General features: G+C 43.3%; 5 protein-coding genes across 7 annotated transcripts; 1 reads left to right on the top strand and 4 right to left on the bottom strand.

Moving 5' to 3' along the window:
* Positions 1 to 216: 216 nt before the first annotated feature.
* LOC133914443 (cyclin-D5-3-like) lies at positions 217 to 2237 on the bottom strand. Its single transcript, XM_062357547.1, has 5 exons — positions 1664 to 2237; positions 1476 to 1562; positions 1072 to 1360; positions 858 to 994; positions 217 to 754 (listed from the first exon to the last, which is right to left on the bottom strand). Exons 1-5 carry the CDS (start codon positions 1958 to 1960, stop codon positions 548 to 550), a joined length of 1017 nt encoding a protein of 338 aa, XP_062213531.1. The 5' UTR covers positions 1961 to 2237; the 3' UTR covers positions 217 to 547.
* Positions 2238 to 23069: 20832 nt separating this feature from the next.
* On the top strand, positions 23070 to 27409 carry LOC133916702 (formin-like protein 8). The gene is given in 5 exon segments (XM_062360496.1): positions 23070 to 24749; positions 24832 to 25034; positions 25835 to 26076; positions 26230 to 26954; positions 26956 to 27409. Coding segments are annotated over 5 exon segments (2685 nt in total). The 5' UTR covers positions 23070 to 23295; the 3' UTR covers positions 27017 to 27409.
* Positions 27410 to 28609: 1200 nt separating this feature from the next.
* LOC133916703 (uncharacterized) lies at positions 28610 to 36785 on the bottom strand. The gene is made up of 9 exons (XM_062360497.1): positions 35472 to 36785; positions 34152 to 34311; positions 33989 to 34050; positions 33793 to 33887; positions 33556 to 33669; positions 31963 to 32025; positions 31769 to 31866; positions 31255 to 31679; positions 28610 to 30234 (listed from the first exon to the last, which is right to left on the bottom strand). The coding sequence occupies exons 1-9, from the start codon at positions 35878 to 35880 to the stop codon at positions 28937 to 28939; spliced, it is 2724 nt and encodes a 907-aa protein (XP_062216481.1). The 5' UTR covers positions 35881 to 36785; the 3' UTR covers positions 28610 to 28936.
* A 167-nt stretch (positions 36786 to 36952) lies between these two features.
* On the bottom strand, positions 36953 to 40738 carry LOC133916704 (uncharacterized). Of its 3 annotated transcripts, XM_062360499.1 has the most exons (6): positions 40512 to 40738; positions 40265 to 40399; positions 39665 to 39723; positions 39514 to 39586; positions 39364 to 39429; positions 36953 to 37281 (listed from the first exon to the last, which is right to left on the bottom strand). In XM_062360499.1, the coding sequence occupies exons 2-6, from the start codon at positions 40373 to 40375 to the stop codon at positions 37210 to 37212; spliced, it is 381 nt and encodes a 126-aa protein (XP_062216483.1). In that variant the 5' UTR covers positions 40376 to 40399; positions 40512 to 40738; the 3' UTR covers positions 36953 to 37209. The 3 variants fall into 3 exon arrangements, with proteins under 3 accessions (XP_062216483.1, XP_062216484.1, XP_062216485.1); XM_062360500.1 differs by lacking the exon at positions 40265 to 40399; XM_062360501.1 differs by lacking the exon at positions 40265 to 40399 and having other exon boundaries at positions 39665 to 39788.
* A 3552-nt stretch (positions 40739 to 44290) lies between these two features.
* On the bottom strand, positions 44291 to 45913 carry LOC133914444 (transcription factor RSL2-like). The gene is made up of 5 exons (XM_062357548.1): positions 45453 to 45913; positions 45107 to 45355; positions 44941 to 45006; positions 44760 to 44825; positions 44291 to 44675 (listed from the first exon to the last, which is right to left on the bottom strand). The coding sequence occupies exons 1-5, from the start codon at positions 45885 to 45887 to the stop codon at positions 44580 to 44582; spliced, it is 912 nt and encodes a 303-aa protein (XP_062213532.1). The 5' UTR covers positions 45888 to 45913; the 3' UTR covers positions 44291 to 44579.
* Positions 45914 to 70361: the final 24448 nt, after the last annotated feature.

Below are 70361 nucleotides of genomic sequence, written 5' to 3' on the forward strand. Positions count from 1 at the left end.
GATTGGCGTAGGAGACGAGGTTTCGAGGTGGGATTGAGGGGCGTTGGTGAAAAGGTCCATCAGGGGAAGGGCAGGCGGGCTGAGAGAGGGAAGCTGGGAGCTGGCTGCTGTTGGTGGGGGAGTCTAGGTTGGTTTCGTGGTGGGGGCCACGGTGGTGGCGGTGGAAAGCTGGAGGCGTGGTTGTGGGAGGGCTGCAATGGCGACGAGTTGCAAGGGCGGCGACTTAAGACCATGTCTGTTGTCCCTAATTTTGTGAGAATAAAAATAACGAGTATATCGATTGCCTTTCTCACTTTGAGCCAGAGCTTTCTTCAGTTTTAGCTTTCTTCTCTCCTCTTTACACTACCTTTTGAGCCTGGGAAAGATCTCAAAATTAAAACTTTTTCAATGCTAAATTACCAAATCAACTGTGACGATTGCACTAATCAGAAGAATCAAATCCTGCCCCCATCTGGACACCCCTGCCCTGAGAAACACTGATGAGGGCTCAACTGAAACAAAAGAAAATGGTGAGCTAAAATGCGAGCTGGACTCCACTGTCCAGCTCCTACTGGCGCTGAGGTGAAAGCAGCCTTCTCCTCTTATTGTCCGGGGCTGCCGGCGAGGCAGTGCCAGCGGCATTATTGGCGCCCACGGAGGTGTCCGGGCTCCCGAAGTGTGCGGCGACAGAGACACCCGAGGACGCCACCTCCGTCGAGTGCATGGAGGACTTGTCCTCCAGAATCATCACACTGTAGCAGGAGTACACATGCCCCTGCCAGGGAAGAACAGCGGCGGCATTTACTCATCATTGCGCTTTCCAACAACTGCTTTCCGAAAGGGATTGCGATGACAACAGGGTGGGTAGGAGGGCTTACGGTGTCTAATTGCGGCCATGATGAGCCCAAGATCGCCTTGAGCTCGTCGAGATTGGCGGCGGATGTCTCCTTGTTGCTCGCGACGAGGATGGATGCTGCAGCAATGGTGGATGGTTGGTACTCCAACGAGCTCATCGCTGTAAATGGGCGCGAAAAAGGATCAGTTCTTGCGGTCCGATTCGATGGAACGAAAGGAAATGGGAGGAGCATCAACCTTTGATCGCGGCGAAGATGCACTCCACGGCGCGCAGGATGATCGCCCTGCGGTCTTCATGCCAGAACCGCGCCACGAAGCAGCTGATGTAGGTGAACGGGGTGACGGTGATCATCTGCCACTGGAGCGTGCCCAGGACGAGGAGCTCCATCCGCAGGATGGACGCGCTGTCGAACTCGTACGCGTCCAGCCGGAACTCCGACAGCCGCGGCGCGTGGTGCTCCTCCAACTTTATCGCCAGCGACAGGCACGCTACCGCGAGCAGCTGCAAGGCCCACTCTTTCCCCCTCTGGATACCACCAAAGACGACGGCAATGCGCAGGTATCATTACCTCAATCAAACACTCGAGGACGTAACAACAATGCGGCAATGGAGATGGCGATGGGAAATGCAGGATCATTACATCGACTTGCCGTTGCGCCAAGAACCGATCGAGGTAAGTCACCGCGACGTACGCGGTCTTCCCGCTGAACCGGAGCATCCCGGTGGTCTGAAAGCACCAAAGAAAACGGAACGAACCATAGGAAAAGAACGGTTTTTTTTTCATAAAGAAAATGGAAGCGGCCAAAGGGGAGAGAGAGCGCGAACGACCTTGATGATCCAGCGGACGCACCCGGAGCGCACGGCCTTCATCCACTCCTCCATTTCCTCCGCCCGAGCGCCGCCGCCGGCGGAAGCGCTCTCCTTGGACAGGAGCACCGCGACATACTCGTCGTCCTGGTCAACCAGCAGCAGACGGTCGGTGGCAGCAACGAAGAAGTCCGCGTCGCCGCCGTCTCCAGCACGGTCGTCGGTATCGGGGAAAAGGTCGTTGCCGTCCTCCCGGCAGATGAGGATGGAGGTCGGCGTGGCGGGAGCTGAGGTGGAGGCGGCGGCGGCGTCCCCCATGGCGTCAATCAGAACTCGCGCATGCGCGGGGAAAAGGGAAAGAAAATGGAAGGGAAAAGATTTACTCTAGTGGCAGCAGCAAGGAGGAGCAAATGGCGGTGTGCGGGGTGCGCGCGAGCTAGCGTGGAACGCAAAGGGATCCCCTTCCCCAACACCCGCGCGCGGTGAAAGGGTAAAGAAATGTGCAGTTCGAGAGGGAGAAATGGGAAGTTGAGCTGTGCGGGCGTGGGAGTGGGGGAGGCGGCGTGCCTGGCCGCGTGGGCTGGCCGGCTGGGTGCGTGCGTGAGGGAGGGAGAGCACAAGTTGACGAGGAGCCACAATTTGTACAGGCAAGCGCACGCTTGTGCACACTCGCAGCTCTCGTGCAGCCAGCGTGTGACCCCGTCCATTCTGATCCTTGCTAGCGAGATGTGAGATTTTTTTATTTTAAAAACAATCGTTTCTTTCATATTTTAGAAAAATAAAACAAGTTTTTCTAGCTTTTCAGAAATAGGCATTAATCGCTCCGCATTCCCGTAACGCCATTTTTGCTTCCGTCCTACACAATTGTTTTGTCATGGTACGTCGTGGCGAAGCCACATGGCGGGAGCAAAAATCTGGAGTTACAGGTGCACAAGTCCTGTAGAGCGAATGATGTCTATTTCTATTAAAAAATAAAAAAATGTATTACTTTTGTAAAATACACAAACATAATGATTATTATAAATAAAATTTAGAGATGTGCTATGGGTGTGATTGGTATGACTGAGTGAGATGAGCATTGATGCTTTATGAAGCTAGTTGAGTTTTGACACACGCCAAGGAGATGTAGGAGATGGTGATTTGGTTTTGTGTTTCATGACAATTAGGATCTTGGGGGAGATAATGTTTGGTGCATGACTGTGTTGATCATTTGTGAAAAAGAAAGAGTCAGTACCAAAAAAATATAAAAATACATTAATTTTGTCTCGCTATATCATAATAACCATTATTTATCTTAATATACTTTAATGCTCACTAATATCATTTGATATGCAATAATCATTGAGTAATATCATCATTAGCGCAGCATGAATGAAGAGGAACACAAAAATCCGGCGTTCGTGTAGAGTCAATTCCTGAGAGTAATCTTGCATTTTCTCGTCCTATAGTACAAGCAGCAGGTAGAAGAACAATGTAGCCACATAATATTCACATGTAAGGGACTGTAACAAAACCAATTGCATGGGTGTTTATAGAACCCCTGACTTGCAGATGGTTTTTTGCAGATTTTTCAAACTTAAATTATTGCACCACAGTAAACATAATTTTAGAGCCTTTATTAGCATGATATCAAAATATTTTAATATTTAATTAGTGATTTAATGGGACTCATGGGTCATCAATGGAAATTCTTATTTTAAGTTATTAACTCATCTATGATCCATGCTTTAGGCAACAAATCATAATCTAAAATGCGCAAATCAAAGGCGGACACAGACCACACAAATTGCTTCTTTGTACTCCGCTCTAGGAAACTATCTCGGGTAGGGGCTTACGTCTCCATCCACCCACACACAATAGGATCTACGTGTAGGAATATATTGACACTAGGATCTAGATTTGTTATTTTACAGATGTACTTCACTAATCAAGTTAACCTTTTATGCTTGGCGCCCGACAGACGAAATCAAATGATAAGGCCTAGAATGTCTGCTTGGACCGATACATTAATTGCTAGCTAGGGTGTTAGAAAAGCATTGCTATATGTATGATTAACATTGTAGTAATGCTCATATAGTCATTATGCAGCTCTAAATCTTATTTGACACGCTTACCATCTATGTGTTATGTATAATTAGGTAACATAAATGCCAAAAGTTACATAAGTACATTATGCAATTGATATATGGTTTTGTTATTAATAACCTTAGCTATTTCATGATTTTTGGCGGCTTATTTTATCACAACAACTGTAATTTATCGTACTTTATAGGTCATTTGATATCCATTTGACAGACACTTGTCCAGGGCGCGTGTAGTTACATTTGGTTTATTGTCAGAAAGGTTGCTTTCTCCACTCTCTTACTCTGTGGCTTACTTGTTGTAAGCTCACTCTATTTAAGTTGAAGTAAACAATCTAATATCAACATGACCAGAATTAGCCCCTGGCAAAACAATGGATTGCTGCCTAAATTTTCCAAAATGCATTTTTCCTCACACTCCTTTATAATAAGAAAAATTGATGGGATTCTCTTTGGGAGATCTTAGAGAAGAGATGGAGCATGGACCAAACACTATGAGATAGAGTAGCGAGTACAAATGAATGGAGTATGCTCTCTGTATGCTCCATAGGACTCTTTTATAGATGTGCTGGAAGAGGTGAATTTGAGGACCAGCATAGCTCGGTTGGTCTGCTCTCAGTGGCAGGGATAGCTAGTTGTGGGTTCAATCCTTAAGGTCAACTCACAAGCCTCATCGGGGGGTTTTCCCTAGTAGTTACGGTACACACGCATGCGTGTTTAACAAGTATCTTTCTGTAGCGTGTGTGCTTAGGATGCACATGTGTGTACGTGCGTTGAGCATAAGTATAGTGTGAGTGGATTGTACGCGTCCTTATTTGTAAAAAAGATGATTTTTCCTTTTTAGCCTTAAATATTTATATAAAGTGGACATACAGTGACATAAAACAGGGCTTCATGCCTTATCCTGAGGTAGGTGACATCCCCCAACGTGTTTATTAAATGATTAAATTTTGCCGACAGATTACTATAAGCTAGAATAGAATATCTCCTCCGAAACTAGTCTCTGATTAATCGATACTTTTAGTACGATGGTTTGACCATACCACCTTGCATGCAACTATAGAGCCACTCTGGCTTTGATTTTGATCTCCAAGTGAAATCACCACAATATTTTTCCTGCTAAAGAAAATCGCCAAAAGTGTTACAGGCCCTTGCGGAAAGAAAGGCATGGAAAATGGAATCTTGCATGAAAATTCTGTAGGTACATATGTTCTAGCATGCTCAACATATACCAAATTTCCAAGTTTCTTTTGAAGTGCACAATCATACGATTCCAGTCCAATATCACACGAATGCTACGAAAGCTATACGCAAACTTGATATACTTCTCTAAGTTAAGATTGCAATACTGGCAGGACCGCACTTCACCTACTGAGTACAAATTGCAAGATGAGCATGCACACATCCCTTGTCATATCCTACGTTTGTACCCAACACATCATCATGGGTGAATCGATTGCTAAAGAAACTCTGTACAACCGCGTGCTACTAGTTGCAGAGACCAGCAGCCGTACAGTCAGTGTAAAAGTCTGCTGCTGCCTGTTCAGTAATGAATCAAGGCATCAAACCCTGCAGATTGGTGAGCTTTTAGTATATGCATCTTTCTGACCCTCCGTTCAGTAACGAGGGATCATGCTGAACTCTCTGCCTCCCTCTCAAACGCACTCAGCAAAATAAGAGTCTAATCTCTTCAGAAAAAATATGAGTATTAATGCAAAGCAACTAGAATGTCATAACCTGCACAGTTTGCTTGGTCATTGGGATTGGATCGTGTACCCCGTGCGTAGTGGTACACAAGCACGACGTTTGCTTGTTGATGATTCGCTACCGTATCTGACTCACTCGCGCGATCCATTCTGCAGTCTGCACGCGATGGAACATCTCATCTGATCTTGCTGCAGTTGTGCGTACCGTGTACCCTGTCAGATTGGGAACGACTGCGCCGGATCAACCGCAACGCAGGAAACGGGGAGAGCACGAGGCTACTCTTCTCGCACACACCTCATCCCAGACCGTGGATCGTTTGATCGCACGGCTTGTGCAGCACACTGGCGTGCCGGCGTGCCGCTGTGGCTGCGGCGCACGTACGGGTCCCCGGCTGCACAAAGAATCCGAGAAAAACGCCCACGGCGGCCGGGCACACGCGACTGCACGAGGGAGGCGAGAGGACAGAAGCCTCCAACGGAAGTCCACACATGCCGCGCGCTGCGACGACGTACACGTACTGCCTAGTACTGGTGTTGGCAGCTCACGGACTCCCCCCACAGTCCAAAATTTATTTTTTGGGAAAGTTTTTTTCCTCCGCAATTTTTTTAAAAAATTCTTCTTAAAAAACTTTTTGCCTCATAAGTTTTAATGTAAAAGTTACGGAGCAAAAATTTAAGATAAAAGTTACCGAAATTTTTTTAAGAAAAATTCATCAAGAAAAAACTTTTCTATGAGCTGCTACGTCAGCCGCGCGTGATGCGCGATTTGGTTGCCGGTGCAAATGAAACGATGGCCACGCGCCACTTGCCTCCGCTCTTAGTTGTAACTTGCTGTGTCTGCACTTGGCAAACAGATGGATCGATGGGGGCATGCAATACGGCCAAGGCGACGGCGGCCTCGGGTAGGTAGGCCTCAGATGGGTGGCGCTCAAGCCGTACGCGGCCTACGCACTTTTCTTCGTGCACTGGCATGGTGCGTAGCGCGCCACTTGGGCCAAGCGAGCCACCGGATTCTCAATCACGAGATCACTGCGCGGCCGCGGCCGGGGGCTGGCAGGCGGCGCGACTAAGTACGCAAGGACGATTTTCGCGCGGCACACGGCACACGGCTGGCGTCCGACCGGCGGCGTGCGTACGTGACGCGACGCGCGTTCGGCTGCGGCCCAGGACCCGTTGTCGTGGGACGGTGGCAAGACGCATATAATGCCCAGACTGAGGCCTCCAGGGTTCACGTAGATGTGCGTGCGCGCGGCTTAGCTAGGTTACACGACGAGGCTTGCTTGATCCCGATGCAGCGTTTTCGTACGTGCGTCCGAGGCCAGCTAGACCAAACGTGCCAACAGTATGGCTTGGAGTTTTGCGATGAGAGGCCAGGCCAGCTAGACCAAACGTCGGGCGAGCTGACTGCCGCTTGGAACTAGTGGATTATTGAGATCCATGGAGATGGTTGGCTGTCATGAACTCATGATTATTCTTTCTTCTCGGGATGCACGCACGTATTTGCCTAATGGGATGTACACCCAGGTAAGGCTCCTTGAAAGAGTTAGATATAGTGTCTTTCCCTGATGCTAACTGCAGCAGAGCCAGAGGACGAGCCTCTGTCGGAACTTGGAAGAACGTCCTGAGTCCTGACCCTCGAGTCTTGACCACAGGCATCCAAGGCATCATGCGTGCATGCAGCAACCGTACCCTACTACCCTAAACAAAAAGCTGAATCCGATACAGCCGCGATTCTCCAACGATCACTCGAACTGCCTGTAGTACATTAGTACACCACGCACTCTGTACGCACGATGATTGTCTCGCAAGTCAATGTAATCTACCTGTTTGGCTGAACGTACGTACGTAAGGCACTTGGCCAGGTACGTATCCCGTACGAGAGATGCATGTTCTACTTCGATCACTCGTTGTCGAAGTTTGCGGCTTCTGTACCACTGTTGTGGACGATTGATAAAAGTAAATTATACAAATATTTATTTAAAATAAGGATATCTAGTCCTTAACAGTTGCATCGAGGGCATGAGATTTTATACAGATTCATATCTCTACTACGATAATAGCCATACGACATGTTCCGTTATGATTAATCTAAAGAAGCAATTACAATAAGATGTTTTTAGATTTAATCCTAAGTATCTCGATGACTTCTTTCGAGTTCTAAGTTTTAAAGCTATTGTAGGATAAATATAATGGTGGCTCAAATCAATCGTAGATCTCAACAAGTTATTTCTATTTTTATTTAACTAGGTTATTTCGTATTGTTTGTCTGGCTTATATCTTGTCTTCCTCTCCTCCTCCAGGATATACTGTGTCCCCTCTTTATATAGTTGAGTTAGAAAAATGTATCGTACGCCGAGTCTCTGAGTGTAAACTTCTCAGATTGTATTACTATTTATTTCTAGTTAGAGATGATTTTTGTACGGAACATAATAAACTATCTAAAATATCATTACATGTCTTACTTTACCTCATAACGGTTATAAAATCTATAGAATTAAGGACACATATACTGTGTATATTCATCTATAAGATCATCTTATTTATACTAAATCTTTTAATTATCAATTATCAAATGCTCCTCAACCATGCATCACTAGCAGTATGCATGTAAATTCAGTGTGTACTTGATGCACATGCGCCATGCACATGTTTCATCATGTTTCACTAAATGAGCTCTGAAGTAAACCTACACAAGGGTAGCTTAGTATGACGATGTAATGATTCAATCCTAATATGGTTGGGGAAACCCTAACCCTAGGGTTACTTCATAGCTGTGTTACTTTCCTTCATGTATGCCTGAGGCCGCGTGTGAGAAGAAGAGAGGAAAGATAGCAACATCACTTGTGAAAATAAAATAAAAATCCTACGATCCAAACAACCCAAACTTTATATTCCTGTGTTTTGGATTCTTGCAGTTTTCCACTTATCACTCTATCCTATTCCTGCGTTTTTTACCCTTTCTCTGTTTTGCATTCCGTCGTTCCAAACAGGGTCATATTTGGTTGTCTACATGCATTGTTCTAGTTAGACTCAGCAAATGCAAATGTACACCTGTAGTATGGCTTGGGAGGGAAAATCGATTCAAACTTCCCTCCACAGCTTGACCCAACGGCTACATCCACTTATACAGATGGGACCACTTGTCAGTGCCACAAAATTACTTTCATATAAGCAAACAATCACAATTTAAACTATTACATCCGCTCATACGATATCAAATTCAATCAACATCCAGCTCAGCTTATACAAAAAGATACAACAAGCCAAATATTATTTTCTCAATAAATATGACTATGTTCAAGCTGCTTCCCTTAGCCTATACATATAGACAAACAAGGCCAAAATACAAAATTAGACAACATATGTGACCGTATTTATCAAAATAGATAACATATCATCGTATTTACAATTTTAGCATTCGTATTCGGCACCTCATTTACCAAAAATTGACTTTCGATATATATTCGGCACACGGTGTGCCGAAAATGGCACTGTAGCACCGTATTCGGCACACGGTGTGCCAAAAATGGGCTACAGTGCTATTTTCGGCACACCGTGTGCCGAAAATGAACAGTACCACGCATGAACACTAACAGTAGCGCGTTTGAATTTCGCTTTCACTCCTTTTCAAAACGGTGGTCTTCTGTTACTCTAAAAATTTTAAAACTTTTTTTACGTGTTCCATAATCCATGTGCAACCCATTTTACATGAAATGATAAAAATGCATATAAATGAAGCATTACAAAGGAGCTCACTTTTTATCATATAAACTAGGACTAAAAATAAGTTTAGAAATTAGTCCATAACATAAGAAGAATATTAGTGAATTTTCCTAGATTTTTGGGAATTTATTTGAGACACTAACAATTATTACAAGTTATAAAAGTAGTCTTTTTTGAACAATTTTAGTTTTAAATATATAAAATATTTTTATGTGAATCTAATTAAAATGGGTTACACATAGATTATGGAACACGTAAAAAAAGTTTTAAATTGTTTGGAGTAACAGAAGACCACCGTTTTGAAAAAGAGGGAAAGCGAAATTCTAATGCACTGCTGTCACTGTTTATGCGCGTACTGTTCATGACCGGTTTCGGCCTATGCCGAAAATGCTATTGTAGCTTATTTTTGGCGTACCATATATCGAATACGGTGTTACAGTGCTATTTTTGGTATACCGTGTGCTGAATATAGTATTTTTTTAACCGACAGTCAATTTTTGATAAATAAGGTTCCGAATACGAATACTAAAAATTATAAATACGATAATATATTATTTATTTTAATAAATACGATCACGTATGTTATCTAATTTTATATTTTTACCGACAAACAATCACACGCGTAGTGCATGACTTAACCCATGCAACCAGGCCGCATGTTCAGTTTACGGAACCAGACCTGAGGGCTGCAGATCTTCGTGGGCGAGATGCAGGCTCGCCAAGGCCTGGATTGGCGCCTTGGTGGCCCAAGTTTTCTCCCTTGTTTTGGTTGGGATGGGCTTTGTTCTCACAATTGGTTAACGATGCAGCTGCCAATACCAATTATGATTTTGTAACAATTCAGGCCAATAAATCCGGAACTTTTTGAGAACCTGAAATTCAAATGTTGGATATACAACCTGAGACTGAAACAAGGCTGAAAGAATTAGAGGAAGGAACCATCTATCTCTCCAAAATTAGGACCTTTGGAGTAAGAAAAACAACATTTGAAGCAGAGCAATGGAGAAAAGCTGAGCACCTGAACAGCGCACAAGTACACAGTGCTGTACTAGTGCTGGCTCTTTCTGCTTGTACTGAGCATTTTGTTGGGCACTTTGAAATTTAATTTAATTCTTAGATAAATCATAAACATGAACCGAATAACCATTATTATTATACAGCCAAAGTATAAACTATATGTATACATACATACATATATAAAACAGAACTACACATCTCTAATATACAATAACAGGAACAACATCGTATTGCTCAATATGACAAACATGATTAAAAGAAGATTGATCATAGTGAACGTATTGATCGGTAGTGTAAGATGCAGAAGCTCCTGCGATGATGCAGAAGGCAATGACGAACAGGAAGCAGATTGTGAGCCGTTGATGCTGACGAGAAAGTAGATCACGAGCGGTCGTGGAGCGTTTCCCAAAACCTTATTCGACCTCTCTCGGTACAGGATCTCAATGACAATGGATTTTGGAGATCTGCTTTCCTGATCACTGATGCACGTCGGCGCAACGGGAAAGAGTAGTCTACATATAGCAACGCGTACTCTCCTAGTACTCTTATCCACATGTCATAAGAAGATGGAGGATATAACTCTTTTTAAATTAGTCTCTCTCGACCTCCATTAATAATGTATGACTAAACACCACACCCACTTTTTGCTTGTTGGGCCTTTTAGATTTATTGTGAATTATTCACAAAATAAAATAGGCAAGCCTATTAGAATTCTTAGTAGAAATTTATATGGAGTTTTCTCCTTATTCTTAATAGAAATTCTATTTTGAACATGACACGAGGTCAACAAGGTCTCCCCCACTATATCTTAGATAATCACACAGTGTCAAACATGACATTAACCAAGTCAGTCAAGGTGCGGTTATTTGTTTCAACAATCCTGTTTGACTGGGGTGAATATGGAGATGTTCTCTCTCATGAATAATTGTATGTTCCTTACAAAATATATCAAAGTCAGTAGATAAATGCTCATCACCAAGATCTGACCCAAGTTTTTAAGTTTTCTTTTCAATTGACTTTCAACTTCTGCCTTATAGGTTTTAAAGTAGTCTATAGCATTATCTTTTGTTTTCAACATATATACATAGTAGAATGTAGAAAGCAACATTAATTAAATTCATGAAATATCTTTTTTCACCATTCATCAACAAAATATTTATTTCACAAACATCTGAATGTACAAGGTTGCTTGAATTGCACACAACTTTGGCATGTAAAACCTTTGATAATGAAAAAAATTTGAATTAAGCTCATACTAGAAAGCCAAGATATGCAACTAAAATTTATAGGACATAATCATGAGTGCCAAACATTAGCCTCATCTTTATTAATATTACCATAAATATGGTTCATAACTTTATTGTAGAAATCAGAAAAGGAAAAGCTAAACAAACCTCAATACTTATAGCATTTACCAATAAAAAGTATATGCTTCGATATGACAACTTTATTAGACTCAAATACCATATTAAACTTGTCACTATAGAGAAGGAGATGGCTAACTAGATTCTTATGTATTGAAAGGACATACTGCAGGTTCCTCAACTGTGTGATTTTTTCTGAAGTAAACTTCAGATCTACTGTACCAACACTATGAATAGAAATATGTAACTCATTCTCCATTAGGACGGAAGAATCCTGAGCCATCGGAGAAGAAGAGAATATTAAAAATATCAACACACAAATGTACATTAGCCCAAGTGTCAATCCACCAACTCTTAGTCTGACTCACTAAAATAACAATATATAAATTACCATACCCGATATCTCTATCTCAAGTGTTGTCAATGGTCATGTTGATAGATTTTGAGTTTTTCCCTTGATTAATCTTTTTTTCCTTTGTTGTGTTGATATTTTTTAGCCTAATGCCCAACATTGGCACACATAAAGCAAGTTTTATCATCTAAGTTCATGGTTTGTTTGACCTTTCCATTTTCCCCTACCCCCAGCCACAATTTGTCGAGTAGTGGACATTTAAGGAGCTTGAATTCTTTTATAATGCATTGTATCTCATGAGCCTGCTCGACTACAGAACGTATCATCAATCTTATAGTTATAATCCTGCTGCACCGAATTTAAGTCATGGCACTGCTACATCAAATTTGGTATCCAGTGCATCCAACAACTCTTTTGCACCCTTTCACGTGCATATACACATCACAAAGATGATTAGCAATAACACTAAAAATGCATCTTACAATGAGTGTGTTGGCATTCTCAAACTTCTCATGTTCAGAAGTAAGGGACATTCATAGCCGTAAGTCACGTAGTGGCTTCTACCTACCATCTCTTAAAGTGTACAGTGGTTAAGGGACATTCATAGCTATAAGCCACATAGTGGCTTCTACTTACCATCTCTTAAAGTGTATAGTGGTAAACCATATGGTTGTTTTGACCTATCATTTTTTAAAGTGCACACTGGTAAACTTATCCGACCTTAATGCCTCAGCAAAACTAGCCATATTTAAATCCAAATGTTTACAATAAGATTTTTGGATTATTGGGCAAAAGTGCATCTTTAGATTTAATTTAATTACTAGATAAATCATAAACAAAAATTGGACCATGGACCTGATTTTAACGGACCATTCACGCAGGCGTCGTGTGCCCTTCGCCCCTGCCACAGCCTGGCAAGGAGAGCGAGCGCGCATGTATTTTTCTACTCATTTTATCCACATGTAGGAGATGGATGACACAACTCTTTTAAGTTGATATTCCTCTACATTCACTAGTAACATGGGACTAAACAACACACTCCTTTTACTTAACGGGCCTTTAAAATTTATTAAGAATTATTCACAAAATAAAATAGATCTTGTTATATACTAACTACTTATTGACTATCGAAAATTGGTATGCAAGAATGTAGAGAACAAAGAGAGTGGGAGATAAAATTAGATATTCTTATTGTCTTCTATCAGATGCATACAAACTCCTATATATAGTCATACAACATTGTTTCAAGAATTGATGCTAGAAGAGTTACATCACTAATGCCATGGAGGTTAAAGATTTAATATTATAAGGGTTATGGAAATCCACATACTTGAAAGTGAATCGTATTCCATGAATATGATATCTATCGAATGTGATATATGGAATATATGACAAAGGTGGAGCGGTACTCCCTACTCTAATATTCTAGAAATGGTTGCGTGAGCTTATCAACTTCGTTACATAGTGAATTGAATAAAGGAAATACATTATTTTTGAAATTTTGAAGATTTCATAACACTCCCCCTTGGATGTCCATTAATTATGAATATGTATGTCTCATTAAAAACCTTGCTAAGGAAAAACTCAATGTGAAAAAAAACCATGGTTAAGGAAAAAGAAAGTACACACATATTCACTCCCTCTAATGGCAATATCACTTAATGCCTTTGAGTCACCGCAGTCCAACACCATGAGTAAATTTCTTGAATACCCAAGTGGGGGTGCCTTCGTGAATAAGTCTGCTAGATTCTCGCTTGAACGAATTTGTTAGACTATAATAACACTATCCTTTTGAAGATCCATGTGAAGAAAAACTTTGACGATATATGTTTCACTCTATCTCCTTTGATATATCCATCTTTTAATTGAGTGATGCAAGCCATATTGTCTTCGTGTATATATCACTGTCAAGTGATACATATAAGTATGCTGTAACAACATCCATTAGATGCAATTTAAGATTCTTTTTTATTACCAGATTAATAAGATATATAAAAGTTATTGCATCCATCACGGAAGAGTACGTTTCTTCATAATCTTTACTAGGTTTCTGGGAGAATCCTTAGGTAACTAATCATGCTAATCATGCCTTATATCTTGTAATTTCTCCCTTCTCATTCTGTTTTCACACAAAGACCCATTTATAACCAATATGTTTGACACCATTAGATGTCTGGGTTACAAGTCCAAAAACTTCTCTTTTGTGAGGGAATTCAATTCTGTTTGAATTGTATTGTTTCATTTTGGTCAATCTTTTCTTTATTTGCATTTCTCGACTGATCGAGGTTCTTGATCCTCATTTTCATCCATAATTTCTAGCGCTAGGTTATATGCAAATGCATCATTAATGATGACTTTATCACAGTTCCAAATTTTTTTAGACATGACATAGTTTAATGAGATCTCATTTTTTGAAGAATCAAGTATATTTTTTTTCTCTATAGCATTACTATTTATCATGTCTACTATCTCTTTAAGAGATTTTTCTTGAATTATTGTTATTTCCTCAACCTACTCATCTTGATTCTTTGCTTATTTTCTTTTTCGAGGATTTTTGTCTTTGGAATCCAATGGTATAATGTGTTTTATAGTAGGTTTTGATTCATTAGCGGTGGTCAATTACCCGTCTTGGACCTTAATTTTTTTAGGAGCATTAGTAGCTGGAATATGTGACTTTGCCACTCTTTTCAAGTCTGTGAAAATGTTTGACAAATTATTCACTAAACTTTGTAAATTAATTATCCTTTTAACTGCTCACATTGTTTTCTACGAGGATCAAAGTGAGATAGTGATAATTCATTTCAACTTATTTCTTGATTCAGCTGCTTGTTGTCTTCCGCTGGAAATTTGATTCATCGAAATGACAATTAACAAATCTTGCAGTAAATACATCTCCCATTGATGGTTCAAGATACTTTATTACAGATAGGGACTCATATCCAACATATATTCACAACCTTCTTTATGGTCCCATCTTAGTGCATTCCAGTGGATCAATTGGAACATATACCACACATCCAAAAGTTTTTAGATGGGGAATATCTGGCTCTTTGCCATAAACCAATTCTAATGGGGAGTAAGTATGATAATTTGTTGGCCTGAAGCGAATTAATGCTGCTATATGCAAAATAGCATGACCCTAAGCATGCGTTGGGAGTTTTGACTTCATAAGTAATGGTCTTGCTATTAGTTGGAGCCATTTGATAAGTGATTATGCAAGACTATTTTGTGTATGAACATATGCTACAGGATATCCAACACTTGTTCCAATCGATATGCAGTAATCGTCGAAACTTTTTGATGTGAATTTACCGGTATTATCCAATCGTATAGCTTTGATAGGATTGTTCGAAAATTGTGCTCGTAGCTTGATTATTTTAGCCAACAGCCACGCAAATGCCAAGTTGCGAGTGGATAACAAGGAAACATGTGACCATCTAGTTGATGCATCAATTAAAACCATGAAATATCTAAATGGTCCACTTGATGGATGAATGGATCCACATATATCTTCTTGTATGCGCTCTAGAAAAGCAAGGGATTCACATCCAATTTTAGCTGGTGATGGACGCACAAACAAGAAATAAGTTCAGAATATTTCTGTCGGCGTATTGAGTAAAGGGGTACCTTGGTTAACTGGCCCTGCTGAGGACTTAACGACTAGAGGTGTATATTTCCCAAAACTGGTCGATCGTGCGACCAAGATATGGCTGCAGCGACCAGTATAACGCCTACACGACCAGTCTTCCTACGTCATCTCATAAACCCGCGACCAGCCCCACCAGTCGCAGGGCCAAATTTGATACAACCTGTCCAAAGCATATTTATTGGCATCCACTTAAGTGATTTCTTCCCTAGGCGCTAGCTCCACTGGATGAAGTCATGGACAATGCAGAGGAGTATTGTCTCATCCCGTAGCATTAAATGTTGCGGGGCAGAACGTTGCAGATCGGCACGACAACACACGACGGATGGGACGTCATCAGCAGCCTGACCAAGCAAGTGGACGGGGACGGCACATAAGGGCATTGTCCCGTCCTGTAGCATTGAATGCTACAGAGTGAGACTTTGCAGGCTTGTACAGCGGCGCATGGCGACAAGATATATGGGGTTTTCAGAGCAAGTGAGCATGTCTTGTCCTCCGTAATGATGGTTTGGGTTAGATATTTAGATGAGCATATGTTTTCTGTTTGAACCCACATATATGTTCTCCTTTTCCCTACTATATAAATGGATGAGGACCCCGTTTGTATGAGAGGGAAATCAAGTCTGGCAACCAGCTAAAACATCATCTGTAATCAACTGAGATCTTCCATAACACGTAGGGCTATCATCCTCCGGGAGACCCGAACCTGTATAACACCCTGTATCCCCGAGTTCACCGCCTACACACACATCTAGTTCCTGAAACACCATTCACGCACCCACTGTCTAGCATACCCCAAAATCATTTTCAGAGATTAACCCTTGACAATTTCTTGAATCCTTTCTCATGGTATTGCTGCTGAAGCAGCATATTTGAAGCATAAAATGTAGAGTATGCTTTCTCTAACATTTCCTCAGCAGTAACATTTTCCCCACATAATAACAATTATGAAGTTATTGTAAACATGGCTAAATTGTATTCAGAAACACTATTATAATCTTGCAACCTTAGGTGCAACCAGTCATAACGAGCTTTGAGGAGAATTATTATTTTCTAGTGATAGTATCTTTATTTCAATTGTTCTAAAGAATAAGTGGATCTTTATCAGTAAGGTATTCAATCTTTAACAAGTGAACAAGAGGTGGCGGTGAATAAAGATCATAGCCTTACTTTGTCTTGATCAGATACTTTATTTTCTATTTTGATTGTTTCACCAAGCCCATTAACAAGTGAATTTCAGCATCTAGCACCCAAGGCAAGTAGTTCTTTCCAGTAATATCCAAAGCCATAAAATCAAGTTTAACAAAATTCGATATAACAAACTACATTATGCAAAGCATAGATATAGAACAGAGACAATATATAAATTAAATAGACTAAAAATAATATCTTACCGTGAAAAATGATATGATGATCAACAAAATATTTTTAAAGAAATGTAATTCACGATAGCTTAGAGTCAGTCGTGCTAATAACATGTTATATACTAACTACTTATTGAACATCGAAAATTTGTACGAAAGAATGTAGAGAATAAAGAGAATGAAAGATAAAATTAGATATTTTTATTATCTTCTATCAGATACATACAAACTCCTATATATATAACCATAAAATATTGTTTCAAGAATTAGTGCTAATAGAGTTACCTCACTAGTATCATAAAAATTAAATACTTAATAATATAGGGATTATAGACGTCCACCTAAATAATGATTTCGTAACCGATCTAATACCCAACAATCCATCTTTCAACGCATCCAAGCACAGGGCTTAAATGCTGAGACCAGGGGATAGCGACTAGTCACCCAACCCCGCTTCGTTCGCGGCTCTGGGACACCGGTACCAGTTTCAGGCTGTTCTTGGATCGCACATTGATTTTATGGTAGGCAAGAGGCAACGAAGTATCTAGCACGATCGATGCAGCTCTGCAGTTAGGCTGCTTCCTGCATACGCCTGCTGCAGTACGAGCCATATTACTTGAGCACCGACATTTCTGTAGGTGTCCTCTTCGGTCTAATGCTACTGCGACTTCTGATTCGGCATGTTCTGCGGCACCAAGACAAACGTCTCAAAAATTACCGGACACATGTAGGATCAATTGCTCCGTTCATCCTCCTCCCAAAGTCCCATTACCTAAGCTTGGTTTTCAAGCTACTAGAATAACCAAACAGAATTCCGTAACCAAATTCACGGGCAAATTAAATCAGAAGATCATTAGACGAATCATACGCTTTCAGTAATTCAAGTGAACCAGGCATGCTCTCACCAACAAAGAGCCAGCTTAGGACCACTCGATTAGGTTCCTGCGGTCAAGAAACTCTTCATCTGCCGCTGGGCATCATGGTTATCATCTTTGTGTTTTTTCGTTCTGGAGGGAGAACATCACGCATGATCCATCGGTCATCAGTAGCCTCGTCGCGGCAGCATAGAAAACGGGATTAGAACGGGCCTACGCGTGCCCCCTGATGAACGTCCAAATTTTGGCGTTCCAGGCCTACCCTTCACACGCGCGACTCATGACACCCAATATAGCCTGGGGTTTCCGGAGCACGAGAGCGCCACGTGGGACCGCCATCCCTCGAGTATACTATCCCGTCGCCCATGCGTGCCAGCGCGTGTTATTATTTCCGGGTCCTCGTCTCCGTCCAGTTTAATTCCTGCATTTCTATTCGTTTGCACGATCTGACCATTACGTGTGTACTACTCTACGTTAGTACTCCCTTCAACAAAAAAATACTTAATATTTTGAACGTGATATAGTCACCGATATGTATCTTTGACCACTTTTTATATTGGAATATATTTAAAAAATCCAATAAAACTATAAGATTATGAAATTATTTTTCAAGAAAAATCTATACATATAATTTTTATTTTTAAACTAAATATATTAAAAATATTATTAGTTAAAGTTTCATAAAATCTTACTAAATCTTGTTTAAAATGTCAATTATTTATGGTGGGAGAGAGTCGATTTTTTTTACCCGCAAGGAAGTGCTTATTGACATGACCTGACACGCATTACACGTTTACACCACTCTACGGAATACTAGAATCAAAATTCATCACATGAATGCTTGTCGATCGGTGCAAATCCAACACCCAAAAAAATCGTCTTACATTTAGAGAGGAATTAAATAACATGCAAAGAGAGCAAAACATTTTCTGTTCCGTGCTTAGTTTTTTTTTTTTGGCGAATTTGTTCCGTGCTTAGTTGATTGTATATATAACTCATGTACAACTATTTTCTTACAGCTTATAGACAAAATCATGATACAAAGATTTCAACGTTCTTGGATGATTGCTAATAAATAAATGGAAAAATTGCAATAGCCCAACTACAGTTTTGTGATTTATCATATACCCCCAACCATTTTTCAATTTTTATTAGATGCCAAATATTCTCCTAGCGCTATTTAACTGCATGATACGGTACTTGTGTAACTTCTAAAATAGCACAATAGCTTTTAGAATGATTTTTATAGTCTTCTAAACCAATAAATTGGATCTGCTACTTTCATTTTACACATTTAAATAGGATGGATATTCAAAATATGCGAGTAGAGAACCTAAATAATAAAATATTAGGTCGGTTTAAATGGTCCCTATATACCATAAGGGACGCTAGATACCAGTATGCTACCTAAATCTTATGAAGTCACACATGTACATGTACCACGTAATGTGGTCAACGGTTATAGAAGATATTTGACAATATAGAATAGTTACATGTGATATATGGAAGAAAAAAGTTATAGAGAGGTTTTTAATAAACCCTCAAAGTTGCGAGTGAATTTTTACAATTTTCCCTAAATAAATCGAATGATTGTACCTGAGTCCACATGTTAAACTGGTTTGCTGGCCAACGGCCAACCCTCGCATGCACCTAGGGACATGACCGTCTTTACATCTGGCCATCACCATGGCCAATAAATACCCCGTAACGCAGTTACACAGCCAATGCCTCTCGCTTAGGTTTGCGCAGCGATCATGGTTGCGATAATGTTACTACCTGCCGGAGGATGAACTCCACAAGCGGGGGTCCGGAGGGACCCCCTTTGAGATTCGGTCGGGGGGATGATTCTGAATCTACCTCGTACGTGAATTAAATGAGAGTAAATGAGATGCAGGCGGGATGGATGATCGGATGCTAGAGGAAATAAATGCTCAGGGATTTTAGACAGGTTCGGGCCGCACGGAGCGTAATACCTTACTCCTGTATGTATGCTATAAATACTCTGGGAATGCTTTTATCTGGATCTCTTGTGTTACAAGGATTTATGTCTAAGTCTAGAGCTTCGGTCTACATGAGCCTCTGCTCGACTTCGTTAGCTTGTCTGCGTCCGTTGAGCTTCTTGAACTTGTCTCGGTCTTCTCCAGCTCGTAAGACTTGGTCGACTTCAACTTGTCCTCGTAGTCGGGGTGCATCCCCTCCTTTTATACTGTCGGCGAGGCTTGGCGTACCCAGAAAGGAGGGCACGAGTCCCTAGGCGCCATAAATAGAAAGCAACCATCATGGGCTGCAGCTCGATGTTACGGGGGTTGAAAATGCGCCCCTATCCGGTCCTGTCGTCATCATGTCGCTTTTTAGCGGGTGCAGCAGGGAGGGCCCACCGGGCAGCCACCGAGCAACCCCGCGTGCCCACCCAGTCAGAGCAAATCTGACACAGCAGGGTGGCAGGCGATATGCCTCGAGCCCAGCCTCGATATTCCGAGGCGCGCCGGATGACGCGCGATGGGACCCGCCGTATTAAATGTCCCCACACCTCCCTGCCAGATAGTGGCAGGGACTGACAGCAGGCGTGGGGGGAGTGCTTGGAAGTGACGGGCCACACTCCTTCTTAAATGCAGCATCGGGCCTCTCACCAATTGACACCTCACCGCTGAGCCCTTGTGGGGTCCATCGGCGAGGGACTTCTCAAATCCTCAGGGGAACTCTGGGTGCTCGGGGACTATTGTTCATAGCCCTGAGCACTCTCTCCCGAATATGCCTTTTCTAAGTCCTCGGGGAACCCGGGTAATCGGGGACCACTATTTATGGCCCCGAGCGTCCTCTCCCGGAACTGTGTCTGCTCGGGTCCTCGGGGAACTCGGGTACTCGGGGACCACTGTTCATGGCCCAGAGCGTCCTCTCCCGAAACTCGATCTTCTCGGGTCTTCGGGTACTCGGGAATCACTGTTTATGGCCCCGAGTACCCTCTCCCGGAATTTGGTCTTCTTGGACCTCGAGGAAAAAATCCTCTAGGGATGGCACCACGTAGCACTCTGTTGTATGGTCTCGGGAGTCGGGGACCCTTGATTCCCATGTCACCGATACTACCCCTCTGTGTCCGGTTTTCACAGCTACTACAACTATTTCTGCAAATGTAATATCGGACTGGTAAGATCAATGCTCTAACCAACTCCCACGGATTCCATAAAAAAACTAAAACTAAAAGCTATTATTTAATAGAGCACCACTAATTATAGCTAAAAAGTTATTTTAAGGCTCTAACAAACAGGCATTATGACTCCATTTCCAGTTGAGACAAAGCATCCGGCACGTACTCCGCTTGTAGCAGGACCGACAAATTTCTCGGAGTTTCATCACCGCATAGAGTAAACTTGAGATCGACGGCATTTGTCCAGGCATGTACGGTGATTTTGGTGGCGGTGGGCTGGTGGCTGCGTGACGGAGCGGCAAGCAAGAAACGGCGAGGCCGGAGCATGCACCGCCCGTACGTCCCGTAGCCGAGAGGGCAGGAGAGCGGACAGTGCGCTGCGCTTCGGGATCGGGGTGCTTTCCACGTGATCCGAGCCAAAGCAGATGCTTGACGTGCCAATTATACAAATCAACGGCATGCAGACTAGTTTAACTACTAAACTAAAGCGGACAAAAGAGAAGCCGAAGGCCGGCGAAGACCGGGTCATGCACGTAGGCCCCAAAACTCTCTCTCTCTCTCTCTTTTCATACGCAGGCAGCAGGGCCAGGGCAGGCGTAAAATACTTTGGATTAAAGCTAAACCAGCACTAAGAAAGTCTCTCTCTCTCTCTCTCTCTCTCTCTGTCTTCATACGCAGGCAGCAGGGCCAGGGCAGGGCGTAAAACACTTTGGATTAAAGCTAAGCCAGCACTAAGAAAGTCCCTGCCCGACTAGAGGGAATGATGCAAGAGAAAAAGTGCCAGATGGTTTTATAAATAAAAAGAGAGAAAAAGAAACAGTACTAAGCTTGGGCGCCCTGCTACCATCGTCGACACATTACTTTTGTGTAACACGCACAGCCTTTTATCATTGCGGTTCATGCGTTACTGCTTCAGCAACATTGCTAAAGCACCAGCAGTGATAATGCATTTGCGTGGCAAAACGGAACGACGGCTGCGATGGCATGCAGCCGTGCGACACACCAGCTGCATGCCACCGGGAGGGAGACGCGCCGTACGCGCGAGAGAAATCTGGCACCTCGGCTCCGTGCTGTTCGTTCAAGGCAGCTCGCAGATCGCAACCGGCCGGCTGGTGCATGCATGCAGCTAGCAGGAAGGGCGTGTGTAGGGATGTTAATGCGGATTTTTCTCCCTTGGAAATTCCTCTATTACAGAGATAGGATAGAGGGATTTTATCTCGTGTGAACTTACATGGGAATAGGGAGGAGAAGGTGTTACATGTATTCGCTCCTTGCTATATTCTCATATCACACACACATATATATATATATATATATACATTTTTATATAAATATATAAATATTACATTACATACAGTAAATAATAAATTATTCTTATTCTTTTTTTATCTAACCTATAATATTTAATCAATCTTGTATTAATTATCGCCGTATGTATCAATAAATTACTTATTTATACTACGTACATATTATTAATATATAAAAATAATTAAATATAATTCAGTTTTACATCCCTATTAGGATTCTATTACTGTAAAATTTTCTGTAAAGATAGGAATAAGAGAAAATTTTCCTGATAGGGATGTGAAGCATTCCGTGTCCTTCGGTTGTTGCTGTGGCCCACACGTCAGTGGAACAAAACTGCTACTACTAATAAGCCAGATAGGCCCACATTGTCATAGTACTTTTCTGTACTAACACGAGTACTGTATATAGACTACAGGGAACTCATGAATCCATGAAAAAATTTAAGCCAGCGAAACGCACGAGTGGAGTGTTCACATAAAGCATGTTTTTTTCCCTGAAGAGCACATCGAGTTTGTTGGCACGCAAAGAATCAGGTTCCAGTTCAGCATGTGTTCGCCACTCCAATGTGGAATATTTTCTTGCCTCCTCGACGAACCAGGTACGTACCAACCTACCACGAACTGCATTTTAATCTGTTCAGAATTTGCAAAGGCATCGCGAAATCTCCATTCCAACCAAAAGTTCTCATAGTTGCTAATGGATCTTCGTTTCCTTCATCAGTTGTATAATTGTGTATTATATAATAACAATCGAAATTTCTTTTAGTCCCTGATCGGATTTGGACCATCCTTTTCTTCAGAGTGAGATCCTAAGCAAAGGGCCGAAGAAAAAAAAGGAGAAGAGGGAAAATAAAAAGCGAGCAGGGAAAATAAGCAAACGGAAAGCAGATTCCCGCGCCACGTGTGAGCGAGACGGTTGATCTCCTCCACCGATGGCATATGTTACTGCTCCGAGACCAAAAATGGCGGCTTTCTCTCCCCTTCCCACTCTTTCGCTGCCCTCACTCTCGCTCTAGAGAGTCGAAACCACGGCCCATCGGTTTAATTTTTCTTCTTCTGCACTGCACCGCCAAATGCCTCCCGCCACCATCACGCTACTCCTCGCGTTCTCCGCGCTGTTTCTTTGCTGTCGACTTTCTCCGGCGGCCGCGTCGTCCGGTGATGTCGGCGGCGGGGCCAGGCGGGTGCTGCACCAGCCATTGTTCCCAATCGAGTGGACTCCGCCCCCTTCGCCGCCGCCTCCGCCCGCCCCGGACTTTACTTCCGACCCAAGCTCCCCGGCGACGCCTGACGGTTCTTCAGGGGAATTCTTCCCTCCGGCGCCACCGACTGCGCCCGCCGGCGGCGGAGGTGCGACGTCCTCCCCCACCACTGTTGCCGCCAACGTCCCGAACGCGCCGTCCGGCGCTGGTGATGGCGGCCACCACGGCGGCCCTCCGAAGGCGACCATCGTCGTGGCAGGGGCAGCCGCGGCCGCAGCGGTCGCGTTGCTGGGCTTCGCGTGCGCATTCCTCATCACCGGCCGCGCACGCCGCCGTGGAGACTTGCAGAAGCTTCTTGGCCGCGACCGCGGGCCGGCGCACCACCACGCTGCCCCCTCCGCTGCTGACTTCCTCTATGTCGGCACTGTCGAGCCCACCACGCCCGGTCGCCACCACGGGCCCACCACTGCCGATCTCGTTGGGTCCCCGTACCGCAAGCTGCGCAGCGATCGCGCACGGCGTGGGGTAAGCCGCGACGAGGCCACCGACCACCCGAGCCCGGAGCTCCGGCCTCTCCCGCCGCTGCGGCGCGCGGTCATGCTGGGCTCTTCCGACGAGGACGCGTACTACACGCCGCGGCAGCTCTCGGGGGGCTCCGGCGGCGGGGCTGGCGGCGAAGCGTGGAGCGAGGCGAGCGCGTCCAGCCCGCCCACCACCACCACCGCCTCGCGCCGCAGCCTCCCCAGCCTCACCAGCGACTGCTTCCCGCCGGTCGCGGCCATCGCCGCGCTACCCCCGCCCCCTGCGCGCTCCCGCCGTACGCCCCCGCGCACGCGCTTCTCCACCGGCTCGACCCCGGAAATCAAACAGGTGATCTCGCCGTCCCCGCGACCGGTGCAACCCTCAAACCAAGCACCGCCGCCGCCGCCGCCGCCGCCGCCGCCGCCGCCGCCTCCTCCTCCTCCACCACCCCCGCCGAAGTCCAACACCACTCCAAAACCTCCTCCACCACCACCGCCACCGAGGCCGCCGACTAATACCATCCCAAAGCCTGCGGAGCCGCCGTCCGGGCCGACGTCGCGTCGCCGGTTGCTCAAGCCGTTGCCTCCGGAAGGGCCCCGCATTGCCATGCCGATGCCGATCACGGCGACGACGACGGCTGATAACAACGGAAGCGCGTCAATGCGTGCAGGGGACGACGCGGCGGATGGTCATGTCGGCAACGGCGAGCCGAGGCCAAAGCTAAAGCCGCTGCACTGGGACAAGGTGCGGGCGACCTCCGACCGCGCCACGGTCTGGGACCAGCTGAAGTCAAGCTCATTCCAGTTGAGATCTGGTTACATACTAAATGCGCTGTTGTGGCTGGGTATCAGTGAATTGTGCGTGACGTTGAGGCATTTCTTTCAGGTTGGATGAGAACATGATTGAGGCCTTGTTCATGAACAACTCGACGCCGGCCGCGCCGCCTAGGGACGCCGGAAGGAAGGCCGCTGTGCCACCGTTCCGGCAGGAGGAGAGGGTGCTCGACCCCAAGAAAGCACAGAACATCGCCATCCTGCTCCGCGCGTTGAATGTTACGCGTGAGGAGGTCTCTGATGCACTGTTGGATGGTGAGTGCTACTACATTGCTCCTTGAGCCATTGCAGTGCTGATTTTGTGTGTTTGGATAAAATCATCGGCCATCTTGCTGAGAGTAAATCCTTGTCCTGATTTGATACCCAATATATTGAACCAGCTTTAAACATCTAGCTAAAAAAGGAGTTTTTGTTCTTTCTTTTCCAATTCATAAAAATTGGATTTTGTGATCGATTGTAATTGGGCATTCAGCATTTGGATGCTTTGGTAGGACGTCCTTTCTGAGATTTTCTTTTTGGAGCTTGGTGGGCATACCCATCCAATAGCGATAAGTACTTAAGATGTGTTGAAATTAGCAGTAGGTTCTTGACAATAAGATCTCAACAGAATTACAAGGACTTGAAAAGATGGCTCTGCCAATATTTTTCTAGAAGGCAGGTTTTGAACATAATTAGCATCCATTAATTGTTACGTTGGACTTTTTTTTTCTGCCTATTTTAGAGGACAGTATTAGAGAATACTGATAATGGCATTGACATCCAAAGATGAACTAAGTAGGAAAATATCACTTGTTTGGGTTTGTGTTTCGTTATTGTCGTAACTATCTTTTTTTTATGATAATAATTCTGTAGAACTAAAGCTGTGGAGCAACTCAATTAAACTCTTTCTTGAGACTGCTCTGTACTTACTGAGGAAGGCTGAATCTTTACACATAATCGGTTTAATGATTTACACTGGTGCCTGGTGCCTACTGCTGTGTTTTCTGTTTGGACGTTTAGTATATCATTTCTGTACGATGGGGTTCACTGACCATTTCTACTGTATTATCCAACAGGCAATGCCGAATGCTTGGGAACTGAACTTTTGGAAACTTTAGTCAAGATGGCTCCTACTAAAGAGGAAGAACTCAAACTTCGAGATTATAATGGTGACCTATCAAAGCTTGGTTCTGCAGAGCGCTTTCTCAAGGCTGTACTTGATATACCTTCTGCCTTCAAAAGAGTTGATGCCATGCTATACCGAGCCAATTTCGAGACTGAAATAAATTACCTAAGGAAATCGTTTGAAACGCTAGAGGTATGCTAAAATGCTAGTTAATGCTGCATGAAACCTATTATCACTTCATCATTTTGATTACTAACATTACCACGTCATCACTGACATGAATATCTATCCCCACTTGCAGATATTAGACTTGTAGTTACCTAACGTTTCTTCACTTGTTTTCAGGCAGCCTGCGAAGATCTTAGAGGCAGTAGGTTGTTCCTGAAACTCCTCGAAGCAGTGCTGAGAACCGGGAACCGGATGAATGTTGGCACTAACCGGGGTGAGGCAAAAGCCTTCAAACTTGACACTCTCCTAAAACTTGCTGATGTCAAGGGCACTGATGGTAAAACAACTCTGTTGCATTTTGTTGTCCAAGAAATCGTTCGATCAGAAGATGCAAAACCAGAAAAAGAAAGTGCCATGATTATTCATAGCTCTAAAGACGAGCAGTTACGTAAGCAAGGCCTTAACCTTGTGTCTGGGCTCAGCAGCGAGTTAGGAAATGTCAAGAAAGCAGCTATGATGGACTTCGATGTCTTGCACGGTTATGTCAATAAGCTAGAAACAGGTCTTGAAAAAATCAAGTCATTCTTGCAGCTTGAGAGGCAATATACACAAGGCCAGACATTCTTTACGACAATGCAAAGTTTTCTGAAGGAAGCTGAGAAGGAGATAGAGCAAGTCAGAGGCGAGGAGAAGAGGGCTTTGGTGAGAGTAAAAGACATCACTGAGTATTTTCATGGTGACACCTCAAAGGAGGAAGCACACCCTCTTAGGATATTCATGGTGGTGAGGGACTTCCTCTCGACGTTGGATCATGTCTGCAAGGAGGTTGGTCGGATGCAGCAGGACAGGACTGTCATTGGCTCGGCCAGGTCATTCCGCATCTCGGCTACAACCTCATTGCCAGTTAAATCTGTATGGACAACGGAGGGAGAACAACTCTGACGATGACAGTCCATCGTCATAGGACAGGGAGATTAAGGAACAAAGTCACAAACTGGATTTTTGAATGAACATAGCACATCAACCTTGTCAGCGTTAAGCAGCTGCGTAGCCGGAGCTGCAGATGTTGAGATGACAATGACAATGAGCCAATGAGGCACATATTTAATCTTGGGAAGACCAAGGTTGGGATAGATGGGGGTTTATACGTTTGGATCATGTAGATTTTTTGTACAAAGGAAAAATAATTATAACACGTTGTTTTTCTACTCGTTGGGTAATTTGCACGAATTGAGGCCTAGAAAGCTGCTCGCGTTCAGTAGTACCTTGCAGCCTGTGGGTATATGACTATATTCTTATGTAATTATGCTCATTTTGTGGTGGACTACTAATATAACCTGAAAACAACTCATCAGAAGGGAAATTTCTGTGCTCTAAATCTGAAAAACCTGGAAGTAACCCCTTTCTTTACCGAAAATGTAGTAAGTGACTTGTATAAAGTGATTTTTCTCAACGAGTGTCTTCTGATATTACACCTTATGTCCTTATGCATGGACGAACAGCAATACCTTTCGATTATGCCTTAGTGGATGAACGCTTTTATCTCTATATAACGTTACAGAAGTGCATAGCACAGCCATCGTTCCAGATATCTGCAGGCAAAATAAAAGTAAAAAAGGGAGGCATCACTATGTTCGCTATCAAAGTAGCACAGTAAACGCGAAAGGGTGTGCGAGGGTCACTGCCAGCAAAGCTATCATCATAATCTGCACAATTGCCAGCAGCAGCCTTGTTTATCCATCGTCGCGGCCTTTTCGGTTTCCTCTGCACAGGTGATCCGTCACTTTAGTCGTCACTTTAGTGTTACGAACAAACATCCTAGTGAAACAAACATGTGATCAATTAGCATCTCTAACTACCATCTGCAGTTAACAATCAAAGAGACATCTATTGGAAACAACCGTTCCACCCGAACGGATATATCCATATCCCTTAAACATGTATATATATTTATACACTCAAAGATCAATAACAAAATACGTTGTCAATCACTTGTTCTACCACTGATCGGCCACAACAATCAAGAAAAGAGGCACGAAGACCTCTGTACACACGGTAAGCCATGCCTCCACGCAGGAACTTACCAATCCACCATATGTCCCTGGAAACAGCGATCTTTCTTGTTCTTCCTCTCCGTCATCGTCCACTGGTCCGCCGTCAATTCCATGGTCATCAAGGCTGACTTGCACCCTTCGGTCATCACGGCCATCGTTGACTTCGCTTCTACGGTGGCCATGGACGCCACAACCATCGCTATGGTTTTGGCCACCCGAGGGCACCAGCGCCAGAGGCGAGCATTACCTCGTCGTAGAGGACCCACACGATCTCTCCTCCGACTGGGACGGTCACCCCACCGTGCACTGTTTGTAAGCTCTATTCATAAGCACTGTTTCTTTTTTACGATTACCATTTTATGGATTTTTTTTTAATTAGTGAGAACTGTTCGTAAGCACTTCGTGTCAATAGATTTCTATGCATACCTGGAAATGGATGTGATTTGTCATAAGCTACCACACGAAAGCAATGGCGCCATCAAACACTAGCAAGTCCAATAGCATGTTCCTCAAAAGCAGATGACCACACAGAACTGCACTGAAGCGTCTCTGATACAAAATTACAAACCTTTGGGCAACTCAAAGGCAACATGAACAATCAGGATAAGTGCGCAACACTGCACGACACAAGTACTTTAGGATTTCTCATTTCATGTGCTATTTTTGACAATATATATGAGCAACTATGGAGGGGTGCTTCATGGCATCATATGATTCAAAATGCCATGTACGAAAGTAGTTGGGTGCCTGGTGCCCTGGTCTATCGTATGAGTGCCTCCAAAAATGCCATGTACAGTTCCCGCCCTTCAAAAGTTGAGCGCTGCCAGCAGCTAAAGCCCTGTCATTCCTTGCATATGCTTCTTCATTGCCCGATCTCTCCTGTTATGGTTCCGACCACCTCTCCTTCCACCGCCACCGCCACGAGCCAGCCCTCCTCGAGCAAAGCCTTGTGCTGGATCATGGTCTTCATTATCCTCTGATAAATGGTCATGGCTCCTGTCCCCTCGTCTTGCACCACGGCCAAAACCTTGTTGGCCATTAGGTCTCCCGTTTTCTTCTGCCGGGTTGCCCTGATTCCAGCCTCCTCTTCTACCACCACGGCCGAAGCCTTGTCCATTAGGGTTCTCATTTTCTTCTGGAGGGTTGCCTCGACCCCTGCCACCTCTTCTGCCTCGGCCACGGGGATTTGAACCTCCTCTGCTCAAGTTGTTTGCATCATCAACCTCCTCTTCCTCCACATCTATATGGTGCCTGTTGGGAACTCCCATAGGAACATTTCCACCACGGCCAAGGCCATAAATTGTATCTTTTTGAGTTTGCCGCATGACAGCCGCTTCTCGAGCACTAGATGCAGCGACTGAACCAGCAACCTTATAACTGTAGTTCTTCCCGTCCTTAACAAAAAACTGAGGTTTCTTCTGTGAGTTCCATCTTGGGCCCTGTGATGAAGCCTCAGTGTCATTGGCACCATCAATTTCGTCATAACTTGACTCTACCACACTGAAGCCGAGATCATCAAATGAATCATCATATTCATCTTCATATTCATACTGGGATTCAAGGATAACAGATCTAACTGCACTTTTAGCATTTGAGTCCAAAGTTGCAGTGTCAGGCAAATCATCATTAGCCTTCCTTGTAAATCTACCTTGTCGGACAGATGATACGGATGAGGATGGGCCCTGGGATGCTGATGAAACTGAAGACGGGCCATCTTCAACAATGTAACACGTCTCCGTACTTTGAGGTGCAGTCTGCACTAATATGCCTTTCCCTTTATCTTTCACAGCAGTTGGTGCAAGTTTTTTCTGTGGCATCTCTTCTGATGACGTATCCAAAGCTAGAAGGTCTTGATGAAGTGTGCCTTCTAATATCCTTTGGATAACTTCCTCGGGGTTCAGGTTGTAGGCTTCCAGGCAAGCAGCAAGGAAACCCTTCCCATAATCAGGAAAAAGATCCCTTATCTGACTTATCTTGGATTCAATTATTGCCGCTTCCTCATCCTTCTGTTGCAATTCACCACCATGAGAAGAGACTGCCAAATCAGGTACACTATTCCAAGAGGTGTGAGTAGATCCACACAAACGTGATATGAACTGGAAGTGCTCATCATCCATGTATATCCATCCTGTTAAGAGTGGGAGGAACACAAAGTACATTTCACAAAAGGTTTCTGGCGTCAAAATGATTCTTAGGAACAAGAAAATGTGGGAAAAATTGCTTGTATGCCACTAATTTAGCTGTGTTTCGAAGATTTGCCATCCTAACCCACTTGTCATTGACACAGGTGGCTCCATGTGTCGGTGAGAGAGGGGTGGCATTTTGTCGAAACACAACTAAATTAGTGGCAACTGGGCAAATTCCCCAAACAAGTGAACACTTCCTTATGAAGTCATAACTCAAAAGTATCAAGGATGATAGCAACAAAAGTAAAGGTACCAAAACAGTTGAAATGTTGAATAGAAGCTTTAACAGGGGCAAAATTCTCCTTTACTCACTCCAAAATTGACACCTAATGCAGCTGCACATTAGAATTCAGTTAGAATATTAGCCCTCGGATCTAAAATACCTAGGAGACACTTTGATTAGACACCTTTTAAGAGAAAACTGCAAGTGTGATTTTACGAAAAGACATCCTTTCATTAAAAGACAACTCTGTTTATCACCCTTTAGAAACTATAAATAGTCTAGAAATGCAATTAAACAACGTTGAAACAACACAAAACAAAGCGGGCTATATGCTAGTGCTAGAAAAACTCAATTCAAATGAAGACATCAGAGACTTGAAAGCATGAAAAAAATCCTCTTGGATGGTGATTCTGGCAAGAACATTTCCATTTACAAAGGATAGAGAATTCCTGTCTTCAAAAGTTTGCCATTGATTGAGAGGTGATACTTCCTAAAACTGGAAGTCTAAGCTTCTATGAAACAGCACTGAAGCTTATCAGCTTTTCAATTGTGTTAACTCACTCAGTGATTGTAAGAGCAGGCATCATAGCAGGATAAATATATTTCATATATATATGCAGAAAATGTCCTCATATGAGGCATTCACACCTGATGATGACTTCTACAAATAAGCTATAGATCATATACTAAATATTATAAGCACTAGGTAAGTATTTGACTGATAACTTTGATTATATACCTTTGTTCCGGATATTGCCTATACAGCTCATTAACTGAAATTCATTTTCAAGAGCTTCGAGGAATGTATTTCCACGGTTCACTTGAGAAGTGGCTTCTCTATTCATATCCCTGAGTGTTTGAACCAAGATATCTCCCCTGATCATAGGGTCTTCAACTTTAGCTGGAAACATCTTAGTAGAAACTTGGGCATCATGCTCCCTAAGTTGATCATTTAAATAGCAGTAGTGCAATAATCTCCAACAAAATCTGACTGTTCTCTTTGACAACATCTTTATACCAAGACCTATGTCGCTAAGTATGCTGTCAGACGATGCCTCTCCATTGCTTTGGGACTTGGACATAACTTTAAACCCCTGAAGCAATGATGGTAACAATGAATTGTACAATCTTGAAAGGGTATTCAGTAATTCCTCAACCCCATAGCTGCAATCAAACATAAGCACCATTTGAGCGAGGAAACAGGGAAAAATATCCAGGGAAACCACAATCATTGCGATGAATGAGAAGCTTACCTCATTTCAAAATTAGTACATAACAATAAAGCAGCAGGTTGATAAGCACCAATAAAGGAATCCATAGTGACAATCGCATCATTTATAAAATCTAGCACCTGAGGTAAATTGAATTTATTATCAACTCAGGAAGATATATCATGCAACAATGTAGCAGGCACGTCAGAATAAGTCTAGCACCGATAAAAAGTAACCTCCAAGAAATCTTTCTGAAGCTGGTCATACCCATTAGCACTAGATTCGGATGAAGTGAGCACCTGTAATCCAATTGTGATTAAGACGGGTTCATACATATAAGACATCAGAAAAGAACAATTATCTGATAGTTGAAAATACATGACAAATTCAATATTGTTACTATTGGTCTCAATGTTTAATCACATTAAGAAAAATACATGAGTATTTTCTCACGAGATTTCTTTAAAAGGAAAACATTAACTTTTAATCATCATCATTGTCAACTGCTGAGTATGATAATGTTCGTCGACGATTAGTAAAGTTGATTTATGCAGACACTTATTTAAAGTAGGGATATCTAGTCATCAATTGTGCGTATTGAAGAAGACATGGGATTTTAGATAGGTTCAGACCTCCCTTAGGTTAACAACCCTACGCCTTGTGCTGCCTTGATTAATCTCATTAGAAGACAATTACAATGGGGGTGTACCTAGATCTACCTATATGAATCATGGCGAGTTATCTCGTGTTCCAAATCCTGAAGCTCTTGTCGGATGAATCTGATCGTAAGTTGAATATGTTGTGGGTCTCAAAGGGTTGTGCTTCTATCCGACCTCATCTTGCTCCTGTTTGGCCCTCTTTCTAGCTTGTTTTCAGGCTCCTCCTAGCTTGTCCTTCGACATATACCCTCCCCTCCTTATATAGTCGGGTCGGGGAGGCGTACCATACTTGGAGTCTCGAGCATAACCTTCCCGGATTGTGTTGTCTTCAAGATTCTTTACTAATCCGAGGATAGTTTCTGTGTAGAACATGATAAATTGTCTGGAATATCCGCACATGTCTTATTTACCTCATGGTGGTTATTAAACCTATCGTACAAGATAACGGATATGTGTACGATGATACTCCATCCTAAGGATTTATTGTATTTCTACTGATTCCTTAATTATTAATTATCAAATCCTCATCAATGTTAATGCATGTCTGGGACAACTAATAGATCGCGTCAAGTATCAGCAACAAAATCTCTTAACCAAATTGGGCTACCAGGAATGCTTCAAGGAACAGTGAACAGAGCCAATGAGGAAGAACAGAGAGTACGAGATTATATACATTATCCTAAGCTGCCTACATATTGCATTACAAAAGGATCAGGACCCAGAACCAATATGACTAGATATTGCACAGCACAGTGGAAAAAACAGAATAAGGAGACCAGGAAAAAGGGGATATTTTGCACTTCAAGGAAGTGGTATGGTAGTGAATGTTGAAAAATATGGAATGCCCTTTACAACAAAAGCGAATATACACAAAATTATAAATTGTAAGAAATCCAGGAATCTGGAATAAAATCATTGATAGGGTAACCGAATGAACTGAAACCATTCACAAACAAGGCCATAAGCTATTCCAGAAACTTGATTGAAAAAGAGCGCATGAGGTAAAGGAAATATGAGATGTTCTACCACACCCACATGTGATTTCTCTAGACAGCATACAAATAGTGATTATCAAACAATGCTATTGAATGTTGCTACCAAATAAATGAGGAGCCTTTAACAATCTAATAGAGTGAATACAAGGTATAAAAACAAATGACAAAAGATCACCTGTAATGATGTCATGCACCTATCATGCATTGTGTGGAAAATGTTGAGGAATTGGGGAATAACAATATTAATGCTATCCAGAACATTTGGCTGCACATTGATAGCATTTGTAACCTGGAGATACAAAAAAATGTAGCCAAAAAACATATGAGTGAAATATAGTTAGCATTCAAAATTTGTAAAAAAAAAAAAGTGCACAAGACAACAAAAATACAAAAAGATACTTCAGGAACCAACCAGTGAACTTGTCAACTTGCTGTTGTCATGCTCATAGATAGCACATATATCCATCAATTTTGGCAAATCAAGCAATTTTTTCTCCAGCAGAAAGGCTATAAAGGAACATTGTGGAAATGTAAATATAGTATATTTAAACCAATGATGCACCTCAATAAACCCCACTCAATATATAAATGAGTAGTAGAAATTTCACCTGTATGCTCCTTCATACTAAGGGACTCACCACGACCTGCTCCAGGATCCTTGTTTGAAGATCTACCACACGAATAAGAAGCATATCATAACAAAACATGCAACTTAGTGAAAATGTTGTAAAGAATTTTTTTTAAAAAAAAGGGAAACTATGGAAATCTCACATGCGGTAGAGGACCATAAAGACACGACGGCAAAGCTCAAGCTCCCCAACAACCAAACCGGCTAATGTCCCCTCTGGGCCCCTGTGTGGCAAATCATACCACCGGTGCCTGAATTGTAGGTAACTATCCAGGAAGTCATGCAAAGAAGTATTCTGAGCCACTGAGAAAGGGTAAAAATTAGCATTAACATGCCAATGACGGTATAGATACAGCTGTCTTCATAAGCATCAGCTGTGGAAGACTGTCATATCAAATTAATCATGTTAACTCATCTATTGATTCAATTATTGTTTATTGGGATAACTTCAAGAATCAGGGACACATGAGGAATTATTGTTTATTGGGATAACTTCAGTTCAAGAATCACGGACACATGAGGACAGATCCTTCTCCTTATGCAAACAGTAGTATAACCAATAATTCTATAAACACCATCTTTACCATGTTTCTCTAACTGCCTATTCAGGAATATGGCAAGACTGACACTACATATGCATAACTATCTAGTACATAGTGCAATACAAAATGGGATTGTTAGTTGTCTGACTATTAGATTTCAGCCAGCGAAGCACTTCTGTGCCAACCGCCATAACTTATATGCAAACCACTGCAGAAGAATTTCAGGTCTAAGACAGCAACTTAATGCAATTCAGATTGCATTTTAAAGCTTTGAACAGATTAACTGTGATTTTTATTACATTCTGAGCATAATCGGAAATACAATTAGCAAATAAATAATAGCTATAGATATGTTATCCTGGGCCTGACACTTGAATTAACCACAACAACAACAAAACCAAACTGGTATAATTTAAATTGCACTGCAAACCATAAATTTGTTAAGAACCTTGACCAGCAATTATACTTACACATATAGGCAGGAAAATATCACAAGTTCACAACAATTCATTTAGTATTTCAAAACAAGAACCATGTCGTTAGGTAGACATCAAACTACATGCAGATTCAAAGTGTCTTACAGTATTATCAACAACCTACAAGCTCAAAACCGAATCCTCAATTTAAGCGACTAAATTGTACGCACGTTAGCACAAAAAAGAGGCTAAACTAAATCACTGAAAGAGAACTGCACAATATGAACCACCTATGAGATCCCAAGCACCCAGTCGTCCTACGTGAATCAAACGTTTCTAAATAAGTCAATACCCACTAGAATTTTATGATCGACAGCATTGACTGATAGCATAAAAAAAGGCTCACTAAATTCATTCCATCAACAATACTGAGCCAAACAAGCATAACGGAAATTAACAGGTTCGATCAGCGAGTAATGCTCAGGCGATTGTTGTTTTCTCTTACCGTGGCGCCAAAACTCGCGGGGCTTCGCGCGGAGGAGCGCGGCGAGCGCGTCGTTAAGGAGGTCGACGACGGCCTGCGACTCCTGGGCGTCGAGGCCGCCCAGCCCCGCCGCGACCGCCTCGTCGTGCGGCAGGTACGCAACAAACCCATCGGCCGCTCCTCCTCTGCCTCCTCTGCCGACGCCGGCGCTGGTGCTACTCCCGCAGGCGCCAGAAGCGGAGGACGACGAGGCGGCCGACGATCGGAGCGCGGTGGTGAGCGAGGGTGAGGGCTTTGGGGCGGCGGATTTGGGGACGTAGCGCTGATGCGGCGGCGGCGGCTGCCTTGGGGCGGGGTGGTTGTGGTGGTGGTGGCGGTGGTGGTGGGAGGAGGGTTTGGATTGGTGGGCGGGCGGCGTGGACGACGACATGGCTGGATCGGAGGAGGCGGAAGAGGATGCGCCTGCGTTTGGCTACGGCGGCTCACAGAAGTAGTGCAACGAGAAGGAAGTAAGCAGTTTATTTCTCTCCCGATTTCTGTGGAATTCCTCTGAATTTTCTTTTTTTTGTGACAATATGTTTACTTAATTAAACCTAACAAATTTTAGGGCATGTTTGATAGATATATTTGGCTAGAACAAATATGGTAGTTTCAAAAATCGTAGTTTTCCCAATACCATGGCATTTTTGAGTTTCTCCAACACCTTTTTAAAAAAAATTACGTAGTACAGCTCCTGTCTGTCATCCCTCATGCTTTCTTTTCACTATATTGTCTGATGTGTTACGTACAATTGCTCCTCTAAAGAAAATGATGTCAAAATGATTTGCTCCAGTGAAAAACAATTGCTAAAAGTAGAACCAAATGCCAGGTCCGACAAGACATCACATTGTACGTACCTTACAGATCGTGACTCATGAGCATGCCTTTATCATGGCTTTTCTTGAAGTATTAAACAAAAATACGATCTTTGATTTTTAAAGTTGGTGCTTCTAATAACAACTACTGTGCACTTTATGAAACAATGCAAACTACTTTTGCTTAAGAAATACTATACCAAATACAGTGTTTTCTAAACACATCTTGCTTTTCTCATAACTGTAAAAAAAATTGTGGTAATCAAAGACTGGTATCTTACAGGTTGATGCTTTGAATAATGTTGTTTTCAAATACTGTAGTCTGTAAATACTGTGGCATCCAAATAGGGCCTTAGATTTTAAGAATTGAGGAATAATAAAAGATAACGATACAAAGTTCTACAATATTCCATGAATAAAAAAGGTGCAATATTACTACACATTTTTTTTAAGGATCGATAGACTGCGATTACACCTTCGATTCTAAAAATGTTAATGATTTCCTGACTTTCTCCAGAACAAGAGTCTATCTAGATTCTAGACAAACCAGAATCTTAATACAAGATGGATCATAGTGTGCTGATCTATCTAGATAAAACGAACAAACTGGAGAAAAACATTAATTATGTTCATCGGCCGAATGCTTGATTCATCACAGCACCAATAATCAGGTTCAATATTTAATTGTCATGTTTGATAATCTCAACAGTATGCATCTGGAGTTGAGACCATATTTCTGTACAGTTATACAGTTAATCCATCACACTGGAAATTTAAATGCAGTGGTCACCCAAGTTGTGATGGTCCTGATGGAAGAGTGCTGCCATGGAGAAGATAACAGACACCTAGCTCTCCATCTGAACTAGTATTCATGTCAGATCAAATTGCATACAGCAGTTATGTTTTTATGATTCCCCTTCTTTGTTTTCCTGAGTTGATTCAACAATGCTTTGCTCCAGTTTCCTTTCTTTCTTGCACTGCGGTAATATTTGAACACTGGTTAAACAAGGCATTGAAGTAAAGCCATTTGACCATTACATCCAAATTGCAGAAGACAAAAAAAAAAGTACATAAGCAACATAAACATAAGAAGCAACTTAATCAAAAAGAGGATTCTAATAGTATCTGCTCATGCAGGGATGGAGTTAAAAAGGTGGAAGGAGTAGGTGTTGTTTTATCAAATCAATCGTTACTTCTTCAAGTGTCAGTACACTTATTTGCGGACAGGTTTGAAATTATATCAATTTAATTGTAAATAGCTTCTCAAAATCTGCTACTTTAGCTCAATCCAGAGGTACAACAGTTTCATGGAAATATGTTGTCATCATCTCCTTTTGGTCTTAGACATGGATGCTAAGTTGCTCGGATAGTATAATAAGATGCATACTCAGAAAGGTTACTAGTAATAAGAATTCAGATATATCCTCAATTTTATTACTTGATGCTTAATAAAAATGAATTATATTTCCGTGGGCAGTTTTACCAGAGTGATATTCTACTAGTCATTTGTCCAACATAAAAAAGAAAATATTGGAGATCTAAAGCAATAAAAGGAAATTATTAAGGACTACCAACTCTAACACTTTAAGCAGAATGGCAGATTATTTCCTCTTAACTTCTCATCCCTCATTCTTCTACCATATAGTTTATGCACTATATATCTCAGTTCTAAGTGAAATTCCAACACCACCCTAAATAAAAAGAAGATTAAAATGCAGTAGTGGTCCTCAAACTTGTCCTGCTATGTCATTTAGATCTACGAACTCTGAAAATGCATTTCTTGACCATTAATGTTGTCAAACCGTGTCAATTAGGTCCATACCGGTTTAGATGGGGTCTTGACGCTGACATGGTATGTCATGTGGCGCCTGCAAACTCTTTTTACACCCAGATCTATGTAGCCTCTCTCTAGATCTGTGGGGCCAGGACCCACTGAACCGATTCAACATTTTGACTCTAATCAAAATCGAAATAGGAGAGGGAGGGTGGCATTGAACGGCGGTTGACCAACTAGCTGACGGCGATTGGCGGCGGGCTCGGCCAGGGAAGGGTACTAGGAGCACCAGCACACAATGGAGAACTGATTTGGGGTCTCGGCGGCGACTTGCGGAGAGGGAAGCACGGCCGGCGGCGAGGGAAAGCATTGGCGGCCATTGACGGCTCAGGCGAGCTTCGCCGGTGGCAACATGGCGAAGGCTGGGTCAGCAATGGGACCGAGCCAAAAGGGAACACACACGAAGATCCTTAGGTAGAGGAAAAGCTCACCGTGGGGCTCTTCGGCTTGGAGGAGGGCTAGAGCGGCGGGTCGACGGTGAGGCGCGGAGGAAGGCGGTCTGAGGCAAGAAGACGGTCGCCGAGCTCCATTCTGCTAGGGAGGAAGCGAATCTGGCTAGGAATTCGAAGGAGGGGACGTAGAGGGAGCTCCTCCAAGCTTCCCTTAGCGCGGCTGCGGCAGAGGGCGCATGGTGGCAGGATTGCAACGGCGGATGTGGAGCTCGTGGTGGGGAATGACGGTTGGGAGGAGAAGAAGATAGGGTTTCGACCGCGAGAGTCTAATGGGACGACAAGCAACAGGAGGACGAGGGCATCCCCAAATTTTTGTAGGGGGAGCTCCGGTCTGCGGGTCGGCGGTGTCCACACGGCAGCCGTGCTCTACACGCGGTCTGAAGGAAGAAGGAGAGGGAGGGAGGAGGCCAACGGATGGGCCGACAGATGAGAGAGAGGGAGGAAAGAGGCCACGTCTGTATCGCCTTTGCCACGTAGACACCACGTGGCATTCCATGTCAATGTCAAGACCCCCTCTGAGCCAGTATGGACCTGATTGGCACGGTTTGGCAACATTAATAACCTAGAAATGCATTTTCAAAGTTCGTGATCCTAAATGACACAACAAAACAAGTTTGAGGACTGTCAGTGCATTTTACTCTAAAAAGAAAGAAAATCAACAGTTGGCTACATGGAAAAATGATGCTAAGCTCAACAGGTCCAACAGAATGGTCTGAACATTGGCAGCAGGAGTGTAACCTTCCAAATCATCAGTAAGTAGGTGAGCAATGTACCTTTGGAAGAAGCCCTTCTGTGGACATCAGTTCATACAACTTTCGCATGATTGTTTCTTCTTCTACCTGCAGAAAGTGGTAGCAGGGTTACTACATGCAAATATCACTCTCTAGATGAAATCTCAACTTAAAGCTCATACTGAGGCTCACCTGAAGTTTATGCAACTCATGGGACATAACTCGGTATGTTCCCATTAGTACTTGATTCTGCTTGTCCAAATGTCTGTAGATCGCTTTTATGTTATATAATGAACTAATACTATGATTCATATAGTGCTAAGGGGTAGTCAAAAAACTGTACTTGGACATTTCAGCTGAATGCTTTGGGTCCATTATCACCAAACAACTTGATATTGCTTCCTGCAAATTACTTGATCTATTATACAATCATTTCAAATCAAACTAGACAATTGTCCTCCGCATTGCTGCCCAATTATCAGATATACAAATGTCATGTGACATGATGAAACTTGAGAGTTAATAATATGCAGATGAGTGCGTGACACATGTAATGTCACTTTTGCTATCTAAGAATGTGCTGCATGCATATATCCAGCACAAAGTGTCAACATGTGATGCCACTGTCATCGACCAACGACCCTTAACCAAGTTTGCTTTTACAAATGTGAATGAAGATTGAAGAAGGATCAAAATTTGCTACTACAACCTATTTGGGAAGGATTCTACATGGACGAACAAATTCTAACACAAATTTGTTGCAGAAATTTTTGTAGAATTTGGGAGAAAATGTTACTAGGCATAGAAAATTTTCAGGTAACAGTAGATCAAACAACCAATAAAATTAGAGCTAGTCTTAACAACGATTCAACTACAAATTAGCTTGGGGCATGGGGGTTCAGTTGAAGCCCCAATTTTTCTGGAAAATAAACTGCACCCGCACCTTGTGCCCCCTCAGTCCTACCGCGTCAACTGAGATCGATCTTGCGCGCGCTGAAGAACAAAAGCCTAACAGAACCGAACCAGAGCCATCGATTGACAATAATCCACCCATTCCACCGTGGAGAAAAGCAACGCGCTACTTGCAGATGGAGAGAAAGGAAAATCTAGATGTGATTGCTCATATAAGCTAGCCCAGAAGAGAACTCGCTCTTACAAAAAATCCACCCAAGCAAGTTAGGGCTACTTACCAACAAAAGCAACAGATCCAAATCTGGATGGATCTCCACTCCACGCCAATCCAATACGAATAGAGGGCGGGGCGATGGGGCGGACGACAGTGGTTACGGAGGGAGCGCTACTTTGGGGTGGCCGGTGTGCTTTGGTGGAAAGAGGCTGGAGGAAGGCTCGGCAGGGCGGGCGCCGACGAAGAAAGAAGAGGACGATGGTGCAAGCGATTCGGTGCACTGCTGGGCCGGGCCTGATTTTGACCCCAAGCCCAGAATTATAAAGATTTTCCCAACATTTTTCAAAGAAAAAATATGTCATTTCAAAAAAGAAAAACATTTATATATTCCCTAGAAAAAAGGAAATCTGTAATTTCACTAATGCAATATACACAGGCTGGAAGAACCAGTTTTTAACTAGTATAAACGTGCACAGAATATGTTTTTAACTAATAAACGCACACGTAAAATCCACGTGTCCATAACAAAAGAAAAATACCAAATAATTAGGTATGTTAAATAATAACAAAATATTCTTATAAATGATTGGACTTCAAATTATCATTGATGACTTAAAAGGCATCTTTAGCATCACCATCACAACAGTTTCCACAATACTTACATAGAATCAATTGCAGTATCTAAAATCAACGTGATTTCTTAGGTCACCGTAGTAGGGATTGGAATCCTCTGAAATTGTGAAGCAAAGTCATCGAAATATACAATAATATAAGTCTGAATGAATAGTACCTTGCATTATTTACTGTGTCAGAATACTGTAGCAAATACATAGAGTTATTGTACCATCTTTAGCATCACCATCACAACAGTTGCCACAATACTTACATAGAATCAATTGCAGTATCTAAAATCAACGTGATTTCTTAGGCCACCGTAGTAGGGATTGGAATCCTCTGAAATTGTGAAGCAAAGTCATCGAAATGTATAATAATATAAGTCTGAATGAATAGTACCTTGCATTATTTACTGTACCAGACTACTGTAGCAAATACATAGAGTTACTATAGCAGATAATCTAGTACGTCTATTCCAGATCTAACGGTTCAGGAGAGCTAATATCATAATACTGTTTATCCTCTGACATTGCTAAAATAACGTTAGAGGATATGAATCCTCGTAGTAGACATGTATTTGTCATCCTACGTATCAAATTAATCTAGCCAAATTGTCTTTCTAAAAAAACTTGACACCATAAGCTGCAGGCTGCATAGTCGGAGACAAAACGTTAAGATATACTGAGAGAGAAATGAACAACAAAAACACATGGTGGAAGGCAAAGATAAGAGAATAAACAATTAATGAGAGGAGAATGTTGAAGAAGCAAGGTGTACCAATGCTTTGAAGATTTGCTTTTCCCCCTTGTAGAGCACCATTGTCCATGCTTATTTTTGTTAAACATGCGGACACACGACTCGCTTAAGAGCGAACAAAAGATATAGCTGTCGACGATTGATAAAGTTAATTATATAAATATTTATTTAAAGTAGAAATACATGTTCATTAATTATTGTATTAAAGATGATGTCATAAGATTTTATAAAGTTTTAAACTTCTCTTACGATAATAGCCCTACGTCATATTCTGTCTTAACTTAATTATTCTTTAAAAAGATAATTACAATAAAGATATGTCTGAATCTAATCCTAATAATCTCATAAATCTATCTCGTGTTCTAAATATAATCTTAAAGCACTTGTCAGATAGAAACAAGAAGTTGAATAAGAAATACAACCACCAAGTAGAAGCGGAAACAAACCTTTACATAATCATTTTACAAATAGTTGACGCCAAGTGCACATATCAAGCGCGTGAGAAATTGTTCACATGGTAAAAGTGTTGAGTATGTATACAGCAAGCTAGATCTTATGATCCACCATTTTTCTTGTGTCTTCCTTAGCGTTGTGATGGCAAATTGCCCTCGGTATAAGTAGGGCATGAATTTGTTTGGCAAGCAAGGTCATACTAATCCCTGTTTGGATATGTTTTCTTCAATTTTTTTCTTAAAAAAACCAAAAACTATTTAAATGACTGGCTTTTGGTTTTGATTTCTGATGACTTTTGGCTGGTTAAGAAAGTGGATATGGCTGAAATGAACTAAAAACTGAGAAACAAGTTCTAACTGTTTTTCTGACTTTTGGATGTGTGAAGAAACTAAAAATTGATTATAAAAACTAACGAATAAGATTTAATAGCTACAACTATTTTCTCAACTAACCAGAAACTCTGAAATTACAACATATCGAAATTACAACATATCCCAACAGACCATAAACCAGGTTACATCGACTACAGTCCTCTGCACAGCTCTACAACCATTGAAGAATTTAACTTTTTGCCACTCCCAAATACCATTCTCCCAAATGATTGCCGTTAGGCACGTCATAATTTGATTATTTGCCACTTTCAGCACTTAACTAGGGCTATCAAAGTCATTTTATCTTCCTCTTCTTCCTCCTGGCTAGTCGTGCCTCCTCCCCATAGCCTCGGTCATCGGCTCCACTATAGTTGTGGTTGTGGTCGCCTCCGTAGCTCGCCGACAGCTGTGGCGTGAGTGGCTATGAGCTCCAGGAGGTGGCTTTGGGGATAGGGGGCGGATGGAGGACCGCGAAGTGGAGGTCATTGGTGGGCTCAGTACTGCGACGTCTCGTGTAGGGCAAGCTCCGGTGGATCCATATGGGCGAGCTGTGGTAGCGGGGAGGAGTAGCAGGTGACGTCCTTCCTAATCTCCGGAGGTGGGTTTGTTGGAGGAGTAGAGGCAGTGAGGATCAGGATGAGGAGATGGGTGCGAACCTTGGCATCGATGGTGCATCCTGGACGTCCCCTTTACGGTTGAGGTGACCTTCGTGCTGTGCAACGAGGCGATTGTTTTCCGCGAGGAGGGGAAGGAGTGGGGCCATGGTGAGCTGGAGCTAGGAGGGTGGCATGCCGTGGGCCTCGCTCGTTGCTGCCGCACAGGGCCGACGGTGCCCTTCAAGGAGCAAGGAAGAAGAAAGTGAGAGGCACGAAGGTCATTTCACGTTGTTGGTGAGCTAAAAACACTAAAACATTGTTTTTTTAATTACGCTTCCCCAAAGCACGGTTTTCATCGGAGATTTCGAGGTGCGGAACAGAGGCTCGAACTCCGATCAGCTGGACTCCATCCGAGAGCATTGCCATCAGACTCTACGCTCGTCGAAAAAAATGAGTTGAAAATGGCAAATGATCAAATTATGGTAGGACCAATGACAAATTTCCACAGTCAGTCGGCAGAGTAGCATTTAATAGTGCCATCCGAGTGGCAAAAGGTTATGTTCCTCCATGCCATCAGCATCTATTACTACTCCTTGGAATAAATTGCCTTTTAAAAGCCTTGTTAGAGCTCCGGTTAAATATCCATACGTCTGAAATCACACATTTATACTCACGTTTGGTTCCGAACTAAGGACATGAGCAACGTATACTATCTAGTTGGTTAATAAGGTAAATCCTACATAAAGTGATTATTTGTTATTGTAATTCACATAATATGGTAGTATTAAACTGAGATCCACGTTTAGATTAAAAAAATTAGTCTTCCTAACTTTTCTGTCCCTTCTCTCTGGTTTCAGGATCGCACAGGTGCACGTTTCAGACAACGACAGTACGACACCAAGAGAAAAGAGATTACTCGATTATTTTATTCCTTGTGACCTGTAGTAAGCCTATTGCCGATTTCAGAAAAGTTTTTATTATCATCGACTTGCATTACTTACCTTGTCGACGACAAAGGAGCATATAATGCCTTACTACCGACTTTTTGTGCAGGTCGCTCTAACGCAGAGGGGAAAAAAATGACAAAGACCAGGCGTGTCCATCGTCCCCCGTTCTTTTTTCAGTGCCAAACTGCCATTACAAAGTTGAGCTCACTACAGAGTCTCTGCTGCTCAAGGAGGCCAGTGGCGAGACTGTAAAAATCGTTCATTACGACTGGCTGTCCTCTAGCGACGAATCAGACGAATTCAAGAAAGAAACGAAAATATGAACGGAAAAGAATCAACGTGCACTGCCAAAGTGCCTGCAAATCTCGCTCGAGCACCGGCTCCGAGTCGGCGCTCATTGTTGTGGTGGAGAGATCTTGAGGTCGAGGCCAACGTTGACCCCGTTGTAAGCAATCGGCGCGAACATCCACATATCGTCCGAGCTCAACAGCTGCGCACAACGAAGTATCAAGTCGTAGCTTTAGGGAAGATTCGGCACCAGCTAGATTGGGACCGAAATTTTGCGAGAACCAACCTTAATTTGGAGCTGCAAGAACTTGACGTAGTGAACTGCTTCTTCAAGCATCGTGCTGATGTCTACCTGAAAAAAACACGCCCGTACATGCTTCAGAACCGTTATTTCATTATCCTGGGGTTTCTTCTTATCATGTACGTAATAATTTTTTTTCTGGTTTAGAACGATTTGATTTACTTGCCTTGGTTCCTTTGGGGACAAGGTTCTGCAGTACCTTTAGCCGCTCATTGATCCGTTCTCTCCTCTTCTGTTTCACCGAAAGCAGAAAAAGAATTTAGATTCAGACAGAAACAGGCAAGTGCTCAAACAATGCAACAACATTGTGGTTGTTGACAGTTTCTTATTACCTTTGCATAGAGGCTTTGCGGATCGGTGGCCGCCCCACGTCCGGCCCTCGCCTTCGCACCTCCCGACGACGACTTCTTGGACGCCGAGCTCACGTTGCTGCACGCGGTCATCTCTAGCGAGTCGTCGTCAGACAGGTAGTTGCTCGAGCACTGCACGTTGCCGTCGCCGTTGCTCTCGTCCTGGTTGCCTCGGCTGCACGCGCCCTCCTGCGGCTTCTTGGACTGCGCGGTCTTACCCTTCTTCTGCAACTGCATCAGACAATCCGTGACATCTTCAGTCATCTTAATCCGATGAACTGAATAGCATATATTTTGCCCTTTGATCACAAGTCCCTGGCACACTTACCGGCATTGCCGTGGAGCGCGCTTTCTTCTTCGCAGCGGTGCCCGTGGTGCTTTCGTCCTTCTGCTCCTCCAACTTCCTCTTGCACGCCGACGGCTTGCCGTCGCCGTCCTGGTCCTCAAAGTCGAGGTTCAGATCAAGTATGAAGCCCGGATCCGCCATCTGCTCCTCCGGCACAAAAAAGTCTCCGGTCATCGTGGTGCTGTCGGCATAGTGACACTGGTCGTAGCTTGCACCCGAGTTGATTTGCTGCGTGTAGTATGGCGCGGAGCTGTAGTACTGGTCAGCTTCTTGGCCAGGCCAGTACAAGGCCGTCGGCATCGGCTGCTTCTGATCGTTGCTGAAGTACTGCACCCCGAGTAGCTGCGCCATCGCCTCGGAGTCCTCCATGGCGACTGACGGATCAAACGAGTGCCAGCTCGCCTCGGAGGACTCCATTCTTTTCCCTTTTCGGTACAAGCTAGTTAAGCGGCAATGGCCAAGCTACTGGCAAATGGTGATACGCGTGTCTGAATTTATAGTAGCGTTGCAACTCTAAGTTTTCAGTTCAGTTAAGGGAATGTTCCCGCGTACAACTCTGACCACTGCGGTTTCAGCACCAGATTGGCGCATTGTTTAATCGAAAGCATTCTGGAGAAAGCATTTCCAATTGGAGATGCTAGCTAGACAGCTCAATGAGACCGCTGAAAATCGCGCAACGATGGAATAGAAAAATGAGGTGCAAAATTCTGATAAAAATACACGATCTCGTCCGTGGGGCGATTGGAATGGTGCAACAAGTGAGCCTCCGAGACCAGATGATTACATGAATGATTGGAATAAATAAGCATGCTTAGGGGACCAGTGGAGTAATGCACAGTGGTAGTCTTAACAGAGTGATTTGCATTGGATGATGAACTTGACGAAATGAGAAGCTTGGATGGTAGGACTGTAGTTGGGAATAAAGAAAAAGATGGTTGTGAAGGAGTTGGCAAGATCGTGGGGAAGAGTTCTAGGTCATTATAATTTCAAAAGGAAGAGACATTTTTTTTGCTTCATATCATTGATTCTGATCTTTGCATCTCCACATAGGGACGTCATAACTAACACATATTTTGCGTGTTTCATACAGTTTCTTGGGTAAACTTGGAGTGAACGAGGATTAGTCGGTAAACATATGATAGCTAATCATAGATATTAGTTGGTAAACATTTGATAGTTGCGTTCCATTCATGCGTGTGTTTGTTCGTTGGTCTCCTTGTTAATATCAACGCACCAGTAGTTATGTATCACTTAATTCACTGCTTTGACAGAAAGGACAAGCATACACTGTAAATCGTTGCACTTATCTAAACTTAATATTGAGCCGCATGTACCGATTAGTTAATTGTAAAAGTGTAAGTTGATAAAAAGTATAAACAATTCACTTATACTTCAACACTCTTTTTGTGGAGGCTTTCTCAGGCATTATACGTGAAATAGAAGCAGATGGCAATTTATTTTTATTAAATTACACGGGTCAATACTCGAACACGAGATCTCTAACTCTAATATTATATTGAGTTGTATGTAATAACCAGTTAATAAAAAACTAAGCTAATAGAGAAAGAGAGATAATTCAATTATACTTGAATTAGTCTATGATGTGTTTAATTGCTGGTGAGACAAATAAAAACTCTAGAAAGACACGAACTGTTCCAGACACCGTTTTCCTTCTTACAAACTTAGCTGTCAAATGCAAAGATTATTTATGTTTGCATTTATTTATTTCCTCAAATCCTGTACAACCATACACTTTCGATCAGCAAATATGTACTTGGACACCGTTTTTCAGTGGTTTAGCATCTGGATATTTTTCTATAATTTCCGGTGGGTTGGAGCCAGTTAACAAGAGACACATGCAATCTCTTCGTGATTAATCTGTTGAAGGAAGATGGACAAGTGGGCACGGGATATCAGATTACAGACTACACGTTATAACCACGTTCAACAGCCGAAAGCAAAGAAATGCCAAGAAAAAACGAGGCCACATATTTGGTCTATACTTCCAACAACATCCTTGTGTTGCAGAACAATATATACCACCATGCGCATAGTGTCCACAACTGAACGTACACTGTCTGTAGCACGTAGGGTGTGGCCTGCAAGGGAAACGTAGTGCGTTGTTGGTATTGGTACACGGATTTCTGACTTTGTTCTCTAGAATATAAGAGCCTTTTTTTTTTTGTTAGGAATACCACGGAAAGCAAAAAAACCAAGGTTATATGACATGGGAAGTTATGTATAGATATCTCTGTTTAGAGCTAGATGTACTATATAAACCTATTTTTTTAAGGTACTTAGGATGTTTTTTCATAAGTAGGTTATATGGCAAACTGTTTGAGTGATTTTTAGAGACGGATGATATAAGAAGTCGCTTGTGTAAATGTTATTTTCACGGTCGATTCCTTACGTGAACCGTATCTGAAAATATGATGATTAACACAGACGGTTCCTTATAGAAATTATCGATGATAATAGTCATTTTCAGATATGATTTCTTATGTGAATCGTCTGTAAAAATAGAGGGTTATTTTCAGAGACGGTTCATATAAGTAACCGTCTCTGAATATTGATGAGAGGTTATCTTAAAAACTTGATAACTTTTCAGACAAATTCGGATGGAAACAAACTTTATATGAAAATTGTAACTCTCGATGAGATCTACAACTTTATAGTTAATTTTTTTATTTAAAGTTATTTATGTGTTCAAATAATCAGTTGAAGTTTCACACATAAGTTTTAAATGCTATTATTACCATAAATCCTATTAATACAAGTAACTCAAGAATAAAGAGAAGAAAAAATACTACCAAAATTCAATATCTCCAACAAGATAAAAAAAAAACTCCACTATAAATAACAATATTTGGTTTATAGAAATACTAGTGATAATAATAGCATATGCACTCCTTTTGATCGATATTTTATGTTTAAAATTTTAAATGATTATTCCGATATCTAAATGACTTCAAATGAAAAAAAAAATCAACTACAAAGTTATAGATCCCATTGATGACTACAATTTTTATATAAAGTTTATCCCCATCCAAGTTCATATGAAAAAGTTATAAATTTTTTAAGATAAATTATCATCTATTTTTAAATGTGATTTTTTATATGAACCGTCTCTGAAAATGACCCTCTATTTTCATAAGTGATTCCTTATGTGAACCGCAGTGGTATTGGATGGCAATTTATCTTAAAAAAAATTATAACTTTTTAATACGAAATCGGATGAGGATAAACTTTATAGGAAAGTTGTAGTCCTCTCGTAGCCCTCCACGAGATCCACAACTTTGTAGTTGATTTTTAAATTTGAAATCATTTAGGTTCCCAAATAATAGTTTAAAATTTTAGATAGAAGATGTCAAAATGAATGCATATATTATTATGATCAGTAGTAGTTCTATGGTGGGATAGTGAGGAGGGTTCGTGTGAGTTGAGAGGTTTCGAGTTTGAGTGATAAAGAACCGCACGCGCTCGTATTTCGCGTGAAAAAATATGTGATTTGTGATGTTGCGGCCGCGGGGTACCTGGTCGGTCCAAAAAATTGCTTTTTTCAGGTCAAAAAATGTTGAATCGGGGATCGATTATCACATGAACCTGTTTAAGGAACAGCCTGGTAATAGATTTCTACCGACGGTCTCTTTTGCGTGTGTGAAAATTATTTATTTTCATATGACTTCGATTATTAACAGGTTCGTTAAACACATGTGAAAATAGGTTACTATTTATTTTAAAAATAATTTTTATAGTGGTGACGTTGACACCTTTTCTTTTTGAGAGGCCGGAGATGCCAACAAAGTGACTACCTGCTTCCAGAATCCGGTTGTCTCCTGACAGATTAGCCAGCTGTGACTAGAGAACGCCATCTGTGTGTATTCTGCGTCGTGTGGTTAAAGCGTTGATAGTCCTGTTAGCCTACTACTAACATGTGCGGATAAACGTGTCGATGACATGGTGATGGCGATACACGTGCATCCAGAGGAAGAGAACGCGTTTCCTATTCCTACATCGAGTTCGGGTAGTAGTTTAGCTTCGGCATTCAGGGCTGCATGATCCTTGATTCTGCACGGTGCATATGTGATCCATTGGAACTGCACGACAACACGAGCGGAGCCGAGAGGGAGCACCGCCTCTCCAACTCTCCGCACGTACGTCCCTCGCCACCAGTCCATGGCTCCATCAGAAAGCTCAGCTCGGGCTTGAAGACCAAGGCCGCACGCTGCGTGCCGCCCGCCTGCGAACGGACGGCGGCTAGCTCGCTAGCGAGTACGTGGGAACCCGACGCGCCGGCCGTTGTCCCCGCGGCCGCCGCGCGCGCGGCTCGCCTCTGGCACGCAATGAAGGTGGTGGCGCGAGCCGCGCGGCGAGGCACACCCCAGCAACCAACGGCGCGCGGTTCGCCTTCGCGCCGCGGCGTGAACAGAGGCATCGGTCCGCGCCGGGATGTGGCTGCGGGGTGCGGGCACAGAGGCGATCGGACACATCTATGCCGAGCAAGCGTTCGCATTCCAATTTGGCAATTTCCAAGCCACAAGGACGCCGTGGTTGGCTTAGGTTGGGCCCTACTCTCCTTTACGGTAAAAGTGGACAATAGCCTATGTCTGTTTGGATTGAGTCCCTGCTCACCAAGGCAAACCAAGAGTGCCTGAAGCACTGGACAATAGCCTATTTCTGTTTGGATTGAGTCCCTGCTCACCAAGTCAAACCGTTGGTTTGCCAAAAAATTGGTAGAGGATTTGGCCACCGCTGTTCCGTTAGCGCGTGGATGTAGAAATGAACTAGTGTGGGTGTCAACGTCCATCCAAACGCGCGATGCCACACACAGTCAACGCCCAGAAATTGCCAGGGCGTGAATCCAATCTGCCCTTATATAACTGAGACTTACAAACTAAAGAGCAATTCTGCTGAGGCAGGGATTGCCTCGCTTCTTTGGCTAATTTATGAGCAATCTTATTTAAGCTTCTTGGGAACTTGAGCACCTCATAAGATCTTCCGTGGTTATTTTGCAAGAAAGCTGTCATCTTTGGAAGAACAGTCCAATGTCCAGGATGGAACAAAGGGTCTTGTGAACTGAGAGTGTTGGCCAGAATCTGATTGTCAGTGAAGAAGGTGATGTCCTGAAGCTGAAGCGCTGAAGTTACTTGCGCTGCTAGTTGCATGGCCTGGGTTTCTGCACAGAGAGGGCTTGTAGCATCATTCACCTGGGCTCTGATTAGCACCATCGGTTGATCCCATGATTTGATTTCAGGTGGGATGGAGGCTCCCGTGAGGTCCCTGTAGCTAGGGATGGGTTTGGATAATATTCAATTTAATCATCTAACTAGTCAATCTGACCTGGGAGTGGCCCGTCATGCTGTTATGCTGTATCTGACCTGGGAGTGGCCATGTTCTGAAGTTGCGGAAGCAAAGCTGCACGCCTGCACCGGCGGAGGCTCCCACGAGCAAAAGCTTGGACTTGATGATGAACCTGCATAATATTTGTTAGGGGTCACCATCAAGGATTCCTAACACCCCTTTGGTTTCATCAGTCTAACCTCGAGGATTATCTGTCTTAGGATCTCTTTGAGACTTATGGCTCTGAGGGTCCTAAAGGCCATGCCTTCAAGTCCTCCTGACCTCTAAAGCTATCAGCTCTTAAAAAGATCAATCAGGAGATGGTCCATAAGTTATCCCCTACTTGCAATAAAATAATCGATATTTAATATCAGTTAAGTGGTGACCGACTGACATACTAACATAAGTGTGATTGTGAGCTCTACGTTTTACCTTCTGGAGCGATTGTGAGCTCTACGTTTTACCTTTGAGAGCCCTTTAATATTTCTAGCTCTCTAAATGATTTATGGTATACTTATAAAAGCACATTTAAGATTGCATGTTTATAATATTTTATCCTTGATATTTGCATTGTCAAAGGGATAGAGCATATGCACAAAGATAAGAATATGCATAAATATGCTTCAAAGGAAGAGAAGTAAGAATATTTGCAATAAATCTCAAAGAAAAATGAAAAATATACATTTATCAAGGGGGAGCATTTGTTTTTGAGTCCTTGAGTTTTTCTTGCTCTTTTGAGGTTTGTGGCTTGCTTTTGCCTCTCTTTGGCCTTTTGCAATCTTTCTTATGCCAAGTGACATGATTCTTGCTCTTTCTCGAGTTTTTGTCATTTGGACATGTGTCGGTGTATCAGGAACCGGGGGTCCCCGAATCCCGAGGCTAGGCCAGCCATCCGTCACATGGCGCCATCCCGCGAGGTCTCTCTTGCGGGATGAGGAAAGGCCAAGTCCCGGAAGAAGGTGCTCGGGGCCACGGTCGGTGGCCCCCGAGTACCCTAGTACCCCGATGATCCACGGAATCCGAGTACCGGGAAGAAAGTGCTTGGGGAGGTGCCCGGTCACCCCCGAGCACCCTAGTCCCCCGACGATCAGAAGAGCTAAGTTCTGAGAGAGAGTGCTCGGGGCTGCGTGCGGCAGCTCCCGAGCGCTCGGTTCCCCGAAGATCCGTACAAGAGTGCTCGGGAGAGAGTGCTCGGAGCTGCACGTGGCAGCCCCCGAGCACTCGGTTCACCGAAGGTTCGTGCAAGAGTGCTCGGGGAGGTGAACAGTACCTCCGAATACCCGGCACCCCGAGAACAAGGATGGGCATTCTCGGGAGAGAGTGCTCGGGGATGTGAACAGTACCACCGAGCACTCGGTACCCCGACGACCCAGAAAGGCCCCCGAGGGGCCTGCCGATGAGGTGTCAACCAGCCAGAGGTCTGATGCCGCATTTAATGAGCGTGCGTGGCCTGACACCTCTAACTGCTCCCGTCGCGCTCAGCGTCAGTTCCTGCCACGTTTTGGCAGAGAGACGTGGGGTCATTAATTGCACAGGTCCCGTCCCGTGCCATCCGGCTTGTCTCGGGATAACGTCTTGAGAATCAAGGCGTTCCGTTTGCCGCACTGCTGTGGCAGGGGAACAAGACAGAGCGAGCACACCGGGTTGCTCTGCGGCTGCCCGGTGGGCCCTCTCCACGGCGCCCGTTGCCAGGGCATTTATGGTGACGGGCGACCGGGCGTGCAACGCATTTTTCACCCCCGGTCACTTCACCCAGAAGAAATGATGACGCCCTTTCCATTTATGGCGTCTCGGAACTCGAGCCCCCTCCTTTCCGTTCGGGGCATGTCGTGGCCGGCGAGTACTTAAAATAGCTGGTAACACAGAAGGAACAACAACGAGAGACAACACCAACAACGGCGAAGGAACCCCAACCCCACAACGAACCAGACCAACGACGAGAGACCGAGAGTAGACACGAAGAACACAGCGCAAGAGAGACACTGTGAGCAAGGTTGAGCACAGTTCCAGCCGAAGAACAAGGAGCCTCAAGCTCATAGTTAAGCCAACATCCTTGTAACCAGCAACATCCTTGAGGGACTTCCTCAGGACAGTTATAGCATCCATACAGGAGTAGGGTATTACGCCCCCGTGCGTCCTGAACCTGTCTAAATTCCGGTGCATTTACTTCTTCCTGCATTAGGTCGACACCCCCCCACCGGCCGTTGCATTCATTCCCATTTATTCCTCCGACGAACTTATTCAGGATCATCCCCCGGCCAAATCTCTAAAAAGGGGTCTCTCGGGATCCCTGCGACAGGAGTTAATCCTCCGACAACGTGCTTCAATTCTTCAAGCCCAATCTTTGTATTTTGAGGGTTTTCAATACACTCATCAAGGGGCAAATTAAGAAACCAAGTTGAAATGTGTCTTGGTTTGCATACGATGAGTCATTGATAATGTTGGATTTGAAATGATTTTGGTTGGCATGAGCTTGTTTGTGTATGATCTTGTTTATAGCTAACCAAAGTTTGAATTGGAGCTGACTGTTTCAAAGTCCAGGAAATTATGTCTCACCAGAACATCCGGTGTGTAGGTTTTTGACCACACCAGATAGTCTGGTGTTACGGTGAAGTGAGCACCGGAGCATTTTCAGTGCTGAAGCAGAAATAAAAGCAAATACCGGATGGTCCAGTGCTGGACTTAAGAGAGCGCCAGAGTATATTCTGTAAAGAGGAGATTTTTGGTGCTAAGTTTGAATATGTACGCCAGATGGTCCGATGCTGAGTTTGTGAACACCGGAGAATACGTTGGACCTTTTATTGTAGAGAGGTTGCAGAAGGGTGGTTCGGTGGATTGACACACACCGGATTACTCAGTGATGGACATGAGATCACCGGAAGCTTCCATTAGACATTTTCTTGCATAGAGTAAAATTTTCCTGGAACAAATAGTGCTACGCTCATCAGATGGTCTGGTGTTCAGAGGCAAAACACGTTGGATCATCCGGTGTTAACGATTTCAGTACAATGTATTTTGAACTAAGGATTTGTGATTTTAGTTTTGAACTAACCTAGTTTGGAGTTGGAGAAACATGTTTACTTATCTCATGGTGTGCAGATGATGGATGCAACTTGGCAGTCAACAGCGGGATGATCGGGGCCAAGCGGGAGGCTTGGTGCCAAGCGATCAAGGAGGCCGAGCAGAGTCAAGGGTGATCTTAGCTATACATGTGGAGGCCAACCAAAGCATGAAACGGATGATGATGATAGCATGTTGACAAATTCAAGCGAAGGGGATGTCAGTGCAAGTGACAAGACGGCACGAGGGATCGGGAGCAAGAGAGACTTGCCGGCGATCAAGATCGCAAGACAGAGGACACTCGTCATCATCGGAGCACTCACTTCAGGTGGAAACAAGTGGTGACTAGTCATGCTTTGAGAAACATGCAAGGTGTTTCGCGGATTCGAAACTCGAGTTCGAATTGTATTGTTTTGTAACTTTGAATGTAATATTGCGGGCATGCCAGTATACGCAGAGTATACGAGAGAAACAGGAGACAAATGTAATAGAAATATTGAGCTTTAGTCATTCATTATTGAACTCATAAAGTACAAGTTTCATCGATTACAATTGCTCCACACATATACAAACACACACGCTATTGACTATTCTTCAGGCGACCGTGTCCTGGTTCCCGGGACCTTGTGAGGCCACCGGTTAATCACGTCCGGCTTCCGGCCGGACTACCTCCGATTAAGCTACGCCTAACTGGTCATCATCAGGTCATCTCCTAGTCTGCAAGGCTGTAGTCACATACATCACAGACCAAGCAAAGTGAGCGTCATAAAAAGAAACAAAACAGTAGAAGAGACGGAACAAACAGTCTAGCATGAGCTTTATGGACTGTCTATATATCCCGGACCCTCATCGGCCACACAAGCCACAGAAACTGCAGCCCCTCATCATCAGTCGTAGCCTCACGATTGTATATGTATGTGTTAAAAGATAGGCTAGGAGCGCAGCACGGCGCATAGCTTCTACCAGAAGTAGCAGCTTGGCCACAACCAGGAACTCCGACGCCGTGCTTGACTCACTAAACTTCCTCTTCGGGCCTCGGACTTGTCCTCATCGACTGTCTCTAAAGGCAACAGGCAACGAGCCTCACAGGAAAATGCTACAAAGGCGGAAAGCCACACAGGCAAATGCCACAAAACAATGATAGCAGAGGGTAGACAATAGCAAGCCACAACTGATCATCGGCCAAGTCTCAACAATTACCAGCATCAGCCACAAAGAGATGGCAAATTATATCTCAGGCCCGCACTGTCGATCAGGGAGATAGCTAACATCATCCCAATGTGTAGAGACAGCAAATAGATTCTTCCACCAACAAGCATGTCAGATAATATCTCCCAGTCGGCAACATGTACTCACAAACCACAAACCTCAAGTGATCAAAAGGGCTGATCACTACATGCATCAGGCTGTTTTTCAGAACATGCAACAGATGATGAGGCATAAGCTAGAAAACACCAGGTAACCATCGGCTAGAAGCCAGGCTAACACAATTGGCCAAAGCAGTAAACAGACCACCAGAGCCGACAGCAAAGAGACCATGAACAACACTGGGCAATCACCAACTTTCAGCACCAAAATAATCATTGGCACAGAGAAACCAAGTAGAAGGCAGCAAAATACACCAAACAACCACATAAGCAGGGTAATCACCAACAAGCCACGAAGACATCAGCCACAAAGGCATTAGGAATTACAGCAGCATAGAGGCAATCACGAGGGGATTACCAATCTTACTTTTACACTCTGCAATCAACCATATATTTATATGTGTGTCACCATCTTAGAGAAACTTTTGAGGACAAATCTCTACTCTCACAAGCCATTGCCCAGGTTAAATCACCCATAGGGGGGGGGCGGCAACAACACCACGGCAGGATCAGCACCAGGACACTCATTCATAAGCCATGGCAGCACTATAACGGTTAGCAGGCATCACAAATTAGCCAGGCCGTCAAAACAACCACAACCACACACATCGGCAGAGGCAAAAATATGGCGGCCAGGGCAGAGCATGGGCACAGCGGCGCGCACATAGGTAGGAAGAAAACATGATAATTGGGTTTGCATAGCACAACGGTGAGCACGGACAGAGAGCAAGGGCGGCCGGCCAACACCCCACCAGAACAACAGTAGCACTCCATATGTCGGACATCACACACGGCGACACGACGGTGGCGTACCTTGGCCAGAACACGACATGGCATAGTACGCTAGCACAGAGGCGGCAACACGCATGCCGACTCACAAATATGCCCAGATGGAAGAAACAACGGCAAGTGCACATGTTAAATTAGATGACCGCAACACGCACGTCGGTGGCACAGCCCACCCAGCCGTTCGGCAGCATGGCTCACCCGACCGGTGGTGGGGCGTCCAGCAAGAGACACACACATCCGCACAAGAATGAACTCGGCGACCAACATATCTCAAAGCCACGGCACAAGCGCTGGCCGGAGCACCTATACGGTCACGACGCAAACGCCGGTCAGAATAAACCAACTTGCCAAACTAAAAGCAGATCAAACACGTCTCGATGGTCACGGCACACAAGGCCGGCCGGAGCTCAACACAAATCAAAAGAGCCGACGACCACCATAACCAAGCTCATCTCAACGGTTTACGGCAACAAGGCCGACCAGAGTTCACCTATACGGTCATGGCACTGAGGCCGACTGAAGTACCTGAATTCACACGGCCACGGCACAAGAGCCGGCCGGAGCACCTGTACGGTCATGATGCAAGCATCGGTTGTAACACAATCCTGTAGCAAATAATAGGAAGAGAAGGAGGTGGGTCACAGTAGGCACCCAATAGTGAGGGATGCGGCGTCCATGCGCTCCGGCGACGGCGACGGCGACAACAGAGGTGGTGATTTGTGGCGACGGTGAGGCTCTTTTTTCCCCTGTGGCTTCTCTCTCTCAATCTCTCATTTCTCCTCTCTACCCTCTGCTCCTCTCGCGGGCACCCTCTCCCTACCACTTATAGCCGGCAGCTAGGGTTCCCTTGTGGAGAAATCAGATCAAGATCGTTGGATTTGGGCAAGGGATAGAGACGGGGAGGAGATAAGCATGGCCCAGCGGCTCGGCTTGAGGCGAGTTGGAGATGGGGGAGAGGCGGCTCGGTGTGACCTCAGCCACCAGCGGTGCAACAGCATAGGCCCAGCGCCAAGCAGTGTAGTGGCACGAGCCGAACGAGGGAGAGGCGCGGTGTGAGCAAGAGAGGTGAGGGAGTAAGCGGCGGGCGTGGGAAGTGACCGAATCTGGTGGAGACGAGGGTGGTGCGGCGCGGCCGATCCCGGGCTCAGGGGCAAGGCGGCGTCGAGTGAGAGAAATGGAGGCGCGAGCGCGTGTGGGAGGAAGAGGAATAGGAGCGCCGCTAGAACTGGCAGGGTGCGGGAGAGGATAAGGAGAGGGGCCCTCGGGTTGGACCGACCTGGCCAAGAGGAAGGAGGCGCGGTGGGGATGGGCCAGCCCAGCCAGGAAAAAGGAGATGCGGTCGGGCTGGGCTGGCCCAGCCGGGAAAAAGGAGAGGTAGCCGAGGCCCTCCTTTCTTTTTTCTTTTTTTTCTCTTTTCCCTTTTTTTATATGTGTACGCATATGGGGATCGTGCTAATATATGACAAAATACTGTCGTATACAAGGGTTTCGCGGTTTGGCATCAAAACTATGGGAGGACTAGATGAGTACGTGGCACCATCGTAAAGCTTGTATCGAGGCAAAGCTAAGTCATGAAGGTACCAAGACTATCCGATGAATAGAGAAGAAAATAGATCAAAATACTTTTAGTGGTAGGTAGAAATATACTACAAGAAAGGGGTATTTAAAAAAAACTAGGAAACTTAGGGGTTAAGTTTTCTAGGCCTATAAATAGTGGGATATGGCTATGAGAGAGGATGAACCATTCATTTAAGCCCTTTGTGCCACTCATATGAGATCATTATGCTAGAATTTTATAGTAGAGTAGGATGAGTACTTAGCCTATGTAATATGTGAGAGTTTTGAGAAGAAAATCTTTATAATCCGCTTAAAATTGGGCTTATCTCTTTAAGTAATGAAGTTTATTTTATTATATATGCTTGAATTCTCCTCATTCTAGTTTCCCTCTCTTCGTTCCCTTGCCTTGTGTGAAAGTTTTCTTTTTTTGGTGTTGATTTTTGTTTTTCTTTTTAAGCTGAAATTTTAACACCTCGGGATGTTGTTCTTCTTGATGCTAAAGGAATAAAATTCACATGCATATGCTTATGTGATAGGGTCTTGAATTCTCTTGCCTTTAGACTATCATCTTGGAGATCTTCTTCACCCGGTGTTCATCTTTTGATCCTTGAGTGATATTTTCTCAAGATTCAACCTTTGTGAGGGGATGAGACATGGATTGGTATGATTCCAACCATGAGACCCACCTTTTGTTGAATCTTCAAAGTTTGGTTTTTGATTTTTCTCAGAAACTCTGGAGTCTCCGGACTTTCTACGTAGGAGAAGTTTTTCCGATATGTGTTTGTGTTACGTTCTGGTGTGATTCTCTTTTAGAGGTGTGTTAGGTGATCAAATAAGATAAAGCTATCAATTTCGCAAGAAATCTGTTGAGGCGCCTATTCATCCCCCTCTAGTCGCCACTCTCATTCCTATACTCCTTCTGAGCACCGGACCATCCGGTGCTTGTAATTCTGACTCCACTTAAAACTTCCTAGAAAATCCTATGACGAAGCATCCGGTGTACACTCCTTCATCACTGGACCATATGGTGAGTACAACTGCACTAATCACCCTATTTTGCAACCTCTCTAGAACAATTGCCCCGATGAACTCTCTAGCGAGCACATCTTCAACCGTCGAACCATTCGACGTGTACATCTTCATCAGACAAGCTTTGCAACTTTTCTAAAAAAATCATTTCGGTGTGCACTGCTGACCATCGCCGGACCATCCGGTGTTACAATGGATTTTATCTTCTGAATCAAAATCCTCAAGTGTGAAATCTTCCTCACTGTGCAGCCGTTCAAGTGCACTCTTACCGTGTTTTGCGCTGTCGACCCATGTCGCCCTTGTGCACGACGTCTTAGCCGCTGATGCCACCGCACTCTACTCCCTGTCGAAATGTCGTGGCCTGTCTCTTACGCAGTCGGGCTGGGGATCTTGCTCAGCCCCAGCCTCCGCTAGCTACTCCACCGCGCCACTTGGCTGCGCTGTCGCCATGCCGTGCTGCTCGCATGTGTGCCATCCCTCTGCGTGCCCTCTCTCGCGTTTCCACGAATGGGCCCTCGCCAATGAGCTCTCCCCGACCGATCTTCCTCTCCACCGCCGAGCTCACCTGCCCTCTCAGCTCAACACCTTAGTGTCGCTAGCAAGGTTCGCGTGTGCACGCCGCATGTGTGCCCTCATCTCCGCTGGCTCCCTTCCCTCTGGTCGACCTCTACCTCCTCTTCGGCTCCCTCACGACCTCTCCCTCTCTCCCTCCCTCTATGAGCCACATGCAAGGGAAAAAGCCTAACCGACCTTATTCATCCCCATCCCGACCTTATTCGTCCCCATCTAGTGCATGGGTTATGAGAAAAAAAGTCAATTGAATAGAAATTTCAGGTCTGGCTTATCTTCAGTGGTGGATCATGGCTAGAACCGGTACTGATATTGACTATCAATGACGATTAATGTTACAAAATGACACTGATGTACTGATAGTCGGCTTTAGTGCTGATTCTTAACGGCTCAATCACTGTTCATACACAGAAGGTTAAGAACAGGTAGTGATACATTTTCAGTTATAGTTTTTATACAATTAATATTGATGAGCCACTATTTATAATCTATCCTGCAATAGTGTATCCCAAGGCCAGACGATGTAGCTTTGACCAGACAAGTTAGCCAACGGTGTGCTTGTTTCCAGGAAGATGAGCTCAAGAAGCCAGGGCTGGTGGTGTACAAAGGGTGCGATTATTTGTCTACATCTTGCAAAGTGGAGTAGAATGTACATCTTACCATTTCTTTTTCACGAAACCGTTGCTCTTGAATACTTATGCAAGATTAGTTACAACAATGACATTTAGATGTTGGATGTGATCTCAGGCCCCCTCTCCCTAATGAATCGTCCGATAAAAGGGGGAGTCCCGTTTTTTGACCTAGCGTCGTGATCGGTGGCGCAAGAAGGACCACTACCAAAAGGACTGTGTTGATTTCCTGAAGTGGCTCGCAAAGAAGGGTAATGATTTAATAACATTCATTGATGAATCTCTTTATGCTGATTACTCCCTTAATTCATGGTGGATTGACTCAGGTGCCACTATGCACGTTACAGATTCCTTATAGGGATTCCTTACCGCGAAAACATTAGGAAAGGGGGAGCGAAGTCTTAGAGTGACCAATGGGAAGGAAGCTGAAGTTCAAGCTGTCGGATCCCTTCCATTAGTTCTTGATAGCGACTTCACTCTTAGACTGAATAATGTATTTTATGTTCCTTCCACGAGGAGGAATCTCATTTCAGTTTCAATGTTAGATGATGATGGTTTTCATTGTAATTTTGGAGACAATAAGTGCATTCTTAAGTTTAATTCAGATATTATTAGTCTTGCCATCCGACAAGATAAACTTTATATGCTTCCTTAATGAATCATCTGTGTCGATGAATGTATATGGTGTAAGCCATAAGAGAAATAGAAGTACAATTAATGAGACTTCTTTGAAACTGTGGCATTATCGTTTAGGCCACATTTCGAGAGGGAGAATGGAGCGTCTTATTAAGGAAGAGATTCTCCAACCCTTAGACTTCTCTGACTTTGACCACTGCATAGATTGTATTAAAGGAAAATACGTTAGGCAAATAAAGAAAGGGGCCACTCGGAGCACGTGATTATTAGAATTAATTCACATGGACATCTGTGGTCCTTTTCCTGTGACATCGGTTGACGGTTTTGATTCATTCATTACCTTCATTGATGATTTCTCCGGTTACGGCTATATCTACCTCATTAAAGATCAATCTGAATGTCTCGATAAATTCAAGATATTTAAGATTGAGGTAGAAAATTAGCATAACCTAAAGATTAAAGTAGTAAGATCGGATCATGATGGAGAGTATTATGGGAGACATGCCCTATACGGGCAAATTCCTGGTCCATTTGCCAGATTCCTTCAGGAAAATGGTATAGTAGCACAATTTTCTTTACCTGATGAACCTCAACAGAGTGGGGTAGCTGAGCCACGCAACCGCACGCTTATGAACATGGTGCGAAGTATGCTAAGCTATTCTAGTTTACCAGTTGGACTGTGGATGGAGACACTTAAGACAGCCGCGCACATTCTTAATCGTGTTCCCAGTAAATCAGTTCCAAAAACACCTTATGAATTATGAACTGGGAGAAAGCCCTCTTTAAAGTATTTATATGTGTGGGGTTGTGCAGCTGAAGCTAAAGTCTTTAATCCACATATTGGGAAATTAGATCATAAGACAGTTAGTTGTCACTTTGTCAGGTATCCCAAAAGATCGAAGGGGTATCGCTTTTACTGTCCAGATAAGATCACTAAGTTCGTAGAAACAAGACACGCTGTGTTTCTTGAGAATAGGGATCTGGTGCCCAGGGAGATTAATCTCAAGGAAAAACAGGTTTATGTTCCTACACCGCTGATCCAAGAGCCCTACATCCCTGTGCCCAGGTGGTTGCACCTTTAGTAGAAACTAACGTCAGTGCACCCCATATTAAGGTCTCTGAAATTCCTAATGATACATCTAACGATGAGTCTCAATAGTCCCCAACAGTGCCTAACGTACTGACCATGAGATCACAGCGTGACAGGAGACCTGCCATCTCGAACGATTACGTTGTTTACATGAATGAGGATGTTAATGATATAGGGAAGGTAGAAGATTCCAACTCATATAAAGAGGTCATGATGAGTGAGCATTCACCTGAGTGGCTTAATACCATGAAGGATGAATTAAAGTCTGTGAGCAATAATGATGTATGAGACCTAGTAGAAATCCTTGACGGAGCTAAAACAGTAGGCTGGAAATGGGTCTACAAAACCAAACATGACTCTAAGTGGGACATCGAAAGGTTTAAAGCAAAGCTCGTAGCTAAAGGCTTCTCGCAAAGAGAAGGGGTCGATTATAATGAAACTTTCTCTCCTATATCAAATAAAGATTCATCCAGAATAATTATAGCGCTTATAGCATATTATGATTTAGAGCTGCATCAGATGGACGTAAAGATGACATTCCTTAATGGTGACTTGGAAGAAAATATTTACACGACTTAACCAGAAGGTTTTGTCATGAAAGGCATGGAACATTTGGGATGTCGCCTTAAGAAATCAATTTATGGTTTAAAACAAGCGTCTAGGCAGTGGTATCTCAAGTTTGATAAAGTCATTAGAATTTTTGGCTTTAAAGAAAATGAAGTTGACAACTGCATTTATGTAAAGTTTAAAGGAGAAAAATTCACCATCTTAGTTCTTTATGTAGATGATATCTTAATTGCTAGCAGCGATAAGGACACGCTGTTTGAGACCTAAGAGATTTCTTTCCTCTAGTTTTGATATGAAGGATCTTGGTGAAGCCTCTTACGTTCTTGGCATTGAAATTCACCGAGATCGGTCCAAAGGAGTATTAGGTTTATCTCAAAAGGCATACATTGATAGAATACTGAAGAAATACAATATACATAAGTGCTCTGCCACGCCTGCTCCTATTGTTAAGGGTGATAAGTTTGGAACATTTCAATGTCCGAGGAACCAATACGAAGCTGATCAGATGAAGTCGGTTCCTTATGCTTCAGCTGTCGGAAGCATTATTTATGCTCAAGTATGTACGCGCCCTGACTTAGCTTTTGTTACTGGGATGCTTGGCAGATACCAGTCAAATCTAGGATCAGACCACTGAAAAGCCGTTAAGAAAGTCCTTCGCTATTTGCAAGGCACTAACTACATGCTCATATTTAGAAAATCTAATAACCTTGAAGTTGTTGGTTATTTAGATGCAGACTTTGCAGGGTGTGTGAATACTAAGAAATCCACGTCAGGCTATATCTTCACCCTCGTTAGAGGAGCTATCTCGTGGAAAAGCTCCAAACAAACACTTACGGCATCGTCAACGATACAAGCTGATTTTATAGCATGTTATGAGGCTACCGGACAGGCAGTATGGCTAAAGAACTTTATCTCAGAATTAAGAGTGGTTAACAATGTTTCAAAGCCACTTACATTATACTGCGATAATCAACCCGTAATTTTCTATACAAGTAACAACAAGTCGAGTGGTGCTGCCAAATACATCAACATTAAGTATCATGTTGTGAAAGATAGAATCTAGAATCAAACAATAAGTGTCAAGCATATAAGTACTAAGTCAATGCATGCAGATCCACTCACTAAAGGCTTACCACCTTATATTTTTTATGATCATGTTGTCGGCATGGGGTTATTAGAAAGCATATGATTCTGGATAAGAGCACTATAATGCAAACCAACTTCCATTAGGAATAACGAATTTTCATTTCGATATGGAGTGGTATACTATAGTTTTATGGGTTTAAGTGGTATTTAATTAGCCACTGTAATCTTTTGCCTTGGTGTGCTATTTCATTGAGAGTGGGTTTATGATGTTAGCCTTACAATCAATGGGGAGAATATTGGATGTGATCTCGGGCCCCTCTCCCTAACAAATCCTAACTAACGTCCGATTAAAGGGGAGTCCGTTTTGTGACCTAGCATCGCGATCAGTGGCGCAACCAACCAACTATGGTTACGATCCCATTCCGTGCTACGCCTATATAGATGAAGGGGAGTCAGCACCTCACAAGTGACAATCTCGTGAGATTTAGTCTCTCCTAAACATACACATGATCTGCTGATCAAATTAGGATGCCACAATGGAACGAAGGCCACCGTTGATGTCACCCACGACCACAAGGCTACAACTACATCACTAAACATCAAGATGGCCTCACCGAATGCTGGTACGTACTCAAGCTTCCATAATTAAGATGGTGTTTGCTATTAGGCTAATAATTCTGTCAATTAAGTTTAAATTAAGTCCACGTTAGAAAGCAGTCAAGCACCAGCCACGCATCATGATCCATTTTCTATGCTGTTCAAGCTGTGCATCGATCCTTTTCAAAATATCTAGTGCAACGTCGTGCTTCTGAAGTGAAGATACGCAATTGATTGGAGATAAGTGCAATCAAATCATACGATGTTAATACGGTATCATCAGATCATCTTTAATAGATACTTTAAAAATTATTCATGGTATCATCTAATATTATTACAATATTTTTTATTTTTTCTATCTCCAACAATTACCTCTTTCATATCTTTTATTACTTTTCATCTTTCTTCAGACTCACAGTCATCTACCGTCACTCTGCCGCATAGTAATGCGGCCTACTCCCACTTGCCACAAATTTGTCAGCATCCGACTCCATCTCGTATCACTGTTCTGATGGATAGCGTCGGAGAGCAAACGGCTCCTCAAATCCGAATTGTAGCACTAGATGCATAGAAATGTGGCTAGGTATAAGTCTCCGCTGGAGACCAAGGTTTCACTTAACGATCGGAGTTCGGTTATCGAGCCCATCTGGTAACTAAAAATTTGCAATTATCACAATAACCGCTCGAAATTCGGCTGAAATGCAGACAAAATTCATTTGCTAAAATTTAAAATTTGGTCAAAAATTTGTCAGAATCGCCTCTCGGTAACCGGTCGAATCGGACCGGTTACCGAACGATTTTCTCGATTTATCGAGTGGTTTTCTCGAATTTTCCATATTATCAGTAACCGCTCGATTTTTTGGGTAACCGCTCGGTTTTCTTGATTTATCGAGCGTTTTTCTCGTTTTGCAGTGACGTTTAATAAAAACCTCAAAAATTGGCTCAATCTTGTAAAATTAATAAATAATTCATCTAAGCTTCAAATCAAGTGAAACAGATTTTGTTGGTTTTCTTGTAACATGGTCTACATGATAAAAATATTTATACTCATAAAAAAGTTGAAAATTTTCTATGAGAAAATGTATTTTTTAAAATAAGTTAAATACACAGTTTACTCTTTGCTAATCCAAAAATCATTAAACTAATTTTGTTAGTCTTCTTATATGATCCTATGTCTTTTAAAATATATGAACTCATAAACTAGTTATTGTAACATGTAGGATTGTGTAAATATGTTACAACTAGATTAATTCATAACTGACCCATCACACCTTTAAAATTAGTGAAACTACTTTTATTAGTTTTTTATACTATGATTTATGTAGGAAAAATAATAATAGACATGAAAAAGTTAATTACAATATTGTTTCTTAACATATTCACTTTATGCTTGTGAACTTTGTAAAAATCATATAGAAATTAATAAAACTCTAAATGAAGTGAAATCAATTTTAAGGATCCTCTTAAGATACTTCCTACACAAGAAAAATATGTGTTTGCATGTTAATTTTTTCCTTAATATGAGTTATTAATTGAGCCGCACGTTTCAACTTTTTTCATTTTTTTCAAACTTCCTCCCTATAGAATAGAATGCAAACGATATTATTTTTGAAATTTTTTTCACAGAAGGTCTTAAAATTGTGTCTAATTTTTAGGATTTTTTTGATTTTTTTGAATTTAAATTCGGTTACTGTTCGGATTCTTAAACCGAGCCGGACTGAGATGCCCGGTTATCACGTATTTTGGTCGGTTATCGATGAATTTTTGAACCCTGCTGGTGACGGCCTCATGCATTATTCATGTAGGGCAACTTGACTGTCGATTGATCGAAGCTGCCTGCGCGGTGCACCGTCGGCATAATCTTTCTTCGGATTACAAACTTATTTCTCTCTTACAAATATATTGTCTTGAAGATGGAATTGCCTTCCTTCCAGCATGACAATTTTTGTGAGATTTGAATGGGTAAACAAACATGCAGTCCTATTCTTCTCTGGGGCAGGGGCCTTGCTCATGATCTTCTCACCTTAGCAAGGTTGCTAAGATAGTTCGGCCTATGCCTCAGCAAATCCGTCCCGATTGAGCTAACAAATGGGCCCAAAAAAACACTACAGAATTAGCATCTTGCTGAATTTTGGCTTGGTTTGAACTGCACTCGGATTACAAACACGATCATGAGCGTAAATAGAGAGGGCTTGAGCAGATCACATGCAAACGTTAAATTGCGGAGGCAAATCCAGACCGAGGACACACCAGTCTAACCGAAGCCTGTCGGCCTGCCCGTTCCCATCTGGCTACCTGACATTTTCTGTTTGTGCCATTTGCTACCCATTCTTCAGTGCACAGGTGCAGATGGTGAAAAAACGACACAACAATGTTTTTTTTTTCTTTGCTTAGATTGGTGCTGTGGTCGTCCACCACTAGACACTAGTCCCGGCTCACAGGCCCCACCGAGCACTTCTCTCGTTATCGCAGGTGGTGGTGCTGTCTGCCTGCCTGCCCAGTATCGAATTATTCACCTGGGTTGTGCACCTGCATCACTGCACTGCACCGGCTTTTGCTCCGAGCAAGGTTGCATGATGCGTCACGCCATGGACAGGCAGAGAGAGCAGAGCATGGGCAGGGCTTGCATTGCATTCCCTATGGCATGAATGCATGATGGATACATGGCGTTCGTCCGGGGCACCCCCAAACACACTGCATCTGCGATCATTTCGGGACATCGCCTTGCTTTTCCTTCCCTCATCACACATGACGCAGAAACCTGTTGTTTGTGTATGTCCAGGTTATGATGCGCCGTCGTTTTTTGTGTTTACTAGCCTGAAGTTTTTTTTATCTATTTGCGAGGATCTGAAGTTAGATTTATCTACTTCTTGTTTACACAGATAAGATTTACTAATAAGCAAGACGTGAGGATGTTATTGCGATTGTTAAAAGAAGATCGAGACGTCGTGAAGAACTACTTCTACGGAGCATAGAGCAGCAGCTGCAGCAGTAGAACAGCAGTGATGCGATAACTCATGCCCGTCCGTACTGTACGCGGTGATGCTGAGGTTTTTGCTGGGAGGGACAAATGATGGCCTGCCTGCGTACGCATGATGCTCCCGTGCAAGGAAGCGCATCCAGACCACTCACGGTCGTTGCCAAACTTTCAATGCGCACTTGCGGTCCGACGCAGCCGCGCATGCGTGATGGGATTCGGATCGGATCCGCTCCGTGGAGAAAAAGCAAGGCGCCGTGTTCGTCTCTCTGCGATGTGCATGCCTTGCGTTCAAGAGATTAATTCAATGCTTCGGACAGAATAAAGCCATGCTTGGTAGTGTTCTTTTTTTTTTTTTTCACGCTTCCCATGTTCCCGGCCCCTGAAAACTCGACTGAGATGAGACGATAGGTGTGAACACTTATCTTATTAGGCGGGGGTTTTCTTCAGTGGGATATTTTCTACGTTTTTTAATACTCGTCATTTTTATCATTTTATTTGTTTTTAAATACTTATCACTTCGTATTTTTTAAGACGTAGTTTCTAATTTTATCTCTATAAAATATCTCTTATCCACCTATTTACGGTAGGTTTTAGAATATTTAGGCTAGTTTCTAAGGATATTTTTATCATTTCTCATTTAAAATTGATACTACACTTGATATACCTTAATATGCGTGTTTAGTCAAAAGTGATAAGTATTAAAAAATGAAGGGAGTACTTTATCTCGAGGCTTCAAAGGTGGGTTGGTCCGTTTGGTGGAGGAGACGGCACGAAAGCGAGACGGTGAGGACATAGTCGGTCGTGAATGATGGAGAATTGTCGAATGGGCCAATGCCGAGGTGAGAAAACAAATGGACGATCTCAATAAAGTCAGATTAGCATAATAGAGGCAACATATGTGGATTCATTGGAGACAGTCAGAGATGGTCAGGGTGTGATACTGAAGGTAGAAGACAACTAGCATGTCTCTTGTCCGTTGGATCAGCACCGACGGCTAGCATCTGTCGACTGAAAAATTAGATGGTCGTTTTTTTTGCTCGTAGTAGTATTTGCCTTTTTACACAGAAAATGCAACCAAAGACACTCGACTCTCGTCTACATATCCCAAACTCTAACCAATCGTACTTAATACACGATGAATGACTAATGCGAAGTTGTTAAAAGGAGATTCAGACCCCGATGTAGGAGCAGAACGTGTCGGCATGATTAATCGCAAAAAAAAAGGAACGTGTCGGCATGATTGATGTTGCGGGGTGGCAACACGTACGACGGTACGAGCTAGCTAACGATGGTAGTGGGTGGAGTACTAAACATGACTGACGAGTCACGACCAAACCATGACCCGTCGTCAACCCAGTAATCCAGAGTCGAAAAGTAGTTAACTACCCTTGGGTTTGCCACAAAACCCGGCCGACCGTCTCTAGAAGCGCTCGCTAATCGGCAGTGCTTTTCCACTGTGCAATGCACGACGCCATCGTCTCTGTTTGTGTGCGAGTGGATAGAGAGAGAAACAGGGAAAGAGGAGAGAGAGACGAGACGAGACGAAGAGGGCCGTGTAATTTTTATATATTGATTTTTCAAACATATTCTACAAATAATCTGATGTGAAACAATTTCTAAAATATATATTTTTACACAGCGTCATGATATTTGACGTCGTTGTTGAAAAGCATGATACCGTGATATTTAGCATCGTGTTTACATCTTCTCTTTCGGACTTGAAAGATCACATACGGGGTGCTTACCCGGTGTTAATTGTCACTGCATCAAATGTGATGGCGTGGTAAAAAGGTTTTTTACATTGTTTTTCTATAAATCCATACATATAATTTTTTTTTCAAAAAAGAGCTAAAATCAAAAAATTCTAAAAGGTGCCAAAATACAATATGGATGGGTACAATGTGGTGTGTTGGTGAAAGAGAAGATGTTTTTTTTGAACAAATTATAGTGATAGTCTTTTCTAGAAAGTAGACTCAAATTTGTAGAAGAAGTAGAGAGGGAGAACCAAAAACGTGTTGATCGTTAAAAAGATTTGTCCACTGGCTTAATGGCCATAGGTATGTATTTATAGTGCTGTTTTAGATGTAAATATGCAATCATACTCTTACAGAAACTACGATACAACATATCCCTATACCACAAGGGCCTAGGCCTAGTCGAAGAGCACAACATGGGCGTAGGGAGGATGCATTACCTCTAATCAGAAGATATTATCTACTATAGCAATATACTGATGCAATTGGCTCTAAGGGAGAGAAGGCAGAATCAAATGAGGTAGCTTAGGAGGATAAGAAGGCCAAGGAGGAGGGAGAGAAGGCTGTGGAGGAGTCCTCTTCGTCCTTGTAACAGTGCGGCGGCTGGCTACTGCATCAACCTTTACAGCGGTAGGCCGCAAATAAAGCGCATATGCCGCTGTTAGGGCTTGTAGTTTTCTTCCCCATCTTTGGTCCCGAGTAGTTCAGATACTAGAAACTCGGAAAGGCATGTAAGCGTCTTTTTGATGTGAAATTTATTAATATAACTAAGTTCTTGGGTCCTCTTAGTGTTTCTTCTTCTTTTTTTCTTTGATCGAAGTGTATGGCGATCCTCCGGGCATGCAGCCAGACATGTTTTTTTTTGTGTACCTAAGCTCCAGTGTCATACCTTCCCCTGCCCTTCACGTGCAGTGGTAGTTAGCGGCAAGAGAGTGCGATTGTAGGTATTTTTTATTTGTGCTTTAGGGGTGACTAGAGCAACGAAGTCTTACACAGGTTTAAACCTCAACGCAACCAAGGTAGGTGTCATCGACGTGCAGAGGGTTTGGATCCTAACACCTTTGGCGGGGGATAGTGACCTCGTCGTTCCTAGCGGAGGAGGTGTAGCCGATAGTGGGGGCATGAGATGAGCTCTTTGACAAGGTGAGGTAGTTTTGGAGCCTAGTGGCGGTGGATGGAGGTCAAGCTGACGATTAAGGCTGAGGGAGGCAGTTTGCGACCCCCCTTAGCCCTGGCTGCCAGTAGGTTCCATCATGACATGAAAATTCTTCTATCCGATGTCGGTACAGACTCCTCTCCAAATTTGTTCTAGATTTCTGACTCAAAGCAATCTATTCAAAGCCTGCGGCAGTTGAAGGAGGAGGAGTCGATAGCTAGACCGAGGGAGGCAGTCCACGACCCCCTCGGCCCTTAGCTATGGCGAGACTCCAAAGGCAGAACCATTCGAACCCAGTAGCGGTTATTGGAGGTGAAACCGATGGCTAAGTTGAGGGAGGCAGTCTGCGACCCCCTCGTCTCTTAGTCGTGGCAAGGCTCTGGAGGCAGGGTCATCCGGAACCCAGCAACGATTTCCACAGGTGAAACCGATGGCTAGATCGAGAGAGGCAGTCTGTGATTCCCTTGGCCCTTAGTCGTGGAGAGGCTCCAGAGGCAGGGCCATCCAGAGCCCAGCAGCGGTTGTCGGAGTTGAAATCGATAGCTAGATTGAGGGAGGCAGTCTACGACCCCCTCATCCCTTAGCCGTGGTGAGGTTCCAGAGGTAGGGTCATCCGAAGCCCAATGACAGTTTGTCAGAGATGAAATCGATAGCTAGGTTGAGAGAGGCAGTCCGCGACCCTCT

This window comes from Phragmites australis, chromosome 4 (genome assembly GCF_958298935.1).
Source record: "Phragmites australis chromosome 4, lpPhrAust1.1, whole genome shotgun sequence".
NCBI classification, from domain to species: domain Eukaryota; kingdom Viridiplantae; phylum Streptophyta; class Magnoliopsida; order Poales; family Poaceae; genus Phragmites; species Phragmites australis.

Bases quoted from the DNA above. Each gene is read 5' to 3' on its own strand.
- LOC133916704 (XM_062360499.1), bottom strand. From the start codon at position 40,375: ATGGGTGGATTATTGTCAATCGATGGCTCTGGTTCGGTTCTGTTAGGC. The intron at 39,587-39,664 runs GTACAGTTTTTT...AGCGATCTACAG, and splicing joins CATTCAGCTGAAATGTCCAA to ACATTTGGACAAGCAGAATC. The intron at 37,282-39,363 runs GTACATTGCTCA...ATATTACCGCAG, and splicing joins CAGAAGGGCTTCTTCCAAAG to TGCAAGAAAGAAAGGAAACT.
- LOC133914443 (XM_062357547.1), bottom strand. From the start codon at position 1,960: ATGGGGGACGCCGCCGCCGCCTCCACCTCAGCTCCCGCCACGCCGACC. The intron at 995-1,071 runs GTTGATGCTCCT...GCCCATTTACAG, and splicing joins CATCTTCGCCGCGATCAAAG to CGATGAGCTCGTTGGAGTAC. The intron at 755-857 runs GTAAGCCCTCCT...CTTCCCTGGCAG, and splicing joins CATGGCCGCAATTAGACACC to GGGCATGTGTACTCCTGCTA.
- LOC133914444 (XM_062357548.1), bottom strand. From the start codon at position 45,887: ATGGAGTCCTCCGAGGCGAGCTGGCACTCGTTTGATCCGTCAGTCGCC. The intron at 45,356-45,452 runs GTAAGTGTGCCA...TGTCTGATGCAG, and splicing joins CGCGCTCCACGGCAATGCCG to TTGCAGAAGAAGGGTAAGAC. The intron at 44,826-44,940 runs GCAAGTAAATCA...TGTTTTTTTCAG, and splicing joins TTGTCCCCAAAGGAACCAAG to GTAGACATCAGCACGATGCT.
- LOC133916703 (XM_062360497.1), bottom strand. From the start codon at position 35,880: ATGTCGTCGTCCACGCCGCCCGCCCACCAATCCAAACCCTCCTCCCAC. The intron at 33,670-33,792 runs GTTGGTTCCTGA...TTGTATCTCCAG, and splicing joins GCAAGTTGACAAGTTCACTG to GTTACAAATGCTATCAATGT. The intron at 30,235-31,254 runs GTATATAATCAA...CACTCTTAACAG, and splicing joins AGGCAATATCCGGAACAAAG to GATGGATATACATGGATGAT.